Source organism: Dipteris shenzhenensis, chromosome 29, assembly GCF_047967505.1.
Source record: "Dipteris shenzhenensis isolate YYH24624 ecotype China chromosome 29, Dip_SZ_1.0, whole genome shotgun sequence".
NCBI lineage: Eukaryota > Viridiplantae > Streptophyta > Polypodiopsida > Gleicheniales > Dipteridaceae > Dipteris > Dipteris shenzhenensis.
The window spans coordinates 21,694,905-21,766,993 of NC_141624.1; the positions used below are offsets into that span (position 1 = coordinate 21,694,905).

At 43.4% G+C, this 72,089-nt stretch overlaps 2 protein-coding genes across 2 annotated transcripts in view; one reads left to right on the forward strand and one right to left on the reverse strand.

Annotated features, from left to right (window-relative positions):
- LOC147882580 (microtubule-associated protein RP/EB family member 1B-like) overlaps positions 1-6,224 on the reverse strand; it is a 25,337-nt gene extending 19,113 nt beyond the window's left edge. Inside the window, exons 1-5 of the mRNA XM_087400547.1 lie at positions 5,615-6,224; positions 1,985-2,053; positions 1,815-1,901; positions 1,149-1,255; positions 794-957 (exon numbers count right to left, since the gene is read on the reverse strand). Coding sequence (XP_087256673.1) covers positions 794-957; positions 1,149-1,255; positions 1,815-1,901; positions 1,985-2,053; positions 5,615-5,725 — 538 coding nt within the window. The 5' untranslated portion in view covers positions 5,726-6,224. The remainder of the gene's footprint in view (positions 1-793; positions 958-1,148; positions 1,256-1,814; positions 1,902-1,984; positions 2,054-5,614) is intronic.
- An 18,322-nt stretch (positions 6,225-24,546) lies between these two features.
- LOC147882581 (alpha/beta-Hydrolases superfamily protein) lies at positions 24,547-51,833 on the forward strand. The gene is made up of 5 exons (XM_087401028.1): positions 24,547-25,276; positions 50,262-50,580; positions 50,660-50,758; positions 50,865-50,985; positions 51,167-51,833. Exons 1-5 carry the CDS (start codon positions 24,597-24,599, stop codon positions 51,397-51,399), a joined length of 1,452 nt encoding a protein of 483 aa, XP_087257154.1. The 5' UTR covers positions 24,547-24,596; the 3' UTR covers positions 51,400-51,833.
- The last annotated feature ends 20,256 nt before the right edge of the window (positions 51,834-72,089 follow it).

The window sequence follows — 72,089 nt, forward strand, 5'->3', positions numbered from 1 at the left end:
GATTAAGACGGATCACAAGGGTCTTTTTCCTCACTGATTGGGCTCAACGTCGACCATATCTCAGCTGCCTAAGATACAAGGATCATTTGTGCTAACATTGCATGCTTCAAGCATGGTATAAAAATATCAATGGCCATTGCATTCAGCTCATCATAGGATGTCTTTTATTTCTTGAAGTGCAATTTCATTTGGAGCCTTCAATTCTCCAAAGCACTTTTGAGATGATTGATCTCGGGTTATTTTTAAGTATTGTGAAGAATCTAGCATCTCTATGCACAACCTCGTCGAGATAGAGAAAACCTTTTCTTATTTCAGATCATCAAACACCAGACTGCCTAGCACGTTGAAGTCAGCCACTGATGTCATATTGTTGATGATGGATTCTTCCAAATGACGAATAATGTAAACTAATGCTTTGAGCAATTACAATTGATTTGTGAAAACACACACACACAAAACAATAGAGTCGAAATCCAACATATATAGTGGCAATACTAGTGTCAATTCCAATGTCAATAGTTTGGGTAACCTTTTTTGAAATGGAATTTGAGATCAGCATTAGGCATGGACAGAAATGGCAAGAACGCAAAATATTCGATGGACTTGTGGTCTTTGATGGATAGAAAAATAATTAGCATCTTCTCCCCTCCATCATCCAAGATACAAACTCGGTGGTAAGAAAAGAGACAAGAGATAGGTAGCACAAAAACTCATGTTCATAGTAGACACCCTACACACACACACACACACACACACACACACACACACAGAGAAAGAGAGAGAGAGAGAGGACCTGAGGGGCGCATGGAGGATAGCGGAACACTTGGTGCAACTCTTGAATTTCCACTGGCGGCCTTGCTTGACACAGAAGGCTGTATAACGCTGTTCCCTACAGTTCCTCTCTTGTTTGCTTCTTTTCCACCTTTGCACAACTCTCTTCTTTCAGCTGGATTGTAGCTGTCCACATCAAGAAGAGCATCGAGAAAGTAAATCTTTTTTCAAAATCCCTGTGCAATTTACCCGGGCACATTGAAAAATACAGATATCCTTTGTGGTGCAGTTTGGACACTGTACAATGGAAGTTTAACAGAACCTTCATGAGAGGCATGCTTACCCATTACAAACACCTTCATGAGAGGATGGCTTACCTATTGTAGACACCTCCATTAACCGAGTCACAATAACGTTTAAGCCATTGCAGAAACTCTAGATTGTCCAATGGCCGACCTTTGACAAGTTTATTGACCTCGATGTGCTGCCCAAATAAAAAATTTGCACCATTAATACTATGCAATTACTTGAAAGAAGTAAAAGCAAGGCAATAGCTAGATAGATTCTAGACTTGTAGTAAAATGGCTCTAACTCCCAACTGAGTGTATGTATGTGTGTGTGCATGCTCTCTCTCTCTCTCTCTCTCTCTCTCTCTCTCTCTCTATCTCACACACACACACACACACACAGAGATGGGGCGAATGTGCCAAAGGGCTCGTGCATATACATGCCTGCATGCAGATGTGTATGTTTGCCCGTGTGGGCCCCGCGTGTGCATGCACAATTGTGCCCCTATGCAGGAATATTCTTGTAAAGCAGCCATTCTTTTTTGTTAAATCACCAATGTAGAGTGCTTCCATTTGTGAACCACACAGGGCCCCCAAGTTCTCTTGGAAATTGTAGCCTTTGGTAATCGCGTGGGAAAGTAAATACATACACCTTTTCTATATAATCTATGCTCCAAAAGCACTAGAACGGAGCCCATTGGTAATATTAGCTGTACACATGAAAACAAGAGTCGTACAAATTATGAACAAGGTCACCTTCTCAAGTTTTAACTTTGAGAACACCTCTTGAAGCACTTTGTAATTCTGTATCTTATCGTACTCATTCTTCGCCTCAAAATTCACCTGAAAATCCAATCAAATGTTTGTATAACTTCCACAGCGTGACCATATGCTGGGCCATATTTCAATCTCAAACTCAAGTGTACCTTGTGCATGGGGACCATTCCCGGATGAGTAGCATCTATCAACTGACATTGGACTGCCCCTGATGCTGCCTAAACAAGACAATGGAGAGAGGATACATATTTGTTAAATAGAAATATTATATTTGAAAACATATTTTCCACGTGCATCATGCCCATGCACCAAGAACACACAGCTTCAAAAATGTTACTACAAGATGATAATTTATTGTTTAACAATTGTCTCCTTCAAAAATGAGACCCAAGGTTTTAACGAAACAATATGTCAACACTTGCACATAAAACAAGAATCTATGCCATTGGATACTGAAAATTTGAGTCAAATTATTATTTTAGTACTTCCTTGTCCACCAATTACCCCATGTACCTTAGGGCTGTAAAACTGTGCACAGGGATAATGAGAACAATAATGAAACAATAGATGTAGCCTAGGGTGGTCCTTATTTTAGTACTCCCTTAGGGCTGTAAAACTGTGCACAGGGATAATGAGAACAGCCATGAAACAATAGATGTAGCCTAGGGTGGTCTTCGTAAGAATTTAAACTATTCACATCTAAAGTAAGAAAATGGATGCACATTCCAGCAGTCTCTTTAGCAAAGCATATAATTTCCTTCTAGAGAAATCCATGTATGACAGGATTTCCACGGGCAGAGTGCTGATAATATCTAGAGATATATGCAGCAGGGGGATCTTTTGTTGCTCAGCACTTCAATGCCACGACATGTCCCCAATGGGACATGCACATAGAGATTCCAGAATTCCAGGAGGATGCCATCTTGCTTCCACAGACAGATACCCTAACAGCAATGATTAGTTGCAGGTTTGAGCACACACAAAACAAGGCAACAGTAACACAGAATGGGCAATACTTGCCTGGCATGTGCACAATTCACGGATGATTGTTTGCAATAAAGCAGTACACATACTGTCCGTCCAATGGATTCTGTGGATTATGACATAGGTCTACTCCTTCAACCTAACAAATTTTCGATCTTGCATATCACCTGGCCTTACCCATCCATCCAGCCCCGCCTTGTAGTTACTTCCTCCACATACTTATCGCTATGACGTCGACCATTCAGCTCCTTGCTGGTTGTGCTGCATTTCAAGATATATCTGCCATATCCTGCTAAGACCCTCTACGATGTCCCAACATGCCCATGTAAGACAATGCTGACATGTGTTGCCCCACCAAATCATGTCTAAAGGAGGCAACCAATAGCTACAAGATAGCAGAGCACCACTGCCGTCCAAGGGATTCTGTGGATTATGACATAGGTCTACTCCTTCAACCTAACAAATTTTCAATCTTGCTTAACACCTGGCCTCACCCATCCATCCAGCCCCTCCTTGTAGTTACTTCCTCCACATACTTATCGCTATGACTTCGACCATTCAGTTCTTTGCTGATTGTGCTGCATTTCAAGATATATCTGCCATATCGTGCTAAGACCCTCTATGATGTCCCCAACATGCCCATGTAAGACATTGATGACATGTATTGTCCCACCAAATCACGTCTAAAGGAGGCAATCAATAGCTACAAAATAGCAGAGCAAAGTGTCACGAAGGCCTGAAGCTGAGCTCCCATGATTGGGAAAAACTTGCACCAATTTCAAAAAATCTCTTTAATGAGTTATTTTTGGAAGGCTTTCACATGGTCTAGACCATCAAAACCATTATTCCAGTTCCTAAAGCAGGATACTCTTATGGACTCTTTAAAGGGGAAACCCAATAGATGAGGTTCTCCCAATAATGTAGCGACGTCTGTTGGTATTGATGCCCAACCTATGCAGTAATGGAGACACTTGAGCAACAGACAATGAGATTTAGCAAGTTGCAGGCAAACCCAGCCAAACCCAGCCTAGGAAGTCCCAAGCGACTAGACACCACAAGGCAGGCTTGTTCCAAGCAACGAATCTACAAATTGTTATGTGGCTAGGTTATGGGCATCCTGTTATTGCCATGTGGGCAGCAAAATAAGCTATCACATAGGCAAACAGATTCAAGAATTTTGGAAAAGAAGAAAAAAAAGGATGGAGTCAAAGCCTGATTTCCCTCTACTTTTGAGAATTAGCAGTGTGAAATAAGTTTCCCTTATCTCAGGGTATTCGTGTCTCCAGCTACTGCACCTAGCTCATTATTATACAGCTAAATTGTAGCTTTGAAGCAATGGGTATTTATGGATATGTCCAACCTGGGTTCTTGCTACTTGCTATCTTAGACATTAAACACCGTATAGTGCAGTCCCCTTGGATTAATTGGTACTGGGCTTCCACTGTCCAAAAGATTTTTTCGGTCTTCCCTCGAGGTTCACAATATATCCCTCTTTCCAATGCCTTTTTTTTGCAGAGAGTTGTCCCTGACTTTTTACATGCACTCTTTCATCCTCACTCTCCTCAATACCTCTCTTCTTCTACTAGCATTACATCGCTCTCGGGCGGGAGAGTGCTTGCATCTTTCCCTTTGTCCGAATTTTATTGGCCTGCCCCTCGGCAAGCAAACTCGAAGCAAGGGTGGGGTGGGCTTGAAAGAAAAGAAGAAGAAGTTGTTCAAGCGAAGGGAGCTGGAAGGGCGGGGCAGAGACATGTTTCTTGAGGTAAAAATGAACTGACATCACTGTGAAAGCCTAGCACAGTACCTTTCTGTGAAGGTTTGGAATTGTACTCAATCAGAGTCTCTGTAGGTTAGTTCAAGCCAGGAAATATCTACTCACCGCTAAAGAAGATCTGAGCATGATTTCCCAGAGTGAGGGAGCGTACACGTTCATTAACCTAGTAAGACCAGGCATCGATAGGAAAGAAAAAATATTTTTTGCGTTCACAGGCCCTAGAACCCCGTAGGATTCGTTTAAAAGTTGACGCATTTTGATTGTGTAACGTACCTCAGAAGGTGCGAAAGCCTTGCAATTGGAACATCTTACTCACCATGGTATGAGTACTGTAGACACAGGCTAGGATAGAGTTGTAACACTGAACGTTAAACAGGCTTCCAACGAGTTGCTACCTAGCAGCGGTTTCGACAGCTCCTTTTCTCCAAGTTATTCCCATGCATCTTCCGGATCTGATTACTTTAGTTCCTTATGCATGTCCTTCACCATGTTCCCATTTCGTGTGACAAAATTCAGGCTGAGCACAACGAAGGTCCTAGGTACAAGAAAATCCTCGCTTCACGTGGCATCCTCTCCAAAGACAAATAAAAGTAATTGAAATTGGAGTCCTCCGCGGGACGCACTGGATAGGTGTAAGAAGACTTTAAACGCGAAAGAGAAGTCTCAATCCTTCCGAATTCTCTATCGAGACACTTGACGACAGGACCAGACGAATATTGAACGGATCGAGATTGCGATGCTGCATTTTCCTATAATTTCAACACAAGGCCGACAATTGAATCGTTCCTCTACAAATGCTAATGGTAATGAGTATCAAAGTGGCATTACATTCGCATTGTCAAATTTCTCCTTTGAAGTGTGAGAGAAAGCCTTGTGTCTATTCACTCGTTTTGACTACGAAATTCACAGCGCAAGGATTCAACTTTTGGGTGCATCGCTTGAAATGCTCTTAGCTACACGCGAAGCTCAAACGAAAAGCAAATCGATCAGAAAGGCTGCATGATAGGCGCCTCCTCATTACCTCTTCAACTTTGGCCAAGTTGAGTTGCAAAGTAGTGTTGATCCAAGCAAGTATCTCATTTCTTCCGACGAAATACGCACCATCCATCATTCCTATGTTCGCACCCGCCATTGTTTGAGGAGTGCAGATGAAGGCTGCTTTACCGACAGAAGAGAGGCATCTCTTGCTTTCGACCGAACCCAAATATCAAGCAAGAACTAGCATACGAGGACAAAACCACCCAGTTCAAAGATGCAAGGAACGCATACGATAATCCAACAAGCCGGAATCTGGCGACAGGGATACGCCAAGGAAAGAGCGTTGATCTGAACGCTATTAAAGCGAAAGATTGGAACGTGTCGTCGTCACAGATCAATGCGAAGACGAGGAATGTCCTAGGAATGGGGGACAGGACAAGGGGGAGAGAGGATGCGATCAAGAGGGTGGGTCGAGGAGCAATGTGGGGTTGGAGGAGGTAGCGGCAAATGGAGGAAGGCGAGCGAGGGAAGCAATCAAAGGAGATGCGAGGGAGGATCAAGCATGGCGTGCAAAGGTGGAAAAGTGAAGCAGAAGCGAAGAGGACAAAGGGCCGGCCTGGGGACGAAGGCAAGGCAACAGATCAGATGGAAGAGCGAAGGTGGCATTGGACGGCAATCGAAAAATCGAAAGCTCGAATTCGTATCGATTGAGAATTAGAGGGAATTGAAGATCGCTGTTTGAATCTTTACAACCAAAATCAATCAATCAATCACTGTAATTCGAATTTCTGTTACGCAAATCTCTCTGTGCAACTTCGATCAATCGATCGATGTTTGCAACATCGATCAATCTCTGCTGTGAATTTATGCAAAAATCCATTCGATCCTTCTCTGTGAATTCATCCAACTTCGATCGATCTCTTTTCCTGTAAAATCGATCAAGCTATCAATGTATTCACGCATCATCGATCGATCTGCTCTCTCTTTTTCTGTAACATCGTTCAATCTATCAACGTAAGCAACTGTATTCGAATGTCTGTTACGCAATTTTATGCAACATCGATCTGAATAGATGCAAGATCGATCGATCTCTCTTTCTCTGTGAATATATGGAATATCGATCTGAATAGCTGCAAGATCAATCAATCTATTTCTCTGTGTCTTTCTGTGTGAATATCTGGAAGACGATCAATCTATCCCTCTTTTTCTGTGAATCAATATAAGAACGATCAATCTACCTCAATCTGGAAGATCGATTAATCTTTCTCCCTCTCTCTCAGCATCAAAAATCACTCTCTGAATCTATGGAAGATCGATGAATCTCTCTCTCTCTGAATCCATGGAAGATCGATTAATCTCTCTCTCTGTCTCTCAGCATCAAAAAATCACTCTCTGTTCAAAATCTCTTTCTGTTAGTATAGAATTTCAGCTCAGCTGATATTATAGAATTGCAGCAACATCAATTCAGATAGAATTTCAGCTGAGCTGATATTATAAACTGTTAAAAACATTCGGCCAGGCTAATAAAAAGTCGCTCTCTCTCATCTCCCAGTTTGCTAGAGCAATAAAAAAATGGCGAGCATTGTCCCACACGATCACCAACCATCTCTCTGTCTTTGTCAATCTCTGTTCCTGAGCTCATGGGCACTCGCAAAATGCGCAGGTGCAAAAGAAAAAGCCCATCAAGGAATCCATGGCGATCTGGAAGGTGGACAACAAAAACAGCAGATCCAACAACAAAACAAAAAGCTTCAACACCAACCATAGCCATTCCTCACCTAATTTGCTATCTCCATAGTTTGCTCACACAGCTAGCAAGCTTCCAACAACTAAACACATCTACACAGCTGTTCCCACTCACACTGTGTGCTTGCGTGCGTGCGTGCCCGCGCGCACCCACGTGCATGAAAATGACGTTTCGAACGTGCCATCCGGATGGCCGTCAACACTTCGAGCTATCGGATTGGGCACGGATGCCCGCTTCTGTCGGCAGCTTCTTGTTTTGTTATGAGAGCCGGCTTTTTTGTGTAGGTTGCCCTCCTACAGGGATGCAGGTTTTCTAGGCAAGGTGTAGGATGCAGGTTTTCTAGGCAGGGTGTAACTACAAGACCCATACTAAGCATTGGCTCAACTCATTGCTAGCTGAATGGCTAGGTCACCGGCGGCCCCAATGCCACTTGGGAGGCTTGTAAAACAAGGGGCACACACATGCCTAGTGCACTGCCCCCAACTCCAGTTGATCCACTTTCAAAGGGCCTCTAAATTAGAAACTTTGTAGTAGCTAGCAGTGCTGACAAAATCAAACAATGGAAGATTATGCTAGATTATGTTGCTTTAAACGCAAAGCTCAAAAAGGATGACATACAATGCCTTGATCGTAGATGAACTTGAAAGATTTCCCTTCTTATAACATAAACCGATTTTACCCCTTATATTCCCTTCTTATAACATAAACCGATTTTACCCCTTATATTCACTTTTAAACAACCATCGTCCTACCACTTAGATTCACTTTCCAATAACCAACATCCTTCAAGGAGGCTCCTTTGTGTAAACTACGGACTCCATGACTCTTCCCTCATTTTTAAATTACATTTTTTGGCCCAAACAAGAAGCTACATTAATCCGTATATTAATCCTCTAAGCTCTTCTTTGCTAAAATCATTAGCAAGCTTAACTTGCTCGTTCCTCTAGCATGGCAAAGGGAATACAAACATCAAGTCATATGTTGTTCAAAGAGGGTGATTTATGGCACAAATTAGTTGACTCGCCTCCTTGTGTTACTCCTAAATCATTATCTACTAAAAACACTATTGTGCCTTACATGGGTTACTAAGATAGACTAGGTAAATAACCCTTTTCTCTTACTAATTGCCTACCTACGTAGATAGGTAGATACCTACTTATTAAATATACTAAACATGCACTATTGTAGGCGTACAACACTTTCTTTCATGAGTTAGGAAGTTCAAGACTCCTTTGTTCACATGGGTGACAATGCTTATGCTTGGTTGTCCACTCTTTTGCACCCAAAAGAATTTGGCAAATAGCAAAAAGTATAAAGGTTTGGTCCCACCATCTTATCTAAAGTAACCCTTCCATGCTTGCTTCCCACGAGTACATTTCAAGTGCACTCATCCCCTTACCCTTGGATTATCATCTTTTGTGTGTACCCTCCAGTTCTTTCCTTCTCCAGATGCTTGTCCTCCCTTTCAGTCAGAAAGAATTTGGCCACACAAAAAAGTATGAAAAGTTTTGGTGCCCACTTTAAAGCAACGCACTATATTATATGAATTGTACCCAACCAACCTCTTCCCCAATGAGTTTTTCAAACCGTTCACTTCTTCCCTAGTGAGCATGAAAAGCTAGCAATCTTGTGTCTCCATCTAACCCGTACGTCATTATGCCCACTATCAAGCAAACACTACATGTGATGATTGGTAAGAATAACTCTCTCTCTCTCTCTCTCTCTCTCTCTCTCTCTCTCTCTCTCTCCCCTTAATATTGACAATTTGATTGCATTAGTGCCTATAAGATAATACTAGTATCTACACTTGACAACATATAAGAGAGACAACTCATGTCAAGCTCTTCAAAACTAAGGCTTGTTTAGCAATGTTGATAGTGAAGTCACATCTATGCCAATAAGTGATTACACTAGTCTTGTTATGATACTATAATCACAACTTGTCTAATATCCTTAAACATGGCTTGTGGTCTTATTTTTCCAAACAAAATGTAGTTTTCTCAATGACAAAGATCTAGTAAACATCTATTAAGGATGCTCCTCTCTCATAATTGCACTAAGCATTTTCATATACTGAATATGCATGTGTACCAAGAGTATGAAACCATACATATTGAATAGTCGAGGGTAACTCTTTACAAAATTGAGTCAAAGATGCAACAAAATTGACAAAGACAGTTAACTCTCTTTTAAAATTGTATAGTACCATTATCAAGCTCAGAAAAGCTCAATTTCTTCTTTCGTAAATGACCATGTCATGCAACATTAAATATAAATTTCAAATGTCCATTGCATAATACACCAATAATACTTCATCCTAGTTGTCATCAACCTAAAATTATTCCAAAATTTGGGTAAATCTTGATAAGTATTTGTGGTGGATAGCATTCTACATGTTTCATATCTGCCTCATTACAACTTTAGAGGAATAATCCCATCACATGGCTTCAAGGATCTATAGAAATTTTTTTTATACCTTTCTAGGTGAAATAAACAAAAACAATAATGTATCTAGAGACATCACATCGTTAAATGTTCTTTAGAGGAGGCTGTTGTGTATAATGGATTTTTTCCAAATATAGAGGAGACTTGATAAATTTGTATATAGTAGCAGTCTGAAACTTCCTATGAGATTTGGTATTGCATTAGATAGCTATAAAAAAGGAGTAAAAAAGTCCATGTTTGTTCACATTAAGTGATGTTGATGAATGCCCATGATAATAAGAAGGCACATCTGAATTATTTTGATTGTCATTGTAGCCGAAACTTATCTTGTTGAGTTATTTTGACAAGACCATCAAAACATATGGCATTTTAGATTTTATAATAAAAATTCTAATATAGGCTTTCCCTCACATCAAGCTTCTTGATTTGAGTTGTAGCATGTAGCATAGAAAAACCTTTAGTTGGTGGGCTTGAATGGTGAGTTATTCCCTCTTTCTTTTGCACAGGGGCATGGTAGGGAGTAATTTTTATGAATTTTCAGCGAGTAGTCTCTCTCTCTCTCTCTCTCTCTCTCACACACACACACACACACACGTGTGCACGTGCACACGCTCGTGCACACATGCACAGAGAGGCACACATGCATGCCCACACACACACACACATGCATGCACGCATGCGCTCACGTGCACATGCAATTGCACACACACTTTTCTTAGTGAAATGCAAGCATGTGCATGTGCACACACACACACACACACACACACAAACACACATCTCCAAAAATCACCTACTCACTACCTTAAATTTAGCTCAAATTTTGTACAAACCTTGCTAGTGTGTGCACACTACAACTTTAGTGCATTGAAATTTATGGAAAATTATATGTAGGCATGCATTTATAGGAAACAACACCACCATATCTCTTCATAAAGTAAAGATCAAGCATAATTGACAAGACTTACTTTGGTTTTTGAGGTGCACAATGTAATTTTTTAATTTAAGGAATACGTTGGAAGACATAGCCTTTAATATTTTGTACATATATCCCAAAATAGGGTGCTTTGAAATATAAGTTGCTTTTTGAAATAGCTAGTGCATGTGGTAGTTGGCTGATAATATTATTCACCATCTTTTGTATTTGAACATTTTTTTAGTCCATTTAATTTCTACAACATTTGTAGCATATGAAAAGTCATTGAGAAAAACAACACATGTGTAGGCAACCCCAACATTGTATATTCATTATTTGAATGTTTTTTAGGTCCACTTCCTTTTTATAATAGCCATGGCATAAAAAAATATTATTGTATTGAACAACACATATGTAGGAGATCCAAATAGCATGCCCTTTGGACTCAACAAGCATTCTTGTGTCCTTCTACACTCCTTGCATTTAGTCTAGGTGTATTGAGAATCACAAAAATATTGTGATACTTAGACAACTCAGCCATGGGCCAATGGTGACTCCCTTTATTGACATTTTGCTAAATCCTTTGGAGATGTTTCAAAGAGAATTTCAAAGGGATTCTTATTTGAAAACTCAAAATGTGCTACTTAGCGACTAAAAATAGATTCACTAAAGGAGTTGCTATGAAAATCACATCCCTTGTTTTTGCAAATAAAAAATTAAAAAATCACATCTCTTGTAGGAATGGGACACACTTGAAATACCATTGTCTTGAAATTCAAAGATCTAGGACCTCATTCTAGTGATTTTTTTCGTTCCTCAAACTCTTTAAAAACATTCTTCACCACTCTCAAACTTCTTGCTCCCACCATGATCAAATATGTGCCTATCCTCTCTACTCCATGTACCACTATATAATCTTTGCACCTTCTTGCATTCTCCCTTAATTATTTGATTCATTGCTTCTCAATGAGCAACTCATGGACTGGTTTGATTGCTTGTGTTTGCTCTTCCCCCTCTCCTATTTGTGCATGTGGACATTTTCTTAATAACAGTGGCCTTGAGCATTGAGGATGCTAGGTCTATCGTGGTGGCCTTGACCATTGACGATGCTAGATTCATTGTGGTGGATGTCCCTCCTACACCTAATTTGGGGTCTTCATCTCTTTTAGGTGTCAATGTGAAGGGCTTTGTTGGCTTTGTCAATAGTTGTAAGAGTCCCTCCACCTCCGCTTATGATTTGTCCCTTTGTTGGATGAATGCTATCAAAGATTATGGATGCGTGAGAAGAGAACTTGGCTTGGATTTTGGTTAGCTTAATTCTTCATGCTAGGACTTTGTTCGTAGCCATGTCAACCTGGGCTTCTAATATCTTTGATGCTTTCTTGTGGTTGACATTGTTCGTCTTGCAGTTTCTGCCTTGTGCTTCCTTTGGTTGCTTACATGCTTGAGCTTTTTCAACTCCTCCTTAAGGCCTTGACTTTAAGATTCACTTTCTACTTGGCAAACTAGTCATGCTCTCTTCTTGATGGCCCATGATCCTTCCAACTGCCATCTTGCTTTTTGGTTTACAAGGCTATGCATGTCAACTTGGAATCATTCTCTCTCTCTCTTTGTTTTTCTACCATGCCTAGAACTCTGCCACACTAAGAGGCTTGATGTTCTCTTGGAATTGGCACAAGACATTAATGGCCTATCTAATGATGCAAACATACCCATACTAGTATCTTTTAACATCATTTTCATCGACAGATCCAACATCGAGATTCATGAGAGGTTGGCAAGGGTTCTGCATATGGCTCCCATCGATTGATTTGTGCTTCTCTCTTTTCCCTAATCTTCCACGTTCTTTCCCTTATTTTCTGTTAGTGGTGGAGATGAGAGATATTGTGGGCTTAAAGAGTGCTTGAATGAGACACAAAGGCCCCAAAATTATGAAAGATTAAGTAGTTACGAGCTTAGGTTCTTTTTTTCCTCTGCCCATTAACTTCCAACACTACCTCCTTTACTCATGTCTTCTTTACCATGTGATTCACTTGCATGGTTTTGGCATAACCCAATTTGGTGCTTCCTCCAATTATTTTTCTAAATTATGGTTTTAATTCTGATTTAACATGCAATAGCCCCTTGGAAACTATGCCCATTTGGTGGCTCATCATGGCTACCCCACGAATTGTGTTTGTGAAAGAAACAACTTGAGCTTCATTTGCATTCATTTTTTTTGGTACTTTGTCTACATGATTATCAAAATACTTCTTATTTCTGTATGGTCCAACCCATGCACAAAGGAGGTAGCACAAGCTTGCCTGCTTTAAATGCTCTTTTCTTGATCTAGTGATCATAGCATGCCTTTCTTCTTTGCTAGATTATGATTTATAATGCATTCAAGAGAGATGCGATAAAATATGGCCAAAATCCCGCTCATATTTGCAGCTAGCCAACTTTCCTTTCAAGCTACAAATGCTATTGCTCTATCTCGGGATTCTCATGGAAATCATGGTGCTGAAGCTACTAGTGGTATTCCTCATAGTGTATTGATTTTTGATACCCCTAGTGAAGACGTTATCTCACTTCCCTTTCCTTGTGTTTTTGACTTAAGGCAGAATGCAATAGAGTCTTTTTTATTGTTGTGACATTGTGAACATAGAAATCCATGTGGAGCCAACTTAATTGTCTTTATTTTGATCATTTGTGGAAAGGTTCCTCAAATTTCTATTGTCGCCGTTGAGAGTAACCTTTTGTAAGCAAGGCTGTTTGTTTTGTGGCGTGTATGCCAATAGGGCCCCCTAGCGAGAAAAAATCACTTATTGATTAATTTGTTTGTGTGAAGGGGGGAGGCATGGGCTCGATTAGCCTAAGTGCTAGGAAACCTGCAAATTGAATTCACCACGTGTCACAAAATTCCACAGCCTTCGAGATGTTTCTATTGACCACCTCTCCCGAGCTTTAAAGGAGCAGAGAGAAAGCATGCGTGGCTGTGGGATGAGGGGAAGAGGAGGCAAGAGGGAGAGAGGGGGGGCTGAGGGAGAGGAGACGAAGGGGACAGAGGTGAGGGGGGCTGAGAGGAGTGGGAGTGCAATGAGAGAGGCGAGGTGGAGGAGGGAGGGAGTGGAGGGACAGAGAGGATGGAGGGAGAGGGAGTGGACGGAGGGAGGGAGAGGCGTTCAAAGTGAGGAGTGGAGGGAGAGACACATAGACAGAGAGGGAAGCGAGGTGGGGAGAGGACCAGAGTAGTAGACGAAGGCGTTAATCAAAGGAAACATATTAATTAGTCTGTTCTTCATTTATCTCTTTCATTGCTTCTCCTATTTGGTAAATTTTATCATCAAGTTGTTTCAAATATACTTTCAAGTCCAATGCATGTTGGGGATTATGATGACGAGTGCTTTGCTTTGGCATTTATTTAAAAGATAATAGCTAGATTGTCAAACATCTTCTTGGTTCTTAAGTCACCTTTTTCTCATTGAAATATTTAATAAATATGCATCTCTCACTCTTTGCTAGAAACCTCTTTCTTTTATGTGAGCATATGATTTTAAACCAAATATTGTGACATGTCTCACCATGGGTTTGATTCTGATATGGTGGTGTTGATTTTTTCCCCCAAAATAAACTTGTTGAACCCTTGGTTTGCAACATACATAAAGTACCCTTACAATTGGTCTTGTTCTTTCTCTAATATGTAGTAGTAAATTGCCTTGAGATGACATTGCTCTTTAAAACTCTACAAAGACATCCTCTCCCATTCTCTCTTCTTTAGCATTTTTGAATTGTTCTTGTTTTGTGCTTATGCTTTTCTAATGTGGTCAACAATTAAAGTAACCAAATAGTATCTTGCAATATCTTTGTGAACCAACCCCAGTAGATCATATGCCATGGTTCCTCCTACCATAGGTCATGGTGATCACACAGAGATCCTTGCTTTGAGATACTAGGAAATTTTTGAAGGACACTTAAATGAGGATTGTAGACATATCCACTCTTTCCAATGTAGGGAGATAGACCATTGGAGTGATGATAGTAGTTTTCAAATGGTGGACTACCTCATGGATAATATAGCAAAGGAGGGATGGATCTGGATAGGTTGAGCATCAGCAACAATCTATCATAGATTTTCTTCCACAATACTAGCTCTTATTAGATCCAAAGCCACTATCAGGCAAGATCCTCTTGTCTCTCCTTTGTTGTCTAAAGGAGTTGGTCCCACAGATAGCATACAAAGGTCCAATCCCTCGGATGGATAATTCACAATTAGTAGAAGACCAAGGGCTCCCACTTGACGTCCAGTTTTTGTGTTTTTTTTCTCTCGTAGGTGATGACAACATGATGTATTTACTTTTGTCTCATCATAGGCATCGACCTTGGGTATAGGTGTCTATTTAGTGGCCACACTCTTAGCTATCATTGTATCTAGTTTTTTTCAGTCTCATAGACCCTTTGATCTTTCATAGATGTTAATAAAATTTATTTCTTTCTTTCCTAGATCTCAAGAGAGTAGTTACTATCCATGTGCTGCTCTAAATGGGCTTGAAATAAATGTCAAAAAGAGATCTACAAAAACTTTGGGTTCCCCCTGGGCAATGCAATACAAGTCACATGTCTTCTTTCTTTTGCTAGCCTAGTGATCAAAGTTGTCGTTCTTGATTCCTTTGGCTAGTTTTCTTGTGATTCTAAGAAGAAAATGGATATCTATAAACTTGATTCATAAAGAGGAACTTGATTAATGTTGGAGACCCAGTTAATGGATGGAGCCTTGAGAGGTTGCAGCTCATTGAGCTCAAACTTGAAAAAGAAACATCTTTGGAGTAAACACATATTCAAGTACATGACATAAGAATTTTTTGTAGGTCCCACAACATGTGCTCTATAATCAATATCTCCATAAGCAAGGTATAGCAAATTATAGTATGAATGTCAAGAATGGGAAGACCAGACCTAAGGGGACAAAGCATCCACATGTCCTAGTGATCCTATTTCTTTGCACTCATCAGTTTGCTATGTTGGAGCACTAGTCAACACATAAAGATGCTTCTTGCTTGATTTGTTGGTGGGCATTTGAAAGGCCCCTTTCATTATGGATGGAGGGTTCTTGGTCTTGTATGGGTATATATCTTAAGTGATCCCTTCATGTAGTTGTACCTTTTATATTCTCAATTAGGAGGGTCCCTCAACTAAGTCATAAAATATGCTTTTACAAATTCAATTCATAGGGCTTTAATTCTGCCTCAAAAACCCCTTATGATGGAAGAATAAGTTATTTACTAATCTGACTTATAGTGCTATAATTTATAGTACAATCTTATATACCACACACAAATTTTGGCAGCTTACTAAAATTTCCAAGAATATGTTTTCTTAAAGAAGTATGTTTGTTTGCTCAATTTGTCAGATTTTCCAAGAATATGTTTTCTTTAAAAGCATAATCATAGGAAAACTATGACAACAAGATAATGAAGCAAATAAGTGCTTCAATTGGAATACAAGTGTGGGTTAGTATGGAGCCAACAAGCCCTCATAGTGGAGAAGCAAGAGCTTTTGAAACATCATGTGACAAGGTTCAAACTTTGAAATTTGTCTTTCTTTATTCTATTTGAATACACATGCAACTATATGCAATGTAAGCATATACAAACATGCAGCATGTATCATGGAAATTGTTATGCATGTTATGCGCAAACAGTTTGGTTGAAGATGGCATGCCTAGTGTTTGACAAGTATTGGTGTAGACTAGCTCAGGTGAGGTTAGGAGATCACAAAGGAAGAATATTTCGCATACTTATGGAACTCTCCCACAGGTCACTAACATTAGATTCTAGATTATGAGATCGGTCCCATAGCTGTGGTAGAGAGAACGTCTCACTGAAGCTCAAGAGGATCTTCACCTTATTTTCAGTTGGTTTGGATGCTTCAACAAGATGACTTAGCATATGTAGTCAATGGATCAACAAAACATTTACTGGCATAGGATCAAAGTCATAGGCTGCCTAGGAAGCAATGGATCCCTCCCAATCGACTATCAGAGAGGAGCCTAGATGGAATTTATTTCAGGGGGGACCTTTTGCAAAGTTGGACTAGGTTCTAAGGGAGTGGTCTTGGCTAGCACCCATTGCTTTAGATCCTCATCCATTTTTTCAATATTCTATGACAACTAGATACAAGATTCAGTAGAGATATTCACCATATATGCACGACCATTCAACACTGGTGAGTCCAGGTTCAAGACTCAATTTTTGGGGGATCAATAGAGCTAAGAATGTTTCACTTTCTTTGGCTTTCCATTTAGAGAGGCATTCTAGTGGGCTCATGGCCATAGTAGATGGCTAGATCTTCTCTTTGTATGAGATGGCATCTTGTAGAGGAATCTTGCAAGCATTGCTCATGGAGCTGTATTCCACCCGCTCCTCTGTCTCCCCTCTCTCTCTTTGCAACATGGAGCCCTCCGTTTCCTAGAACCTGACTCTCCTCAGAGTGCCAAGTGGAACCTTCTCTATTACAAAACAAGTGAGTACGAGTACTCGTGAGCACTGCCTTCAATTGGTTATGTCAAAGGAAAACCATTGTCAAGATGAATGAATGATTAATTTGCAACACCTGTGATGGAAGCTCTAACAAAATATGAAGAGGGGAGAGGAGAAGAGTGGAGATGAGGAGAGAGGGCACAGCTAGAGAGCACACCACAAATGACTAATTGTACACTAGATTTAGTTGAAAAAATAGAATATATGTGAACCCATTTAGGGTTAGGGTAAGGGGATCTAACCCTTTCCTTTATAGCACTCCATAAGGTTAGTGCTATGCACATATGATCACGTGATGGTGCTATGCACACATGATCACATGATGTTGAGCATGAACTCTCAACACCTTCCCTCAAGATCAAGGACTGAGCATTACATTCCATCACACCCCTTTAATGGGAATGTCCTTCCTCTATGTCAAACCAAGAGCTAGTCAGTGTTTCTTGAATAGCTCTTTATCGAGTGGTTTGGTAAAGATGTCTGCAACATTCTCTTTGCTATCACAATGCTGCAGTGTGATGTCACTAAGTAACACTCTTTCTTTGATGAATTGCTCTCTGACATCAATGTGCTTTGTCCTGGAATGATATACTGGATTTTTGGCCAATGCTTGAGCTGATTGATTATCACAATATATCGTTGTTGGCTTTGACTCATCAAAGTAATCTGTTTCTGACAATAGTCTTCTGAGCCATATAGTCTCACATGCACCTGTAGTGAGTGCTCTATATTCTGCTTCAATTGAAGACAAAGAAACAATTGGCTGTTTGTTTGACAACCATGATATAGCACCTTGACCAAGGAAAAATGCATATCCCTGTGTCGATCTCTTGGTCTCATGATCTCTGGCATAGTCACTGTCACAGTATCCCATGCAACCGTGGATGACTTCCTCTGTATTCTATCCCAAACTGTCTTGTACCTCTTATGTATCTCAAGACTCTTTTGGCTGCATTCCAGTGAGATTGTTTTGGATTTGCCATAAACTGTGCTAGTGAGCTTACTACATAACAAATATCTGGTCGTGTGATTGTCAGATATATAAGAAATCCGATGAGCTGCCTGTAGTATCTGCCATTGATTGTAGGCTTTTCTGAATCTTTAGTAAGTTTCAAACTCTGTTCCATGGGAGTGGCCGCAATCTTGCAATCTGCCATATGAAACTTCTTCAGGAGACTGTCAACATACTTGAGCTGACTCATGAATGTGCTATCTGAATCTCTCCAGAACTCAATTCCAAGACAATAGTGCATAAGTCCAAGATCTTTCATGTCGAACTCTGTAGATAAGTCTTGTTTCAATTTTCTGATGAAGCTATCCTTGCTTCCTATCACAATCAGATCATCTACGTACAAAAGTGTAATAGTAATGTCTTCCCCTTGAACTTTGTAGTAGAGAGTATGATCTGCATTGGACTTCATGTATCCCAGATCAGCAAAATACTTGTCAATTCTGCTATACCAACTTTTGGGTGCTTGCTTTAAGCCATAGAGACTTTTCTTGAGATGGCAAACCTTATTCTCCTTTCTTGGTTCAACATAACCTGCTGGTTGTTGCATGTAGACTTCCTCGTCTAGATAACCATTGAGAAATACATTCTTAACATCGAGCTGATACACATTCCATTTACTGAGTGTCGCTAGTGATATCAAGAACCATATGGAATCCATCTTTGCTACTGGAGCATAAGTCTCATCATAGTCTTGACCATATTGTTGTGCAAATCCTTTTGCAACTAACCTGGCTTTATATCTCTGAATACTGCCATCTGGATTGTACTTCACTTTGTATACCCATTTGTTTGCTATGGCCTTCTTTCCTCATGGAAGGTCGCATAAATCCTAAGTATTATTCTTATACAAAGCATCCATTTCTTCATTCATAGCAGTTTGCCATTCTGGCTTGTCTACTGCGTCTTTGAAGTACACTGGCTCTTCTGTAGCCATGATGGTAGTCATAAGAGCATAGTTGGCGGTTTCCACCTGAATTCCTTTGCCTTTCTAAGTATATGTCAATCTGGCTGGAGGTCTGCTTTCCTAGTAGACCATCTGAGCTGCTGTGGCTCTGCTTGGGGTGTTGTTGGCAATTCTTGCTCTTCTTCATTAACCTGTTCTGTAGATGACTGTGAAGTCGATGCTTCTATCTCCTGTGTAGGTGAGGTTTTCCATTCTGATTCCAGATTACATCTCTGGAGATAATGACCTTGCGGTTGATGGGATCATACAATTTGCATGCTTTTCTTTCTTCACTCTAGCCAACCATGATGCATTTGCATGACTTTGCATCCAATTTCATGCGATGATCATCATGTATGTGGGCATATGCTATGCAACCAAATATGCGGAGATGCCCAATGTGTGGCTTGTGTCTAGTGAATGCTTCATAAGGAGTCATACCTTGTATCGGTTTGGTAGGAAGCCGATTAAGCAAATAGTTACCTGTAGCTATTGCTTTTGCCCAATACTGATTCGGAAGATGTTTTTCACTAAGCATTGCTCTAGCACTTTCTGCTAAAGTCCCATTCTTCCTTTTAGCTCTTGCATTCTACTGATGAGTATCTGCACATGTGAATTGTCTTCAAATGCCGTGATTTTTGCAAAAGTTCATGAATGTTGAAGACATGTATTCACCTCCTCTATTTGATCTCATGACTTTGATCTTTCTGCTTGTCTGGTGTTCTACCATGGCTTTGAATTCTTGAAATCTAGAAAACACTTCAGATTTCTCTTTCAGAAAGTAGACCCAAAAATATCTGCTGTAGTCGTCGATGAAGGTCAAGTAATAAAGTGAACCATTGATGCTGCAGGTCTGGGCATAACCCCATACATCTGTATGTATCAAATCAAGAATACCTCATGCACGAGAGGTACTTCTGACAAAGTTGGTTCGCTTTTGTTTTGCCGAAGCAGCATGCTTCACAAACCTTTCCAAGAAACTGTAGCTTCCGAATCCCAATTGCCATATTCTGATTCCTGAGATCTAACAAGTACTTGAAATTGACATGACCATATCTCTTGTGCCATTTTGCAAATAGTGGCATCTGTTGCAGTTGAGCTGACATGGCATGCTTATTTGGTACTGTAGCTAGCATTCTGTATAAGCATCCTTCCTTGACACCTTTTGCTACTAGCTGACATCTTTTGGATTTGTCTCTGATAGTGCATTCATTACCGTCGAAGATGACTTTGTAATTGTGTTCCGTCATTTGACCTACTGACAAAAGGTTTCTGAACATAGAGCACATCTTTCACTAATCCTTTTGTACTAGTGAAATTGTTCATAGGGATAACACCCATCCCTTGAACTGGATTTGGCGTATTGTCGCTGTGTAGATGACATTTTTCTGTCCTTCTAATGGCTTCATTTCTATGAATCATTCCTGATGATTTGTCATATGAGATGATGCACCACTGTTGATGTACCAAGGATCCTGTTCCACTTGGTCGACTTGATAGCTGTAATCCTCTTTGGGATTGAAATCAGTGTCTAGGTTGTCTAGGTACACTGTATTAGTCTGATGCAATTCCTCGCTTGCAAGAAACATATTTCCATGTTCATTTGCAAAATGACTGTGACTAGAATGTCCACCACGATGATTTCCTCTGCATTGGGAATTCCCTCGATTATCACTGGATTGAGCACCTTGGTCGTACTGCTTCTTGTGGCAATCTCTTTCATAGTGTCCAAACTTGTGACAGTAGTTGCACTGAATGTTTGACACATTGGTGGATGCATTCCCTCGTCCTTGAAATCTTCCTCGGTTGGAATGATTTCCTCTTTGCTGATTCTGATGTTGATGCTGATTTTGATTTTGATCTACCTCTACCTTTGCCTTTGCTTCTGCTTCTATCTGAAGCTGTGAATGCCTGATCATTAGAATGACCTTTACGTGCTTGAATTGCCTAAGTCCTGAGTTCTTCACCAAGTAGAACTGACTGAAGTTCTTCTAGTGTCGAAATTTGCCGCTAGATGGCAATACTCTGGACTAGATTCTCATATCCCTCTCCTAGTCCATTCAGGATTACTTGAATCATTTTTGTGGGGTTCATAGTCTCTCCTACTACTGCAAGTTGATTGTTGTAGTCTTTTATGCAAAGTACATAAGCATGACCGGTTTCACTGTTGTTGCAAAAACTCTGGTTGATCTGGTTTCTCAGGGTGAGAATCCTGGATGTATTCTTGGACTCGTAGAGAGCTGCCAACATATCCCATGCTTCTTTTGATGTCTTGACTATGTTGAGTTGTCCTAGCATGACATCTTGCACATTCTACTTGATCAGGTGATAGGCATACTTTTCTTTCTTATCCCATTCTGCTTGAGTTCGAGCAATGGCAGGATCTGTTACTGGTGCAGAAACTGTTTGTATAGATGTAGATCCCGTTGCTGGTGCTGTGACAACAGATGGAGTAGAGCTACTTGTGGCTGGATCATCCAATGATCTAGGTGTAGACCCATCGACATACTCCCATTTGTCCTGAAGCACAAGAATGGTCTCCATTCGGTATTTCCATGTACCATAATTGGAGTTGTCTAACTTAGCAGATGCCTCTAGATTGAGGTTGCTAGTCGACATGGTGCAAGAAATGTACTCAAAAGTGTCGTAAAAATCTTTGTATGAATCAACTGCAAATACACTGAATTTGCCAAGTGAAATCTCTGAACCGTCGGTGAAGATAGAACTGCAGTATATAAAATCTGATCTATATTACAAGGCTTGTGGCAATGATGTCGGGAATAGCCAAGAGGCTTTACAAGGCTGAAATGATGTGCACGATGCCATGAGATAGCCGAATAGGCTTTACAATGGTGGCATGTGTGTGTGAAATCAAATGCTATCTGCCTACTAAATCAATCTGCAATGCCTCCAAACTGTGAAGTCTACTCACTGAACTGATGAACATAAGGTTTCAGGTAATGTAATGATGTGAAACCGTGTGTGAGCATATGGACTGACTCTGAGTAGGTACTAGTCGGGAATTTCGAGCATGGCTTAGATTGGCAACTTGGGGAAATTCAAAGCGTCCCCTCTATTGCGATCTAGTCTACTCAGAACTATACCTATACCAACCGTCGATCGATGAAAGAACAACAAATAATTCCTTTTCTTTTGTTCTTTTTAAGTGTTGGGTCAGATGCATCGATGTAGAGGCAAATGTGCGTGAAGGAAGTGGTTTTGTCTCGGCGAGGCTAAAATGTGAGTGCAACTTGCACGAAAATGTGTGCGTGATGTGACGACCACGTAGAGCATGAAAAAACGAGCGACTTTTCTTTTTGGAGCGCCCTCAAATTCTTCCTGGATCAAGACATATGACTTGATCTAGGTGGAGGGGCAAAAGGAGTGCAAATGTGCTCGATGATGATGTGTCACTATGGGTCACATGTAGTGATGATGTGGCACTGTGCCTAGCAAGAGGTGTGCTTGTGAAGCCCTGTGTTGAGGTGGCAGAAGTAGTCACATGAAGTGACTGAGGAGCACTGTGAGTGCCTGCAGAGGTCAGTGCTGACTGGATAGCTGAGGTGGCACTATTGAGGTGGCACAAATGATGATGTCAGCAAGGTGACATGGTAATGATGATGTGGCTTGATGACATGGTAGGATGATGTGGCCAGATGAGCTGGGCAGTGGTGACATGGCAGATGATGTGGGTATGCTGACGTGGACTGTTGACGTGTCAATGCTGATATGGCAGTGTGGATAAGATGATGACGTGGCACACGAGCCACGTGTCACTTGGCTGACCACACCTCAATGTGTGGTGAGGTTGAGGATAAGTGATATCCTCCCCCTCTGCCATGTGGCGCTAGGAGGGCGATTAGAAAATTGAAACAAGTCCGTTGACGGAATCACCAGATTTCGTCGGGATCTCCGTTGACTTCGGAGCTTTGTGAGACTTAGAGATGGCGCCGTTGCGGTGCAAGTGCCTTTGTTGGTTGTGAAGGCTGCTGAGCCGTCACGTTGTTGGTGCTTGGCGTAGGAGCTATCTCGTACTGTGGCCGTTTAGGCTTGCTAGAGCAGCTATGGAGAAGCTTATGATGTTGGCTGGCTGATGGCCTTTGTTTGAAGTCGAAGCCCGTGGAGTCGAGCACTGCGGGCACCTGTGGAGATCGTTGGCGTGAGTCTGCTGTGAGCAGCCACTGTGAGCAGCCACTAGTCGTTTGGTGCGCGTTGGGTGAAGCTATCCGTCGAGCAGGTGGTAGCACAGTTGGAGTATAGGCTGTAGCTATAGAGCATAGGCTGTAGAGGAGCTGGATGTTGGAGGTCGCCTGGCGCTGATGTTGTTAAGGAGGTTGTGATGGAGAATAGGTTGGAGGAGAAGCAAGTCAAGGCCTTGGCTATTGCAGGTGCTGTTGATCAGAGGCCCATGAGGTTTGGTGAGGCGTAGAGATCTTAGAGCCGTCGCGCACATGTGGCAGGAGCCTTTAGGCTATATGGAGATTTGGCCTTCATTTGATGTAGAAGTGCTCGTGAAGGAGACTGAAGCCGTTGATGGAGCGGCTCATCTGCAGAGTTCGTTGTCTGAAAGCTTTGAAGAAGGTCGTTATAGGCTTGTTCTAGAAGCAGTCTTAGAGCTAGAAGCCTTGATAGAGCTGCAGTCCGAGTTTGATGGAGCCCTATCTTTTTCTCTCACACATTCTCAGCTCTCTTCCTCATAAAACTAACTCTCTCTCTCTCACTCAACTGGAATGGAAATGGACGGAATTTCCTCACATGAACCGAAATTTTCTCAATGCAATGAATGGAGACTTTTCTCTACGGAAGTGAACTCCCATAAGAACACTCGAGAAGCTCTCAATCTCTCAATCTCTCTCGCACTCTCAGGAATCGCAATGCCTCAGCGGAAGGCAAGGGAGCTCTGATACCATGACAAAATATGAAGAGGGGAGAGGAGAAGAGTGGAGATGAGGAGAGAGGGCACAGCTAGAAAGCACACCACAAATGACTAACTGTACACTAGATTTAGTTGAAAAATAGAATATATGCAAACCCATTTAGGGTTAGGGTAAGGGGATCTAACCCTTTCCTTTATCGCACTCTATAAAGTTAGTGCTATGCACATATGATCACGTGATGGTGCTATGCACACATGATCACATGATGTTGAGCGTGAACTCTCAACAAGCTCGTGTACAGGAAAGTTCGAATGATTTGCAAACTCCGAGTGTGTGTGAGTGAGAGAGAGACAGAGAGAGAGAACCAAAATAGTAGGGGACCAAGTGGTGAAAAATGGTGTGGGACACTTTTTTAACAAAAGTGAAACTATAGCTCTGCCTGTGCTAATAAATATATAAATATGAATATGAATATAAATGGTATATGGTATGAAAGTTTCAAGAGCACTTTCCTTCCCATAAAACGCTCTTTGTTGAAACTTTCATACCGGATAGGAATTGCAAAATTGAGCTATGGCTATGGCTATGGTGATGGCAATCCTTCCTCCCCCAAATCGCCCCAGTTTCCCATCTTTCTTCCGTTCTCCTACCCTTAACTCCCACAGGATCGTTTGTTCTGCAACTGCTGGCGCCCTTAGCGGTTCACCTGACTCCTGGAATATCCCCATCTCCAAGAATTCTTCCGACGCCGACACCCTATTCGGGGAGAAGCGCAGAAAGAAGAGCTCCACAATTGCTGGCGTTCAGGTCGACGAGCTCGTTGATCCCTGGTTGCTCGCTGAACCAGATAGCCGTTTTGCTGAGTTTTATGGAGTCCACATTCACTACAAGATTGCGCACCCTGTCCATGACGACCGTGCCACTCCCGGCCCTGTTTCAGGAAATGAAGTTCAAGATGTGGCCTCGTCCTCCGAGGCTTCTAGTTCGTTAGTCCTTCCGGCGATACTCTTGCACGGGTTTGGGGCATCCTTGTTTTCATGGGAAAGAGTATTGAGGCCTCTGGCGCGGGTTCTCGGCTCGAAAGTCGTGGCATTTGACCGTCCTGCATTTGGTTTAACCTCTCGGATCAGGGTGCCCGAAAATGATGGTGGTTTGGTTCCTGTTAACTCCAACCCTTATACAATTGGATTTTCATCATCGGCCACTCTAGCGTTTATAGACTTCTTACAGTCCGAAAAGGGGATACTGATTGGGTAAGTTGTATTCGCTGCACTGTTTCGCAAAATTTTTTAAGTGGTTTGAGAGAAATAAGCCTTACATTATCAGGCTTTGGCATAGGGAGGAATTTTAGGTGAATGATTTTGCATCGGACATTTTGCATGGCGCATATGTCAATTGGTGATCTGCCTGCAGCCTTACAAGGAGGAGGGTCAATTTCGGGATTTAGGTGGTGCTTCCCACCATTTAGGTGGGCTTGGGAAGCACCAGACCCACTGATGGTCACTAAACTCCACATTGCTGATGCTGAGTCCAAGGAAATGCAAGCAGGGAAGGCCTCCATAAACGAAAGGTCGACCAAGCAACGAGTTTGAACTTCCTTGGAGACACTAGAGATACTATACAAGAAAAACACTTGCCTGAAACTCGGGTAGGTAAGCATTAGAAGCTGTAGTTGAGGCAGAGCCACCAAAATAAGGGCGGTGACCTGCTGTAGAAGGTTGAACTAGGGCGAAGCTAGGAACGTAACTCATCAAAAGAGGTAGCGTTTTAGTAAAAGTACATGGATAGTTCAAGTTTGATCTATTCCATCGTAACTTCACATGCCATGGCACGTTTTTGCCCACAAGCAACCCCTCCATTAAGCCCCTTAAGCCCTTTGGGCAATGTCTACCTTTAGTAGACTATAAGCTTCAGGTCTCATTGGCAGCTACATTGGTAGCCATCTGGCAGGACATTATCTTCACTTTGCGAGCCAGATGGGAGCGTGGTATACCGGACTCACGAGGAACCGCGGAGAGGTGGGAATGCTTCTGCAAGGCTTGCAGCAGGAGTACTCTACAGATTCTCTGTGGGAGATATCCGCTGGATGTATTTGCCACCGGCCTAGTTGTTAGCCCTTGTTCCGGACAGTCCCTAGGTAGTGAGCTGGAGCTGGGATTCTCGATAGGCTGGTAGTGGACAGCCAGGCTTCTCTTTCTCTTTGTATTTACCATCATCGGCCCTATTTTGGTGGGATTTTCAAGCATCAATAGAAAGTTCTTCTCTTTGCAAAAAAAAAAGAAGAGCTTCTCTCATAGAAATCTCAAAAAAATCTTGACATGTATATATATGGCGAACCCTAGGACCATCAGAAACCTTGAATCGGCACACCCTATCCATCTTGTGCTAATATATCCTCTTCAACCTCATGGAACTTCGAGCCTTCAGGAGTAGACATGCTTCCATGAGGCAATCTTTCAAAGCATTCGCCTCATCTACAATACCCAAGTGTTTGACGATGTAAGAACCCCATCCTTTTCTTTAGATGAAGACAAGGGTGCTGAAGAGTAGAAGCAGCTGCATACACTAGTGCGTGCAACGATGAGCCCTTGGATGACTTGAAAGTGTTCCTTTCTCTATGTTTAAAGCTTTGATATGCTATTGGTTAGGTTTCCCTACGAGTATGTTGAAGCTCTCTCTTTCTCTTTGTGTATGCATGTGTGGTGTTTCATGCTGTAATTGGCTAGCTATAAGTTTGAAAAGTTGGATTTCATTATAATTCCCATGAGTTTCGGACAGGGGGAAATGGAGGACGGCATGAAACGGTGTTTTGAAGTTTTGGCCATCAGAAGAAGCGGAGTTTCGGTTTTTAAGGTTAATAAAGTAAATATATTTATTATTTGTACATATGTCATACATATATCATTAATGGAAAACATTACAAAAGCTTGAAAGTTGAAATATTCAAAGATAGTACACACATCTTGATGCTCTGCTCAAGTTCAAATTTCACAATGGCTTATAACTTCAGAGAATTCAAAGTTCGGCAAAGCTGCACATAAGCTGCACACGCTATATCAATTGCCATAGATGATAGATCTTAAATGCGAGTAGTCTAGGGCCTAGGCTGAAGCCTAAAAAAGGTCAATTCAAAACATGATCCATGATCTGTATCCATGTCACACGACAAAATCCCAGAAATAAGTACTATAGTCTATGATGTAGTCAATACAAAACATGATCCATATCAGATATCTAACAAAATCCTAGAGTAAGTGCAGTAGCATGCTCCAAAAATCACTCCAAAATGTGTGTAATTTACAGAGGGGATCGGGCAGGAGAGGGGAGCTACAAAGGAGGTTGAGATGAGCCAAAACGGCTGGAGGGGGAGCACTCAGTAGTGTTGCACATGTGGGGGGAGCAGGAAAGAAATGGCGACGGGCGCCTGCAGATTGTTTTGGGACAGTGGAAAATGCCTGCCCCGAAACAACGTTTCCGTTCTAGGAAACATTTTCGTAACGCTCCCGAAACGGCGTTTCTGGAAACTATGGATTTCATTCATGTGTTTTGGTTGCATGTTTGAACCAAACGTTTCCGAAATGCTGTATTGTTTCAGAAGGCCCAGAACTGCGCTTCTGGAAACTATGGATTTCATTCACTTTTTTCAGTTGCATGTTTGAAACATATAACGAGAAAGGATTCTGCATGTTAAACTGTGTGCAAGCCTACCTATGCCTAAAAAAGAGCTTTCAATTTACAATGGAGGCACTGAAATTTTACGGATTGTCATGACATGAAGCGGTTACTTCATAGAACGTTGTTCCACACTGTTGTATTCCCTAGAAACAGAGAAAGTTCTTCCTTTCTGGTCTCCAATTTGCGAGTGTTTTAGTCGCTTGTCCATGATGCCATGAAGACAATTGTGTAAGATGATATTCTACCAAGTGAGATGAAGTGAAAAGTTGTCTTCAAATGCCTCCATTGTTGTCTTTTCTAGGCAATACAATCAATTGAATTGTGAAAACGGTGAGTATGGTCGGCTGATTTGTAGTCACTTTTGAGATGGAACGGTGGAAGCAGGAGAATATTTTCATCACCCTTCTCTCTAGAGGTTTTTTCTTCCCTTCGAGTGTCCTCTTTTTTACTTATACCTCAAAGAGATTTTTCTCTTGGCACTTTCTTTTCCATTTTTATTATGGCCATTGCAAGTTACAGCTCTTCATCCATTGTGGTTGAGTGATCTTGGATCTTTATTTTGCTTATGTTCTTGCTACAATGGTGCAATATTCACTTATCCTTTTGTGACGGCTTCAAATTCATGTGTGATTCTTCACTCTCTATATAAGAGAGGCCCAACTGTATGGATGACACACTACAGACACTCAAGCAATACAAATATTCCTTGTTCTTTGCCATTTCAGTCTCCTTTCTGTTCCTTAGCACATTTCTAAATATAGTAAATCTAGGATTTCTTATAGTGGTATCAGAGCAAATTTCGCTCCTGCCTGTAGGAAATGCCTCCCACCTTCTAGCACCTATCTGATACATCTCTTTCCGCTAGAAGGATATCCGTGCACATTGTGCATGGAAGAGATGGAGAGAATGAGCGTAAAAATTTTTAGCGCCAACCCCACCTAAAGTCATCAATGGCCTCTCCATCTCCCCCACATCACGAGTTGATGTGAATGGACACGACAAAAATCGTGTCTTTTGATGTGCTTGGGCTGTCCCAAAACCAAGGGATGCACCTTTTTCACCATCGGACGTACCTTTTGATGAAGAATTTTGACTCCTCACCCAAGGGACACCCCATCGTGGAAAAAAGGACACCTTTTCGTGTGGGGACACCCCTTTTTAAAACAGGGTCACACCCCTTATAAAAAGGTACACCTATTCCAAGGGTCACACCCCTTAGAATAGGCACACCCTTTGGCACCAAGCACCAACTTACAAAAGGGTACCTGGAGGGCCTAAAAGGGGCAACCAGCCCTACACCCAAGGCCTAACCCTAGACTACCCAAGGGTTCATTAAACCCACGTTTTAATTTTTTGGCAACTACCAACCAGCAAGGAAAAAGGGCGAAATTCAATCGCGATTTCCGTCTGCCTTCTCCGCTCCAAAACGGCTGTACATGTTTCCACCTTCTCCTTTGCAAATAGGCTGCGCCCTTCGTCGGGCTTCCACCCTGCCTCTTCTGGATGGTTTTCAGAAGCTGACTCTCTTTGGTTCATCGCCATACCCGCCTGTGACCAGCAGCCCTTGCTGCCCATCTCTCACGATTCAGACCAGCCTGCCTCTTGCTGCTCATCTCACCACCCTCGCCATTGAATTGCGGCCTTTTTGCTGCCTTTCCAATCACACTCAAACAGGCCAAGCCCCGCTCTCCCATGGTACGCAGCAAATAACACAGCTTCAACGTAGAAGACAGCGCCAGGTTCCACGCAATCTGCCCTCTTCTGTTAATTGCCTCTGCCACGCCTCAATCAGCTTTGAAAGTCTCGCCAGGCGCCTCTTAATCGATGGACCCTCGGACAAGAGATTCTCAAGCCTTGCTATGCAACTAATTGGCGGATCCAATCTATGCCAGGTGGATTCTTTCCATTCTATTTCTAAGGATTCTCTTTCAAATTACAGCAAATGAAAGCCTCCTCCTTAAAGCATGGAAACCCCTGGTAATTCCCCAGTCCCTTCAAGGACACCTCAGGCATCATCTATCACACAACATCGTGTTCAGATTGCACAACCAGCCCATTTCGGAGTTTTTGCATCATGGGTCTTCTGTGTCATGTGCCCTTCCAGTGACTTGGACCACATCCTATACCTTCTGCGTGAGGCACCTCAATTACATTACTTCCTCAGCACAGTCCAGGTTGTGTTCCACGAGGCACGTAGATACCCAGAACCCGATATTCCTCACGAGTTTGCTGTCCATCTTTGGAGAGACTTTTCCTACTCAACTTCAGCATCTCTAGGGTACTCTCCACCTCCTTCAGCTCCTAGATATCCTCCTACACAGGTTGTACTTTCCCCAAGACAGTATTTACACTCTAAAGGTACTCCTTCTCCTGGATATCCTCCACTCCTGACAGCAGCTCCTTATCCCTTCTCAGATCCGTGGGCTCTGCAACGTACCCCTGTACTCTCACGAGTAGTAACACCCATTTCGGCATCACCAGTGTTACCTCAGACAGGACCTCCTTTACCAGATTTCCACGGGTGGTTCCATCCTGCCTCGCCTGCCCCCTCCAACATGAGCAACCTCAGGGAGCAGCCCGGATCTTCTTCTAGAAATGGTACAAACTAGAGCGCAGGTTCGTGCTCTTCTCACAGGGACCTCAGATATGTCGCAACGCTCGTGTGCAACCTCTCCGGAGATCATCGACTCAAGTCCAAAAAAGACCCCTGACGTCAACTTACAAGGCGAAGCACTACTTCAACTTCAAATTTCCTAGCTTCAGGACAGCATCTCCGATTTGGTCCAAAAAGTCCAACAACTCCAAGATTCTCATAGTACCACACATACAGAGGATGACGTGACGCCACCAAACGACTATGTGGACTCGTTCCCACCTGAGGTAGAAAACACTAAACTCCGTATCCTCTACTGCTTACTCCAAGCTTCCAAAACTAAAAGACTTGACATTAAACTTCCGGAAGCCTACACTGGTCAACGAAATTGCCGAACAGTTGACTAATGGCTCGCAAAACTGCGCATGTACTTTGATACTGTTGATCTCACTGAAGGCAAAAAGATTGCCTTGGCATCCTCCCTCCTCAAGGATACAGCTTTCCTATGGTGACAATGACGCTTAAAGGACGGCAAAAGTGTGTTAAATTGGGAACGTTTTAAACACGTGCTCCGTAAGCAGTTCATACGTGCCAATGGGGACTTCCAAGCACATTCAAAACTTAGACAGTTGGAGCAAACATGCTCCCTATCTTCCTACATCTCTCAATTCACCACATTGGTGCTAGAGATTGATGGTTTAGCTGATGGTGATTGCCTTCATGCTTTCATCTCAGGCCTAAATCCCTCGTTACACATTGATGTCCTCAAAGCAAACATCACCACCACAGCTGGTGCTATTGTTTACGCAGAGCGCATTACCGATTTCCAAAACACAGGGAAGCAGAGTGCTAATACAACACAGAACTCTACTATGGCCAAAGGTGCTCGCCCTTAAGATACCCCCAAGTTTAGAAAAAACTTAGGTAATCAAGGTCAGCGACAGTCTCAAGATCCCCACAAGTCTCAGAAATCGTATGCTGGATTCCAACAGAAGCACTCCTCCAAGGATCGCGCCTCTTCTTCACAAAGTCATCACCGTCATCCCTAACATAAAGGTATGGCCACTGACAAGAAGAATAACTCCAGCACAAAAGGACTTTGTACCATCTGTAAAGGCGACCATAGATGGTTTGATTGTCCGAAGCGACCAAAGCCAAATTCCAATATGGAACCTAGCACTTCCCAAATAGAAGATGCTACCCCAGTACAAGACAAGAAAGGCAAAGCTGTTCGAATGGCAAATACCATCCACATGAGCCTTGCCAGCAATCCCGAACCTTCCCTGGCCACTCAAGTACTTTGTGTCCAAGGTTTCCACAGGAATTGCCAAAGTAGTTACCACCTCGACGACCAGTGGATCACCCAATCAAACTTATTCTCGGCAGTAATCCATCATCGAAACCTCCTTATCGGGTTTCTTACAATCAAAATGAAGAAATCCAAAGACAGGTGACCGAACTACTCGACAAGGGTCACATTCGGCCCAGTCGTAGCCCTTTCGGATCTCCTGTGCTACTTGTGGAAAAAAAGAATAAGTCAATGCGCCTCTGCATCGACTACCGGGCCCCTCAACAAGCTCACTATAAAAAACAAGTATCCATTGCCTTGCATCGATGACCTCTTTAATCAACTTCTACACGCAACACAATTCTCAAAGATTGATCTTCGTTCAGGTTATCATCAAATTCGCATACGAGAAGGCGATGAGTACAAGACAGCTTTTCGAACAAAGTATGGATACTATGAATGTTTGGTCATGCCTTCTGGGTTAAACAATGCCCCGGCCACATTCATGACATTAATTAACGACATCTTCAGGCCTTTCCTCAATAAGTTCGTCATCGTTTACCTCGATGACATCCTCGTTTTCAGCAGATCCCTACATGAGCACAAACAACATCTTCACCAAGTTTTTGAAGTTCTCCGCGCAAATTCTGTCTACATCAATGTTGAGAAGAGTAACTCGAATATTTGGGACATGTTATTTCAGCTCAAGGCATCTCTGTGGATCCGAAGAAGGTCGAGTTATCCGAAACTGGCCTACTCCTAAGAATGCTCATGATGTCTGCTTTTTTCTTGGATTGGCAAACTTCTACCATACAAAGGTCTATCAGTTTTCCGAAATCGCAGCTCCTATGTCCGAATTATTGAAAAGCACAACAGTTTTTCAGTGGCTTCCTGAAACAAAGTATAGTTTCCAACAACTCAAGCAATCACTCACTACCACATCAGTTATGGCTATTGCTGACCTGAACCTTCCATTTGAGGTCATGACCGACGCTTCCGACATCGCTACAGGAGCAGTCTTGATGCAAGAAGGCAGAGTTATTGCTTTTGACAGCCATAAACATTCTGATATCCAAACCCGATACCTGGTTTATGATAAGGAGTTTCTTGCCATTGTACATGCTTATCGCTCTTGGAAACATTATCTCATGGGAGCCGACTCGGTGGTAAAGACAGACCATCACTCTCTAAAGTATATCTTGTTGGAAAGGTCACCTCCCCATCTGTAAGCCCCCAAATGAGGAGAGCGTGCGGGAGGGAGACCTAGGGCAGGATGTGTCCAAGAGAGAAGAGAGGGGGCTGCCACATGTGCAGCACCTCACAGGATTGCGACCTGCAGATGGCATTAGCATGGCAAGCCATATGGCGAGGGTAGTGGGCAGGTGAAGGGCCTGCAACAGACCCTGATGATGGCGCGGTACAGGTGGGTCAGGACAGCAGGATGTACGGGGCAGTACGGCGCAGGACACGTGGCTGGAAAGAGCCTGGCAGAGGGCAGAACCAGCAGGCCTGATGGTGCAGCAAATTGGGGCTGTCAGTGGGCAGTAGGCATGCCTTATATAGGCTGGGCCCCTGCCTTGATTGGAGGGCCAAAGGCCCTAGAAGTGTGGGGCAAAAGGCCCCGGTTTTGGAGCCCTTAAAGGGCTGGTTGGGCTGAGCCAACCAGGTCGGTTGGGCCAGCCAACCTGGTCTGTCCAGTCGGCCAGATTGGGACAGACTGGTCGGTATTTTCGCCATGCCTTGGGGCCTATAAATGCAGAGGCTCTTGCCTCATTTCAGCATCCAGCAAGTCAGCAAACAGAGGAGCAGCAGGAGCAGCAGAAGCATGATCTTTGGGCCTACATCCAGGAGGCAAAGCAGGGCCAGAGTTGCTGCAGACGGAGCTCACTTGGGGCTGAAGCCTAGGCTGTCCACTAGGGCAGCAAGGTGCTGATATCTTTGGACGGAAAGTCTACAGAAGCTCGAGGTGGAGCACGCGGGCTCGAGTCTAGAGATATCCAGCAGATAGGAGAAGGACCTTGTGGTAAGATCAGAGGACCACACCATTGGTGGGACTCTGGATCTACCTCTTTTGTATTGTGTCCATAGTTTTGGACGGAAATATATATTTTGGTGGTTTCTCTATCTGGCTGGTTCATTGTCTATTAATGAGTCTGCACATCTATTGAATGCACATAAGTAAAGAAGTTTGTGATTCCACACCCACACCGCACACTGTGTGAGCTCCTGGGCATTACTATAAGTCTTCCGCTGCATGTACCCTCTGTTGGGTTATTTTCTAACATGGTATTAGAGCCCAAGTAGGAGGCTCACAGGTGTGGGAGCCTGAAGGCAGGGACCTTGCTGAAGGACGACGCTGATTCAGAAGCTCTTGGGAATCGACTTCCACGACTGGAGGATTCTGCCCTTGCAAGAAGGAGGGTGACTCAGGTTCAGTCAGGTGTGTTCAGAATTCTGGTCTACTGAAATTGAGTTTGGTTGGCTTTGCTGTGTGGTATAAACAGCAGAGATGTCGACCTCTACAGTCTCTTCAACCCTTGCTTTCCCTTCCTCTTCCCCTAGTTTTCTCTCTTTCACTATCCCTAACTTTGGAGAGTCTGGGAAACTGGACGGGACTAATTACCCGATGTGGAAAGTAAAGATCCAGAGTCATTTAGTGGCTCGGAAGTTGTGGAAGCTGACCACGGGAGTGGAGTCGAAGCCGGAGGACATGGTGGACAGGAAAGGGGAGATAGTCATGGCAGTAGACAGAGAGGAGCTTAAAGCTTGGGAAGACAGAGATGTCCATGCCCTGGCAATAATCATAGGGACCACGGCGGACATGGTGGACAGGAAAGGGGAGATAGTCATGGCAGTAGATAGAGAGGAGCTTGAAGCTTGGGAAGACAGAGATGTCCATGCCCTGGCAATAATCATAGGGACCACGGCGGACTTCGTTCTTCCACATATCCAGCTGGCCGAGATGTCAGTAGAGGCGTGGGTCACCCTGAAGGATCTATATGAGATGGACAACACCTCCCGGATTTTGCTTCTACAACACCTCCCGGATTTTGCTTCTTCAGCATCAACTCTACAATCTTGATATGGAAGAAGGAGATACGGTACATAGCCATTTAACAAAGGTCAAGGTGGTGAGGGATCAGCTGGCAGCAATTGGTCAGAAGACAGACTCATGCCATTTGGCCTTGATGGTACTGAGGAGATTACCTCGGAGTTTCAAGAGCTTTGTTACGACTGCGACAGTAGGACAAAGGACCAAACCTCTGACATTCGAGGAGTTGTGTCCATTATTACTACAGGAGGAAGCTCGGGAGAAGCTCTACAACGAGGATAAAGATGACAAGGCGATGCTGGCAAAGGATTCCGCTGGCAAAGGAAAGGGCAAGCCTAACAGTGGCAAGTCCAAGAAAGACGACTCTGATGACGAGGGGACTTCTAAAAGGAAGAAGCAGAAGAAGTGCTTCACCTGTGATACGCCAGGACATTTTGCAAAGGACTGCAGAAAGAAAAAGGGGGATGAGAAAAACCAAAAGGAGTCTGACTTAGATTCAGAGGGAGAGGCCAAAGCAAATGTGGTAATCAAAGAGTTGTTCCTGGTGACATCACCAAGTGTTACCGAGGTCAGATATCCAGAAATCACAGTGAGGATGTCTGACATAGAGATGTGGGTCAACGAGGAGTCAGATGCCTTTGTGAAGGTGAAGGACAGCATGGAGCGCTTGGTACCTTCCAGGTGTGTGGCTATTGACACTAACACGAGGGTGGATTCCATGGAAGGCCCTGGGGTCTCATGGTCAGATGGATGTTGGAGTTCAGAAGGAGACAGTACAGGATTACACAGGCGCTTGGTGGGTGCCTCAATGGGAGTTTGCTTTCAAGACAAACATTCAGGCAGTACAACAGTCTGGTATGTATTTGATATTTTGCATTTGAGCCTTTATAGCATGCTGTGGAGAGACTCTGCTCTTCATTTGTCTCAGGTGATACAAGATTGGAAGGAATTGGACTTCTTCGAAGGTTGAAGGGGGAGTATTGGTGCTTCTTCAAATCTCGGATGCAGATTGCTAGAAGGTGATGGACAAAGAGTACTGAAGCCAGAAGAGTACCTGCTTCAGAACTCAGCGAGAGTTCATGGTCCAGGTTATTTGGAAATATTCATTGGTTGCAGACCTTGCCAAAGGAAGGATGGGTTGAAACAGATCCTCAGAGCATGGTGCCTGGAAGACTCCAGGTTGTTCACTCATTATGAGGGGGACAATTGGAAGATCGTGGAGGTTGGGTTGCTCGAATTCGAAGGCAGGAATGTGACGGAAGGGGGTGGTGCCAAGAGGTGCTACCAGAGATGGACCTGTGTACTAGGATGGTGTGCAGAAGCGGAATCGGACCTGGTGGAGCAAGAGCCAGTGGATGAAAAGACAGGAAAAGATTTCGACACCGAAAGGTTCCAGAGGACTACGACCAGGGAGTTACTGGAGCATCTTCATTGACGTGTTGGCATTGGGCCGAGATGTGTCGGTGAGAGGGGGTGTTGGAAAGGTCACCTCCCCATCTGTAAGCCCCCCCCCCCCCCCCCCCCCCCCCAAATGAGGAGAGCGTGGGGGAGGGAGACCTAGGGCAGGATGTGCCCAAGAGAGAAGAAAGAGAGGGGGCTGCCACATGGGCAGCACCTCACAGGATTGCGACCTGCAGATGGCGTCAGCATGGCAAGCCATATGGCGAGGGTAGTGGGCAGGTGAAGGGCCTGCAACAGACCCTGATGATGGCGCGGTACAGGCGGGTCAGGACAGCAGGATGTATGGGGCAGTACAGCGCAGGACACGTGGCTGGAAAGAGCCTGGCAGAGGGCAGAACCAGCAGGCCTGGTGGTGCAGCAAATTGGGGCTGTCAGTGGGCAGTAGGCATGCCTTATATTGGCTGGGCTCCTGCCTTGATTGGAGGGCCAAAGGCCCTAGAAGTGTGGGGCAAAAGGCCCCGGTTTTGGAGCCCTAAAAGGGCTGGTTGGGCTGAGCCAACCAGGTCGGTTGGGCCAGCCAACCTGGTCTGTCCAGTCGGCCAGATTGGGACAGACTGGTTGGTATTTTCGCCATGCCTTGGGGCCTATAAATGCAGAGGCTCTTGCCTCATTTCAGCATCCAGCAAGTCAGCAAACAGAGGAGCAGCAGGAGCAGCAGAAGCATGATCTTTGGGCCTACATCCAGGAGGCAAAGCAGGGCCAGAGTTGCTGCAGACTGAGCTCACTTGGGGCTGAAGCCTAGGCTGTCTACTAGGGCAGCAAGGTGCTGATATCTTTGGACGGAAAGTCTACAGAAGCTCGAGGTGGAGCACGCGGGCTCGAGTCTAGAGATATCCAGCAGATAGGAGAAGGACCTTGTGGTAAGATCAGAGGACCACACCATTGGTGGGACTCTGGATCCATCTCTTTTGTATTGTGTCCATAGTTTTGGATGGAAATATATATTTTGGTGGTTTTTCTATCTGGTTGGTTCATTGTCTATTGATGAGTCTGCACATCTATTGAATGCACATAAGTAAAGAAGTTCGTGATTCCACACCCACACCGCACACTGTGTGAGCTCCTGGGCATTACTATAAGTCTTCCGCTGCGTGTACCCTCTGTTGCGTTATTTTCTAACATATCTTTACTCAGCCAGTCATGAACGCTCGACAAGCATGCTGGGTTGAGTTTCTGGCCAACTTTCACATGACCATTGAGTACATTCCAGGACTACGCAATGTAGTTGCAGATGCTCTCAGCAGGTTAACTCTAGCATTAGCTATGGTAATCTGACATTATCTGTGGATGTTCCGAATTCATTTAAAGGAAAGTATTTCAATGATAAAGACTTCGGCACAGCAGTACAAGTTCTTTCAAAAGATCAACCTTCGACTTCCGAACAGAAGATTTTCTCATCCTATTCTTATACAGACGACCTTCTGTATTGTCGAGATCGTCTCTGTGTACCACATAACAAGGATGTTCGACGTCTTTTGTTAAAAGAGCATCATGTAGTTCCTTATGCTGCCCATCCAGGCATCAACCAGACTTATAGGTTACTCAGTGCAACATACTATAGAGAAACGATAGGGTTTGCAATGGAGTGATCAGAAAATAGACAATACTCAGACACAACTGAAGAACGGAACTCAGAAAACATAGTGCCTGTCGGTAATATGAAAAACTGAATACAAGAACCTCAAGCCGTCGTCTCTTAAGGACCGTGGCTGAGGTGAATCAGAAAGATGATTCCATGTAGAGAAACTGTAGAAAAGATAGCAGTAGAGGGAGCGAAGCGCAGTCCTCCGTGTAGCTCGATGATGACGAAGAAGATAAAGGGCTAGAGCTGCCCTAGGAAATGGCTGAAAACCAGCTTGCTCTGAGGAAGGAACCTTTAGGCTATCTGGAATAGCAACTTGATGAAGAAAAGGAGCAGATCTGGAGCAGGAGGGGCAGATCTGGAGCATGATGGGGCAGATCTGGAGCATGATGGGGCAGATCTGGAGTAGCAGGAGCAGATCTGGAGTAGGATGGGAGCAAATCTAGAGGAGAAGATGGAGAGGCCAGGAGGCAGGAAGGAGAGGCAGAGAGGAGGCAGAGAGGAGCAGATCTGAAGAGGAGAGGTAGATGGAGCAGGCAGGGCTGCAGCAAAGGATGGTGGAGAAGAGGAGCAGGTGCAGGTCCTGTCCTGTCAAAAGGAGTGTGGGGGCAGATGCCTTTTATAGGCCAGACCTAGCTGGTCGGCCAGCTGGTTGGTAGGTCTGCCAGCTGGTCGGCCAGCTGGTCGGTGGGCCTGCCAGCTGGTCGGCCAACTGATCGGCCAGTTCTGGTCGGCCAGACCAGCTGGACTTTCTGGCCACTTGGTTGGCTGAGATGGTTGGCCTGTGAGCTGTTAAATTGCCCCATAAATTGGGGATTGTTTAGTTGCTGAATACCCCCTCTCAATTGCCAATTTTGAGGGGCAAACATTGTGTGCTTGGAGCTTCGTGTAGGAATGTCGATGGTGGTGCTGGCTATCCCTGTGAAATGCCCAAGAGAAGGTCACAAGAGGAGTGCCCTTGCAAGGGAATTGTTCACTTCCTCAAGTGTCGCAGTTACACGTATGATACCATATAGAAATAAGAACACTGTGAAGCTTGAGAGAATAAGCCACCCCCTCTCACCGCCGAAAGGTGGAGGAAAGAGCAAAGGTAAAGAACAAATTTGTCGTAGCAGTACTGATAATCCAGAGAGGTCAGAGCTGAACAGTGAGTCAGTGTGTGTCCGATCTTGGACCTCGGGAGAGAGGAGTCTATCCCCGCCTCCATGCAGGTAGAAGATTCGAAACAACAGTCATCTAGACACAATTGAACAGAAAGGGTCCCGCCTAGGGAGAACTTGTAGATCCTGGAAGTCGATGCCGATTGTGGTAGCGGTGAAGAATCATGACCCCCTCTTTCGAAGGAATGGGGAGTGTCAAGCCGGAAACCGAACAGGGAGGTAGGGATGGGAGTAGAAGATGGAGTTCAGAAAGGGAGGGAGGGATGGGAGTAGAAGATGGAGTTCTCTCCCTTAGTGCGCAGCGGAATGAAGAGGAAACTGATATGTTCATAGGAGTGATGCTCCCTGTACCTATGGCCTCCATAAAGAAGCAAGATCTTTAGATCACCAGAGATCTGGGGTCTTTAGATCACCATGGCTCTGATACCATATATGTTGGGGTAAAGGCACATTGCCAACCCTTCTTTAAAAGATAGGACACCTATGACTGTCCTAAGACAGTCATAGGGTAAACCTAATCCTAATAAAACATAAGTGAGTTTGTGGTGTGGCTCACTCTCTCTTCACACCCGCACTAAAGTGTCTCTCTCACTCTCACTCTCTTGCTCTCTTCCACTACTCTCCCCCTCTCAACTGGTATCAGAGCCTATCAAGCCTCCTCTCCCTAGCCACACCTCCTCTCCCTAGCCACACGTACGGACAGATCCGTACGGCCGTACGTCGTCCGTACGACCGTACGGACAGATCTAGACAGATCTCGACGGGCGCAGGTCGACGGTACAGGGCGGCGCATCTTCGCGGGCTGCAGGGTGAAGTCGCAAGCGCGGGCATCGTCAGGTTGCAGGCGGCGCATTTTCGAGGGCTGCAGAGTGAAGGCGCGGTCGCGGGCTGCAGGACTTTTGCGCGGGCTTCAGGGCGTTGTCGTTTTTTTTTGTTGCAGCTGTACAGCAGCTGCTGTACGCCGCGATGCTGCATCAGGCAGCTGCCTAGCTGCTGTGCGCAGCTAGTCATACGGCAGTCGTACGGACTATCCGTACAGTCGTACGGACTGCCGTACAACTGCGTCTCCTTCACGGTTGTACGGACGACTCCTTCACTCGTTTGTTCTTGCTGCAAGACTCGTTTTTTTTTGGGGGAAGCGTGCCTGCTACAGGCACCAATAGTACACAGGTACTCTGCAGGGACAGAAGTACAGCAGGTACTTTGCAGGTACTGAAAAGTACAGCAGATTTTCTGATTGGAAGAGGAATAGTGCTGAAGCACTCTGTTTTGTGCATGTGCGCGCAGTACATGAAGTATCTCTGATACATTCCTGAAGCATTTTAGCAGTATACTGTGCATTTGTTGAGGTACATCAGGTACTCTCGTGTCACTCACGCTTGAGGTGACTTGTGCCACAGTGGTGGTGTTTGCGCAGTTACTTGTCTTTCAGGAAGGTCAGATGCTTGTTTTGCAGAAGCTTCTATGCATTTACTGAGTGCAATTCTCAGTTTTGGGTGACCATTTCAAAGGGCTTTTGCCTGGATGTGTTTGCAGTATATGCCTTGAGGCAGTGTGTAGCCAGGGAGCACACATTTGCTTTATTTCCGCAGTGCATTTGGTGACATTTGTTGCAGGTCACATTCTTTGTACACACTTTGAAAATCTCAGTTGAGCCACGCTTGGTCAGGGTGCATCGAGTTTACTCGGTCCCTAACTGCCCATCGTTGACAGTGCTCAAAAGATTTTCTTCTTGGTGTCTGTACTTTGTGATTTGTGTTGTTACTGAGTACACAGTGGCAGTCTATGCATTGCACATTGTCAGGTACAAGTGTCAGAGAGATTTCATATTGCATGCTACCTCAGTGTTGAGGTGTTCTCCACTTGATTCAGGTGTCAGATCAAGGGGCTTTTGCCCAGACTTTGTTTGATAGCACTTGGGTTACCGACAGAGATCTTCAGATGCATTTTCTCCCCTTGGTATAAGGGTGATTGCTTGGGATTTATCCCATTTACTGTTGCAGGTTTTGTGACAGGCTGAAGGATCATTTACTGTTTTGGGGTGTTTGTCAAGTGGTTTCTGAAATTTAACTCAGTGCAAGACCTCATCTGAGGTGGGAGAAGTGATCAGTACAGTCAGTACAGCAGTGTTTACAGCAGTATTGGTGGTTTTGTCAGATGATTATGCACTGTTAAGCACTTGTTGAGCAGCAGCAGCAGTCTGAAATTACTGTTTTTTATGCCTCTTTGAGCTCAGAACAGTTTGTCAGAAGGTACAGTATTTGCAGGGTCATTTACTGTTTTGCTGCAGATTTTACTGACAGTAAAAACAGCACCATTGAGAGTGCTTCTGGCTCTTGAATAGAGCAGGTTTTTTCTGAGAAATCAGAACTTTTATTCAGTCTTTTTACTTCCAGGGTGTTAGGTACTTTCCTCATCTGATATGGCATCAGGGGGAAGTGATTCTTCAATTCTGAACATAAAGAAACTGGAAGGAGCACACAACTATCCATTATGGGCAGAACAGTGCTTGAATGTACTTCTGTTAAAGAAGATTGCTAAGCCCATAAGGGTGAAGGGTGTCAAGCCATCTGACATGGCAGCTGATGACTGGGAAGAGCTTGATTTGTCCGCGAGGGCAGCTATCATGCTCACTATTTCAGACACTCTTGTGTTCAATGTACAGGCTGAAAAGACCTCTTATGGTCTATGGTAAAGACTAGAAGAATTGTATGCCCAAAAGAGCTCAGTCAGTAAGGTTTATTGGCTGAAGAAGTTGGTCGATCTTCGCATGAAGGAAGGTACAGCTATGACCTCACACTTGAGTGAGTTCAATGCTATCTTTACACAGCTGATTGCACAGGGGTTGAACCTTGATGAGGAGTTCAAGGCTACTTTCTTGCTGTGTACCCTTCCCGAGAGTTGGGACACTTTCAAGACCACCCTGTGAAACTCGAATGCCACTCTTATTTATGCTGATGTAGAGAGCTCTCTCCTTATGGAGGAGATGAGCAGGAAGAATAATGCGGGCAGCAAGTCTTCAAATGCTTTGCAGGTACAGGACAGAGGCAGGACTCAGCAGAAGGGGAGATCTGCTAGTAAGTCCAAATGCCGCAGTCAGTCCCGTGGCAAAAAGGACATTGAATGCTTTTATTGTGGCAAGAAGGGACATGTGAAGTCGAAGTGCTTCAAGTTCATACGGGATCAGAAAGCCAAGAAGGCTGAAACAAAGGATGCAGGAAATGCAAGCAAAGGCAAAGGCAAGGCCAAGGCAGATGACTTGGATGCAGTGAATGTTGCAGCAGAGGACAGTGACAGTGACATACATGATGTTTTATGCTCTTCTGCTGTAATAGCACATGCTTTGGTTATTGATGGCCATGACATGCACACCTGGCTCTTGGATTCAGGTGCTTCTTTTCATGTTACTCCTCATAGGGAGTGGTTTACTTCCTACACAGGTACTCATGGAGTTGTTCATCTTGGGAACAACTATGCATGTCAGATTGCAGGGATTGGCAGTATACAGATAGTATTTCCTGATGGACAGTCATTTATGCTTGATGGTGTTCGCCATGTGCCGCAAATCAAGAAAAATCTGATTAGCACTGGCTTATTAGATGACAGTGGTTACCACACCACATTTGGGGATTCCAAATGGGTGATTACTGATGGCCATACTGTAGTGGCTGAGGGTTTTAAGAGTGATACCTTGTACCCTCTTTATGTTTCCAGTGTGGGTAATCATGTTGTTGCCATAACCGAGCTGCCAAAGGTTTCATTGTGGCATAGCCGGTTGGGACACATGTCTGTTAAGGGAATGCAAGAACTGTCACGTTTGGGTTATCTGCCGCCTCTCTTTTTCAGATTTGCCTACTTGTGATCATTGTATTTTTGGCAAGCATTCTGTGACTCCTCATAAGAGGAGAACTCCCCAGAATAGAGCACCACTTGATCTAGTGCACACTGATTTGTGTGAGATGCCACAGTTATCACTAGGGGGTGCAAAATATTTTATTACTTTCATTGATGATGCCACACGTAAGGTGTGGGTCTATTTCTTGAAGCATAAGGGAGATGCCTTAGATGCTTTCAAGAAGTTTGTCGCTCAGGTTGAGAATCGGACAGGTCGTAGGCTGAAATGCCTCAGATCCGATAATGGGGGTGAGTATGTGTCACATGCTTTTGTGCAGTTTTGCCAAGCTAAGGGCATCAAACAGGAACTCACAGCCCCTCATAATGCATCTCAAAATGGTGCAAGTGAGCGGATGAATCGAACTGTTCAGGAGAAGGTTCGATGTATGTTGTCTTATGCTGCATTACCCCATGGCTTTTGGGCAGAAGCCGTGCAAACAGCAGTTCACATTATTAACAGGTCACCAAATAAGGCTTTGGAGTTGAAAGTGCCAGAGGAGGTGTGGTCTGGCAAGCCACCCTCATATAAGCACTTACGTGTATTTGGCTGCGAGTGCTTTGCTCATGTACGCAAAGAACTACGCACCAAACTGGATCCAAAGTCTATCAGATGCATCTTTATGGGTTATGGTGACGAAGGTGAAATGGGGTACAGGTTATGGGATCCCGTTAAATGGAAGATTATACGCAGCAATGATGTCATCTTTAAAGAAGATAGTGTACACAAGGAACCCGTGCAACCTGTGGAATACAGGAGGGTTATTTATGATGATGTTGGACAGCAAAGAATGCCCATTTATATGCAGCAGCAGGCTGCTGCAGATCACCCTGTTCAAGAGGGTATACAGGCTGGAAATCAGCCAAATAATTTTGCCAATGATGTACCACTGGATATGCCAGCAGATGGAGCTGTAGCACAGCCAGATATAATGGTACAGCCACCTGTCATGCATGAAGAACAGGCTGGACAGCAGCCTAATCCGGAACATTTTGTTAGGAGGAGCTCCCGTGCACAACGGCCTCCTGCCAGGTTTGTTCCAGGAGCCAATAATGTGGCTGATTTTATCATGCTGACACACTGTGGTGAGCCTTCCAGCTTCAAGGAAGCTATGGGAAGAGCAGAGAAAAAGAAGTGGGAGAAAGCCATGCAGTCATAAATGGACTCCTTACTTCAGAATGATACATGGGACTTGGTGCAGTTACCTGCAGGTAGAAAGGTTTTGCCATGTAAGTGGGTTTACAAAGTCAAAGTGGATTCAAATGCTTTACCTCGGTATAAGGCCAGATTGGTTGCCAAGGGATTTAAGCAGGAAAAGGGCATTGACTTTGATGAGATTTTTTCCCCTGTAGTCAAGATGACTACTTTGAGAGCAGTGTTAGCTCTTGTTGCTCATGATGACATGGATTTATGTCAGATGGATGTGAAGACAGCTTTTCTTCACGGAGATCTTCATGATGAGATTTATATGAGTCAGCCAGAGGGATATGCTGTTAAAGGGAAAGAACAGCTTGTGTGTAAGCTCAAGAGAAGCTTGTATGGACTCAAGCAGGCGCCAAGGGAATGGTACAAGAAGTTTGATGCCTTCATGCAGTCCCAAGGGTATCATCGGTGTGAGACCGATCATTGCTTATACACCAAACGGGCAAAGGATGGCAGTTTGATGCTACTCATTCTATATGTGGATGACATGCTTATTGCCAGTAAATCTCAGCATGAGATTAGTGCTTTGAAGAAACAACTGCATAAGTCTTTTGACATGAAAGACTTGGGTGATGCAAATCATATTCTTGGCATGCGTATTACTCGTGACAGGTCCAAGGGACTTTTGTTTCTGTCACAGAAAGAGTATATTGACAAAGTACTGCAGAGGTTTAAAATGGAGGGGGGGAAGTCCATTAGTACCCCGTTGCCTCCACATTTAAAACTCAGCAGTAAGGACAGCCCCAGATCAGATGATGATAAGGACAGCCCTAGATCAGATGATGATAAGGCTGAAATGGCCAAGGTTCCGTATGCATCTGCAGTTGGATCTTTGATGTATGCCATGGTTGCCACTCGTCCGGATATTGCTTTTGCGGTGGGAGTCATCAGCAGGTATATGGCAAATCCAGGCAAGCGGCATTGGGAAGCAGTGAAAGGTGTCTTGAGGTATCTCAAGGGTACCAAAGACTTGTGCATATGCTATGGTAGGCAGGATGCATTGGTGCATGGTTTTACAGATTCAGACTATGCAGGGAATGCGGATAACCGGAAGTCTACTACCGGTTATATTTTCACATTTGCAGGAGGTGCTATATCATGGGTGTCTCGGTTGCAGAAATGCGTTGCACTGTCAACCACAGAAGCTGAATATGTTGCTGCCACTGAGGCTTGCAAGGAAGCAATATGGCTTACTCGGCTGGTGGGAGATTTGGGCATTACAGGAGATATGCTAGTTTTGCATTGTGATAGTCAGAGTGCTATCATGTTGGCAAAGAATCCGGTCTTTCATCAGAAGACCAAGCACATAGAAGTAAAATATCATTTCATCAGGGAGGTACTGGAAGACAAGCGACTTGAGCTTGTGAAAGTACATACTGATGATAATCCTGCAGATTTGCTCACTAAGAGCTTGCCTACAGAGCGGTTTGCACATTGCCGCCACATCATGGGATTAGGATGAGACCATTCTTACTTTATGGTCTTGTATACAGTAACTGTATATTGCTGTAATTTTTATTCTTTTCTCCCCTTTAGGCACATTGGCCTTTAGGTGGGAGGTTGTTGGGGTAAAGGCACATTGCCAACCCTTCTTTAAAAGATAGGACACCTATGACTGTCCTAAGACAGTCATAGGGTAAACCTAATCCTAATAAAACATAAGTGAGTTTGTGGTGTGGCTCACTCTCTCTTCACACCCGCACTAAAGTGTCTCTCTCACTCTCACTCTCTTGCTCTCTTCCACTACTCTCCCCCTCTCAATATAGAGAAACGATAGGGTTTGCAATGGAGCGATCAGAAAATAGACAATACTCGGACACAACTGAAGAACGGAACTCAAAAAACATAGTGCTTGTCGGTAATATGAAAAACTGAATACAAGAACCTCAAGCCGTCGTGTCTTAAGGACCGTGGCTGAGGTGAATCAAAAAGATGATTCCATGTAGAGAAACTGTAGAAAAGATAGTAGTAGAGGGAGCGAAGCGCAGTCCTCCGTGTAGCTCGATGATGACGAAGGAGATAAAGGGCTAGAGCTGCCCTAGGAAATGGCTGAAAACCAGCATGCTCTGAGGAAGGAACCTTCAGGCTATCTGGAATAGCAACTTGATGAAGAAAAGGGGCAGATCTGGAGCAGGAGGGGCAGATCTGGAGCAGAAGAAGCAGAGGGGCAGATCTGGAGCAGGGTGGGGCAGATCTGGAGCAGAAGGAGCAGAGGAGCAGATCTGGAGTAGGATGGGAGCAGATCTGGAGGAGAAGATGGAGCGGCCAAGAGGCAGGAAGGAGAGGCAGAGAGAAGGCAGAGAGGAGGCAGAGAGGAGCAGATCTGAAGAGGAGAGGTAGATGGAGCAGGCGGGGCTGCAGCAAAGGATGGTGGAGAAGAGGAGCAGCTGCAGGTCCTGTCCTGTCAGAAGGAGTGTGGGGGCAGATGCCTTTTATAGGCTAGACCTAGCTGGTCGGCCAGCTGGTCGGTAGGTCGGCCAGCTGGTCGGTGGGTTTGCCAGCTGGTCGGCCAACTGGTCGGCCAGACCAGCTGGACTTTCTGGCCACTTGGTTGGCTGAGATGGCTGGCTTGTGAGCTGTTAAATTGCCCCATAAATTGGGGATTGTTTAGTTGCTGAATACATACTACTGGCCTCAGATGAAAAGCGACGTCATCAAAATGGTTACATCTTGCTTATCTTGTCAATAAATGAAAGCAAGCCGACGACTTCCAGCAGGACTTCTTCAGCCTCTTCCAGTTCCAACTGAAAGGTGGGAAAGTATTTCCATGGATTTCATTACAACACTACCACGATCCTCCAGAGGTAACACTCAGATTATGGTAATTGTTGATCGATTGTCCAAAATGGCACACTTTGTTGCTTGTAAAAGAAGTACACAGGCTCCGGACATCGCCAAACTCTTCATACAACACATCTTCCGACACCATGGATTGCCCAAGAATATCATATCCGACAGAGATCCTAAGTTTACCAGTCACTTTTGGATTTCACTGTTCGAATCTTTGGGTTTAACTCTACTGTTTAGTTCAGCCTACCACCCAGAATCAGATAGCCAGACTGAAAGAGTCAACCAAGTTCTGGAAGAAATGCTTCGACATTATATTCAGTCACGCCTAGCAGCTTGGGAAGAGTATCTACCACTCCTTGAGTTTGCTTATAATAACTCTTTCCATAGTGCCATTAGCATGACTTCATTCCAAGCAGCTTATGAACACACTCTGATCGTACCAACGAATTTTGTACTTCAACATCGAGTGGCCCTAGTTGATCAACTGGTTTAAGAAATGCAAGACATTCTACTCCAAGTCAGGGATCATATGCGAAAAGCGCAAGAGCGGTATCAACGGTCTGCCAACAAACACATATGCCACTTCGAATTTGACACTGGTGACATGGTGCTATTATTTGTAGCCCCACATCGTTGTAATACGGTTAAGTCTGTGTTTCCTAAGTTGCGACCAAGATACTATGGACCTTTCCGGATCGTTAATAAAAATTCACCTTTAAGTTACAAATTGGAATTACCACCATCATGGGGTAAAATCCATCTGACATTTCATATTTCTTGGCTCAAGACGTACATTCTAGGCGATGGAGCAGTTCCTCCTGCAGGTGAATATGTCCCAGAAATCGAAGACGATTATGTTCTCCTTATTCCGACAGTGAGAGACTCGACATCGACTTATCACGGAATTCCTTGTTCTTTGGCAAGATCTGGACGACTCCGACGCTACTTGGCAATCTGATGAAGACTTACAGCAGTACCCTGACATTTTACAGCGGTATTTTCAGAATCTACCGTGATATTTTCTACATCAGTTCATTATCTCCACCAGGGTCTTATTTTGAGTAGGAGGGGATGTCACGATCTGTGACGTATTTCTTTCTCTATATATTAGACTTATGGATGGTTTTATGAATGGACACTTGTGGAAGGGTATGCCGTTTCGACGGGACACTTCCTATGAGGCACAACCCTTCACAAGAGACATTCACAAGGGGTACACACCTCTTCATGCACATACACTTTGGAGTACACACCTTTTCATGTGTGACTCTTCTCTCTCTATATAAGAGAGGCCCAACTGTATGGATGACACACTACAGACACTCAAGCAATACAAATATTCCTTGTTCTCTACTATTTCAGTCTCCTTTCTGTTCCTTAGCACATTTCTAAATATAGTAAATCTAGGATTTCTTAGAGTATAGAAAACATAAGAATTAGTAAGGTGATATAAGATTGACTAAGGACCCTCTTGGATGCTACTTGTAGATGGATGCTTTATATATTAGGAGGGATAGAGAAGTAGTTTAGCACCAACCTCAAAGACAAACTCTGAACTTATCATGTTAAACATAAACATGAAATACATTATCTACAATACATTCAAAGTATTCAATGTTTGGACTTTAGGAGTCCCGAAAATCTTATTTTGTTAGCTGGAGAGCCCTTGCATTCAATGAAGTTATTGTTTGGCCTATTTAAATTGTTTGTCCTTATGCTTGGCTCAAACAGCCCCTATCTTTAGGTGCACGCTTGAATCAACGTGTGCACACACCCACCACAAAGTGTACTGGTCTAGGGGTCCCACACCCTGCCCCCTAGCCATGCACAGGCGAGAGCATCCAAAAGCCCTTGGAGGGAGATCCTCTAAGACCCTCACACTCACACATATATACTAGGCAGATATCAGGCACCCATTTGAATATAGAGCTATTCAAGACCCCATTTATAAATGTGTCATGACTCACAAGTGTGAGGGGTGAGGCACCTATTAGGGCTTTCTTTGGGACCCCCAATGAGTCCCATCAATAGGAACATCATGCCAGTGCGAGTCTGTGCACCAATCAAGAGGTGGCCATTATGTCAGCTATAGGTTGCCACATCTTGCAGCCAACACAGCTGCTTAGAGCAGAGCACCCACCGCGACTTAGCCGCAGGCAGGCACAGAGCAGCAGCACACCATGCAGTTCAGATTGTGGGATGATGAGCTGCTGTAGGGCTTATAGAACAAATTGCTTAACCCCTCATCACACGGCATGGATGGCACAAGGATAAATATGATCACCTGTTGAATGCTTTGAGGACCCCTCTCAACGTGTTTTTCTTTTCTATGAATGCTTGAAAAAACCGGCCATACAAATCAGTCAACCGTGTGTTGCTATTGTGGAAGACATGCTAGAAAAAAGGACTGGTGGTTTTCAGAGAACCCAGCTCACTGCCTAGGGAATCTTTGAAGCAGGGGCTAGCAACTAGGGTGGAGGACTACACATCTAGTGAATGCTTTGCCCTGTGAATACATAAAAGACACCTGCAAGACAAGGCTTGCAGAAACGTGCCCACCTCTCAGCGGTCGTCTATGATCTTGACGTCCCATGCTTCCAAATGGTGCACAGGGTGTAGATGATGTCTTGCCAGATGGCAACTAGGGTGGCTGCCGGGGGACCTAGTGGCCTCCTACCACAAAACTGCAGTGGGGAACCTATAAATGCTCCAAGTAGTGCTGCTGGACACTGCCTCTCATAAGCTGTACTCTGGCAAAGGCAAAGGGCGATAACAGGAAGGAGGCATCACTGGAGAGCTAGATTGATGGAGGCAGCCACCCCCAAGTGAAATCCTGTTGCATCCTTTGTGTCTTGGCAACAATCCGGAGGGAACTCATTCAAATTCTTTGTGCTGTGGGGCAGCTCCAAAGACAATGTGGGATTGTCTCTATCCGTGTAGCAGTGGCATCTACCATCCACGCGCATCTGTTCCAGCCATGGACCAATGGGCAAACCTCCATGGCCCACGGCCCACCATCCCCTTCCAATCTGTTTATTACCAAACCAAATGATAGAAGATGCTTCTATTGATGACTCTACTGACTGGTCTACTGATTGAAGAGTGGCTATTTGAATGCTTTTTGCTCTAAGCTAATAATTTTAAGTTTGTTTTGACAATATGCCTTTCCTTTCACGATGGGCCTTGATTGTTTACCTTTCTATGTTCTCGTGAACCCAATCTCAGTATCTATAGTTGTTCTCGTTAGGTTTCAAATAAATCACACCCCATTCTTTTTCCTTTCTGGTTGGACCGAGGCAGATGGAGGAGGCACCTACATTTTATTGTTTTGGCATGACTGTATTGAACATAGGTTGTCCATGCTCCTGGTGCGATAGTTGAAAGTAATGTTTTGGTCACAGGTTTTCCATGCTTCTGCTGCAATAGTTGAAAGTAAATCTGCCCAGGCTTTCATTTAATTCCGATGTTGTGTGCTATTTTAGTTGCTGAAGGACTGAGATATTGTATTTGTCGTGCTGGCATGGGTGTAAGATGGATGGCAGCCATTCAGCAGGCTGCCTTGTAGCTGCTGATGCATATCTTAAAGCACCTGAACGTGTGGCTGCTATAATTATGGTAGCTCCTGCTCTGGTAGCTCCTCTCCTAGTTTTGGGTAAAACACAGTCATCAAAAGACAAAAAGATTGGAGGGGAAAGCAAAGATAAACAGTTCTCAGGCCACCCACTGTTGATGATCTGGAACAAAGTTTTATGGGCTGTCAGTAAGATAATGACATTGTTTCAGACAATTTGTGCATTTGTCAGACGTTTATGGTACAGAATGATAGCTACAATCCTGAGATCCAGCATTGCAAGACTGTTGGTAAGGTTCTAATTTCTGCCAATATTCTGCTGCATGGTTTAGTGAAGTTTGTCCTTAAACCCTTGTCTTTTGTCTGCAGTTACGTGTAATAATGGATAAATTAAGCCTGCAGGCTGTACGCTATGCGTGGTATGACAAGGGGAAAGTGGATGATTATGTCATATCAGGGTATACAAAGGTGGATGCTGTTACCTTCTTGTATCGTCCTTGGGGTGGATATTTTTGTTTACAAAGGATAATTAATGCTGGCAAGATAAGGTGTTTCTTATTTTAGATTTATGCAGCCTTTGAGATGCAGGGATTGGGAATATGCACTGCTTGAATATGTTACTGCTATGGTGGGGGATCCAGCCGCAGAGAGCGAGAGGTCCCTTGGTGAACGCCTGGGAGAGATTTTATGTCCAGGTATTTCCACTGGGGTTGAAAATACCATGTCAGGGGAGGTTATATTAGTGTTTGATTGTCAGAATCTTGTGGCATATGCATGAACCAGCTTGTTTATTTCCAATGTCTAGATGAGGTGAGCAGCTGTCTTATAAACGTTTCGTGTTGGGCCTGAACTTTTATGTTGGTTTGTGGCAAATAGTCTTGGTCATGACTGGAGATAGTGATGGCATTGTTCCTGCTTGGAATGCGGAACGGCTAGCAAAGATTTTACCAAAAGCTCAATACCATGTAATCAAGGATTGCGGGCATCTTCCACATGAAGAGAAGCCTGAAGAATTTTTGATGATTGTTCGACAATTCATACAATGGGTGCAGCAAGGTGCTAAGATTGAGACAAATCTAGATGAAACGGTGGTTTTGATGCCAGCCTAGAATACATAGTCTCTCTCTTGCATATCGTGCGAGTGATATGAAGCTCGCTATAGTCAGAATGTTATGAAAGGTTGAAAAGCATACTTTGAATTGCAGCCACCCATTATTTGTTATGGGCTTTGATTATTACATGAAGACTAGTGAAAAGCCAGCAATTTTAACATCATTGGTTTGACGCTTGTCAATATTGACAGCCGATGCTTACACATTTGAAAAGGTCTATAAGAGGTAGATTGGTTGAAGATGCAATACCCAAATATGGTGTTCAAGTAAAGCCATCCAATGTTCTTAGTATGCGATTCTTCTGCAGGATACCTACAAGGGAAGCTTTTCTAGTGATGTTCTGTTACTGCTGTTTGATTGTGCAATTCAATTCTGGTTCTAACCACAATATATAAGGAATATAGTTCTGCCAAGGAACAAAAAGAGGTTAAGCAGGCTTGTTTCAGACAGAAAGAAGTGAAAATTTGCATATCCATTTTCTGGAAATGTCTTGGATGATTTCTTCATCTTTGAATTCCATCTTCTTCCTAGGCACATGGACATTGAGGGTGTAAGAGGTGATATTAGAATATTGGTTGGTTATATCTCGCAATATGGGAGGAACTTTGCTCAAAACTCAACACAAATTTAGATTTTAAGGCGTACATATTTTCAGCTGTTCAACTACATCGAATTATCTTACGCTGGTGCAGAAGCCCCAACCACTAAAAGTGTAGGTTTTTTGACTTTAGAATAACAAAATTTCCAAATTTGTACGATTGGATATATTCTAGTTGTACAAAGGTATATTTTTCTATCACCTTAGCGGACATGCAAATCCTTTGAATTTCGTCCTAGTGGTGATCAGTTGTTCAACTACATCGAATTCTCTTACGTGGGTGCAGAAGCCCCAACAGCTAGAAGTGTAGATTTTTGGACTTTGGAACAACAAAATTTCTAAATTTGTGCGATTGGAGATATTCTAGTCATACAAAGGTATATATATGCATATGAGCTGGAAGATGCAAAAGACTGGTCCACACACAATGGGTATAACATGTAGCATACTTAAATTCATGTTAAAGGCATACATACGAGTTGGAAGATCTGGGAGATGGCCATAAATGATTATAAAAATTGAATACAGGTTTAGATTTTGGACTCTGAAGTCATGATAGAAGGAAGCAAGCAAAGTATTTGAGCATGGTGGCCCTCAGTCATATTTTGTGTTGTTTTTTCAGCATTGTTTGATATAGTCGCTCTTAGGTTCTCTTGAAATATTCGTGACCATGCTTTGGAAACACTCCGTTTTTCTTGCAAAGCAATCCTAATAACATAACAACCAACATTTTGTTGTTCTCATTGTATGGTTTCAAGATTTTTGTGCTCGTGCTTTGCACTTACAAACAAGCTAGTTGCTTACACGTTCTTGTGCATGGGCGCAAATAATACTTAATTCCATATGCGTTAGACTGTGAAATGAGGGATTGCTAGACTTCTTGGTATTGGTTATAGCATGTTGGATGTTATACTCTGCTCTCTAATTAAATATATAGTCTTGTTAAAATGGTTCAACTTTCAATAAGAGCTTGTATAAATGATTAAGGTGTCCTTTAGTTCATGGATAGTAACATCAAGGATCATGTGTACATTGTGGATTACCCCATTAATTAGCAAAGTTGCCTATTAAACCTTTCAAAAGGAAGTAATTTATGGGCATCTCGAATTTGCTCCCTTTTAAGTCACCTATAATAAATTTGAGCCATCTAAGATTCAAGGGCAAGATCGAAGGTGAGATGATAGAAAAAATTCCGGTGAGAGACGTAGGCTTAAGTGTGGGAAGCAGACATCGTGCATGCTTGTGTGAAAGGAACATTCATAAACATGGTTGGGGTAGTGAAGGCTTTCGTCTCCATTGGGGGTTTTAAGGTTTAGAAGGAGTTAAGGGTTAGAAGGGGGTTTCAGGATTCAAAAGGAGGTTCCAAGATTTAGAAGAGGTTCCAGGGTTCAGAAAGAGGTTTAATGTTAGAAGGGGGATCCAGGGCTCAGAGTAGAGTACATGGTGAAGAACTCGTCTCTCATAGGTCTTGGAGGTCAAGGATTGAGGAACTATTTTAAGAGGGTAAGGATTTAGGGGAAGCATAGGAGTGGGAGAGAAGAAAGGCATGGGGGTGGGGGGAAAGAGAGGAGAAGGGAGGAGGAGAGGGACAGAAGTTGCAAGGTTGGAGGAGAGAAGAGGAGGCGGCAAGGTTAGGACATGCTTTTGGACGTGGAGTGCAAGGGAGCATGGACACTTGGAGACAATTGCATAGAACACTAAACAGAACTCAACACAATGCCCCAAAGAGTATGGGCTTTATTCCATTATGGGGTATTTATACAAGTTGGAGAGCTTCTCTCTTTGCATGTAGGAATTGTAAGAGTCTCTCTCTCTACATGTAGAACTTGCATCTAGGATGTCCATGGAGAAGTTGCATGTAGGAACTACATCTAGGAATCGTACCTTGATTTTCTTTGCCGTGTCACAATTTTGTATTGTGAGTTGATCCGTATCCCAATCATGGAGCACTGATGCTTCTTGTAGCCAAGGGTGCCCAAGTAGAACTTGATAGGAAGTCTTGGGGAGATCCGAGGCTGTGAACTGGAGGGAAAAGCGTAGCCCTGCTACCTTTGTGGGTACCCCATCCACTATGCCTAGGAGTTTTGTGCGTGAATCATCTACAAGGCAGATGTTAAAATGATCTTTCTTCATTGGTGGTAGACCCCATGCATCATAGAGATTCTTTGATAGAACATTCTTACTTGCACCACCATCCACAATGGCTTGAATCTCATCATGTGCTTTATGGATCAAGGGCACAATGATATTGCTTATGTCATCTTGCTCACCCAATTGGACTAGGATGTCTTTTGTTTCTTTCACCAATGGAGGGGGATTTGCTGATTCAACCCATCCCTTGAAACTCGCCCAAAGATTGGGATAATTCTGTAAGAGGATTCCAATGGGGATGGAGATAGGGCAACTCAGGATGCTTGAGAGGGCTACACTTCTAGTTCACATTGCAAAGCATTGTACTGTGAACCTAGTTGATGGAATAGAGGCTCGATTATGGTGTCAAGACTTGGTGAAGCAAAGTCGGGGATTGGATGTTGCGCTTGCTTATCCGCTTCAAATTGGGCTTGTTCCTTCTCGACCCGTTGTCAAAGTGCTTCAAAACGAGTCGTCTCCAATTTAACATCAGGTTACGAAGCATTAATGATTGAGTGGATCTGAATTGGAGGTTGAAGTACTTGGTGCTTATTTGCTTGGCAAAGAAATTGGCACCTGTGCTTTCTTTTGGAGCAGGTTTTTTGCTTGAATAGGAGCTAATTTTTTGGCAGCCTCTTCTTGTTGTCGTGTGATGACATTTACCTGTGGTGACAGAGTGCTTTTGGGTCCTACAATTTGCTGATCAACCCCAATGATGCCTATTGGAACATCAAGCTTAACCTCACTTGCTGTGGGGGTTTGGAATTGAGGGGACAATCCATGCAAGCATGGCCACTGCCATAGTCTCTGCAGAGTGGTTCGTAGGACGTAGCGGTCCTACCACGATGGGGGCGCTCTGCAATTTGATGATTTTCTCCACAACATAGGACACTGTGTACTCAGCCTCATATTCAAATTGTGAATCCATATCCTCATCTTGAAGTTGTTGAGTTGAACTGTTGGAGGAGGGGGATTTGGTGCTCTTGCATATTGTTGTAGATTTTTAAGAAGTTGTGGAGCTTGGGTCCTGACTGGAATATGATTCAGTCTTGGAGCTTGGGCAAATGTGGGTTGCTTATATGTTGAAATGGGTGCTGGTTGATATTGTTGAGGTTGAGGTGGGTTGTTGTGCATATTGAACATGCGATTACTCTCATCTTGCCCACCGACTGCACAAATATGACAACATAGTCTTGGAGGTAGATTTGATTGTGCATTGATTCCAGACCTCAAGATGGGGCATTCATTTGCCACATGATTTTCAATGCAATGCGGACCCCAAACATTTTTGCGCTTGGATATGTTGGAGGTTGCGGTTGAGATACACGATGCTTTTGCTCCAATGCTTGCATCATTTTGTCTTTTAGCTTCATGTTTATGGTCGAGAAGCGACCTTCATCAGATGTTTCTATAGTTGCTTTAGATTTGCCTTATTTGGAGCGTTTGTCCTTGCCGTCATCTCGCTACCAGAGTCAAAATCCATCATGCCATCTTCAATGTCCACCGTTGCTGCATGAGTAGCAGTGAACATCCCGTAATTGCTTATCTTCTTCATTTCCTTTTTGCGAATCTTCTTTTTAAGACTTTCAATGAACAAGGCCGTTAAGTATTTGTCATTTGAGCGTGGTTCACATATGGTAATAAGGCACTTCATCTGGCGTAGCTATCATGTGTAGACGTCTTCTCGACCACCTTGTTTGATCTTGCCCAGTTGGATAGCCGAGTCATCTTCAAGGTGTTTCGTTTTGAATTGACTTGAAAGGAGGGCCCATGTGGGGCGTTCCTTGACCAGAAGATCTAAGTACCACTAGGAGACTTCGTCGACCAATGCCATTAGGAACCAAAGAGCTTTGGTCTCATTAGATTGACCACCTCTCGCTCTACAAGCCACATCAAAGAGTTGAAGGAATGTCTCTGGATCACCCGACCATTGGACTTAGGAAGTTCAAGATTTCCCATGTGTCTTCTTCCATTGTTGTTTTGGGCGGTTGAAGAAATTGTTGCCATCGTTGTCCAAGTCCAAAGCATCATCATCGCATGGTGATCTGCCATCTTGCAGATTGGATGAGGATGAGGGTTTTGATTAATTGGAGAATGTGGATTCAGTGAGGAGAGTTGTCATAGATGTCGCCGGATCATAATTGCATGCACACTTGCTGAGTGTTTGATTGAGTGCATCCTCCTTTGGTCCAAAAGTTGAGTTGTGTGTGTTATGGGGGTTACGAACGTGTTAGTAATTTGGGGAATGTCATGCTAGAAAATGTGCCTAGGATTGTCCCCCTTGAGAGTGGAAATGTGTTGGTGCAAACAGATCGTCAATTGAAGGTCACGAGCGAATTAGTGCAAAAATTAGCCCACAAAGGAGAAAAACTGAATGAGTGCTAAGGATGCCAAAATGGCCTATAATGGGCTGGAAAGATACCCCATAGCATGGTGTTTCCATGTGTGAAGTTTGGGTTTAAACGTCCCAAATGGGCGAGTTATGGTGAAATTAAGGGTCCTTTGGTCTTTAAGTCTGTGTTTGAGTGGACTTTAGACTTTAAGTCTAAATGTGAATGTACCTTAGTTGAAAGGGGACTAAACCCAACTTAGTTAGACTAACTTCTAGCTAGTTTAGTTCAATTAACCCAACTAATTGACATTAGTTAGCCTAACTAGTTTAGATCAGTTAACTAGCTAGTTTAATTAGTTCAGCTAACTTTAGTCTATTTTAACCTTACCTAAGAGTATTTAGTCTAACCTAATGATGGATAATCTAATTTACTATAGTTAGTCAAACTTAGTGTTGGTTAATCTAACCTAAATGTAGTTAATCTAACACAACTGAACTAACTAACTGATGGTTAGTGGGGGGTTGGGTAAGGGGTTGAATCAGGGTGGGGAGGGGGGAGGTAGTGGCGGTCGCTAGGCTTAGCATGGTCGGGTGGGGGAGGGTGGAGGGAGAAGGGTGAGGTGTTGCAAGGCGGGTTGGGTGGGTGGCACCGACGGAGATGGGGGTGGAGGGGTGGCGCTAGGTGTCAGCGGGTGGGGCAACACTGGGCATTGACAACAGAGGTCGGGTAGAGGATGTTGACGCTGCGAGCGGAGCTGGTGCAAGCGGGTGTAGATGGCATGTGGCACGTGGCGGGGTGGGCACCTCCTACATGGTGAGCACCATTACCATAGTGCGAGTAGAGCGGAGGTGTTGGCGTGGGATGGAGCCAAAGGGTGGGAGGGAGTTGACGCCCCCAACACTTGGTGCCACCATCGTGGCGGGCACTACATCAGCACCAACCGAAGGTCACCAACCCTAGGGAGGGCAGTTTGAGGGGTTGGAGAGGGGAGGGTTGGAGAGAGAGAGAGAGAGAGAGAGAGAGAGAGTTTATTAAAGTCTGCTAAAGACCGATGGGTCTATGATATAGTGAGCAAAAGGGTGGAGCTACTAAGTGAGCATCCTAACCCCTGCATGCTAAAGAAACTTTGTGTAGACATAGTCAGTGATATCATAGTACATGTCTACCATAAACCTAAGTAGCCATCTTGGCTCTTCTTGATGAGGCGTGCTTGAGGTACTGTGTTAAAGGCTTTGCGAAAATCCACAAAGTAGTAATATACCCTATGTCTTCATGTCTTGGCCTTCTCTATGACACTCCTAAGTGTGAGGATATGATCCATGGTCCCGTGGTCACATCGAAATCCTGCCTGCCCATCTGCTCTGAGTCCCTGCATCTCTGAATAGCGATTGACCTCCATATCTAGCACTGAAGCATATATCTTGGACATTACATGCCCGATCATAATGGTCCTGTAGTTACTTGGATCCATGGCATCCTTTTCCTTGTGGATAGGTGTGATAGTGTTCAGGGTCCAAGTGTGTGGGAAGCCAAGAAAAACTGCTTCATTAAATAGCTTTGCCAGGATAGGGGCTAGGATATCAATCGTGTATGCAACAATCTCGGTGCATAATCCCTCATGATCCTTCGCTGGGCCATTATGAAGCTTCATGTGACCACATCTTTGATGCCCCCCTTAGTGAAAAGAGTGCAAGAGGTGGGTCGTGGTATGTGCGAGAGATCAGGTGTGGGTTGGTTGAGGATGTCATAAAAGTGCGGGTGTAGTTGTGCCAAACTTGAGTGTCTGTGAGTGGTGAGGGGGACCGCCATTAAAGAAACCATTGCCAAAAGTCTTTGGAATTATTACTAAAAAGGTTGTTCAGTAATTCATCCTCATTTTGGTGAACAAAGTTTTGTTTCTTTTGGTGAACTAGACAATGATACTCACGTAACTTGTCTGGTTCACGTGGTAGGCCATGTCGAGATTCAAGTCGGAGTTGTTGGCGGAGAGCCTATACTCATCATCATACCACCTATTACATGCCACAGAACCTAAGGGCAGTGGACGGTTAGAACGTGTGGTGTACAAGAAGGCATGAAGGGTAGCTTCGTGTAGTGATTGGCTAATCAACGTGGCCCGGTCCTCTAGGAGGGGTATATGGTCAATATAGGTGAGTAAAGTGTAAAGCCATGGATAGCACATGGGTGAGAGGCTGATGTCAAAGTGTATGTCATGATAGGTGTAAGTGGGTGGTGTGGTGAGTGGTAGACCAAGGTGGGGAGTGGTGATAGTGAAGAAGAGATATGTGTGATTAGCCCCAGGTGGTGGTGTGTTGACACCGAGAAGTTTGTGATATGTGATATGAAGGCAGGGGATCCCAAGATATAATCAACTATGCTAGACCCCCCTCCATGCGGAAAGGAGGTGAAGCCACTAGAATAGGGACATCTCTCAAGACCATTATAGATAATGAGATCGTGTGTCATACCTAGATCCAGTAGTGCATGTTCAAAAGAAGAGATAGGGGCACGTCTATCAATAGACACTTGTGATATGTCAATGTCCACGAAATCAATGTCCGGAAGTAAAACAACATCATGTCAAAAATCCAAGAGTGGCACCTGGCATGCTCCTATCCTTGTGTTGAAGTCCCCCACTAGGAGAACATCCCCGTGGCTCGAGAGATCCATGATGTCATGATAGAGGGATGTACATGGTGGTGTATCAACCTCCTCCAATACTTCCTTGGCAAAATGTGAGGTCTCTGGTGGGAAGTAACAAGTCGCTATGAGGAGATCACGGTTGGTGGTGTCTTGTAGTTGGATCCAAAGAAACCTAAAGTGTGGGTCTCTCCTCTCCATTGAGATCGTCCCAATAAGAGATGATCTATATAAGACTCCTACTCCTCTTGATCCCCGTACTCTGCCTGTCTCCCTCATCTCCCCCCTGTAGGCTGACTCCCAAGTGTATCCACTAATCACTGGTAATGGGGGCTCTGAGCTTTGATGTGTCTATGTGTAGAAGACTATGTCTTTTCCTATGTATGACTCTAAAAATTTCCCAAGCTCAGAGGGTACCATTACAGTTCCAAATAGTGCAAGCAAGGGTCTCAGTATCCTGAGTCTCATCATAGACCCTGCCCATCAATGTAGAAGAGCAGCTAGGTGGTGGGTGGGTCCAGCAATGAGGCATCCATCCCGCACTACTGCCCACTTCCCCTCTTTGCGAGTTGTGTCATGCAGCTGCAAAAAGAGCATGTCTCTCCTCTATCTATAAAGGAGTCAGGTCCTCATCCATAGATATATTGCGGTGATCTCATAGAGCTGATCTACGATGCAAAGCTGCTAGTGTGCCTAAGTGTCCTTGAAGCATATAACAAGAGGTTACTCTCTGTTGGGATCTCTCCCCACTTGCCATGCTCCCACAATAGCATGGTTTGGAATGCTTAGTGTGGTCGCCAACGAAGGTGATCGCGTTTCCCATTAGTGCAATCTCTGTCCATGGGGGGATCCCTTGGAGTTCGATATTGAAAGCCTTGGTGGCCCTGTGTTGTTGCTCCAAAAGGGTGGCGGAAACAGTTGCCTTTGCGGGATTTGATTCACCACATCTACCCATTTGGATGTCTCTGCTATGGTCAATTGCATAGTGGCTATCTAAGCCTCCACAGCTACTACTGCAGGCGTACCCTTCGAGGATACACTCAAGGAAGAAAACTCCTTCCTATGCTCCGCGATGTCCTATCTAAGCTCCTGAATGAGATTGGCCTGCTGCTAAATAATGATTGTCTGCTCCTGGGTGAAATGGGTCTGCTCCTATGCAAACCAGGTCAACTCCGCCCCTCGTGTACGAATACCCCTTATGTGTTGCCTGTTCACAAGAATCTCACATTCTTTCAATGTTACTCTTTTCATTCCCACCCTTCATGCAATTGCCTTACTTTCGATTTCCTCCAACAGGTCCTTGGGAGCTAGCTCATGGCGAGTTCCTTCACGCTTTGTAGTCATTAGCCTTAGATATTTTTATTGGTTTGACCCAAAACCATCTCTGCCTTATCTCCTTCATCACCATCTTCTCAGCTACTATTCGACGTTTGCCATAGTAGTTGATGCTTGGCTCTACTTGCCTTTGCTAACACTTGTTTGCTATGGGAACAAGCTCCTCTTTGCTTTGAACTACTTCTCGGTTTGCAGCCCTTGGCGACACAGCTCCCATGCAGATCTTGCATGACATTATGGCTCCCACATGTCACTTTTTTCCTCATGTGTGTTGCCTCACGTTCCTTTACGATTTTTTTTGCTCTTCTGATAATTTTTAGTTTTATGCTTATAATTACTTTGAGCTGTTGTGTGCAATCTCAATGGTGACTCACATGTAGGGGGGATCTTGAAGGAATGCCGATGGAGCCTCCACTCCATGCTACTCCTTGTGAGAGCAATGCAAAGCATGAGTCATCCGCATGTATCACTCAAGTGGCTCCCATTTTGTTGCAATGTGTTTCCAGGAGAGAAAGGGGGAAGGGGGAGAAGAGAGAGGAGAGGGAGAAGGGGGGAAGAGATGGGAGAAGGGAGGGAGGAGGAGGAGGCAAGGAGAGAGTGAAGGGGGATGGAGTGGCAAACACAAAGGCACTACAAAGAAAACAAGAGAACACTAAAAGACACTCTTGGAAGAGAAGAGGGAGCTTGTATTCCAAACTTGTGCATACAACAATGAAGACCAAAGTCAACCACACCTTTTGAAGGGAGGGCCAACCCTAATCTCTCTATACCACTCTCTCTTCTCATTCTTTTACCATCCTCTTGGGCCCATCTAGCTCCAAGACACAATCGTGGATCTATGGACTTGCAAATGTCCATCAAATCACACACTGACCAATGGTGGCATATTGTTAGCCAATCGGTTAACATGCCCCCCTTCTTGATCTCGATCCAGTCCTCTAGATCGTGTAACATTCATGGTTGTTGGAGTTTTGTTAATGAAGATCACGCAAAGTAGTCTTTCTTGTGCATTGGGCAGATGAATCTGCTTTTGGTACTTTGCAGCAGAGGGATGTAGTGTCTCCTTGTTATGGAATGATTGCTGGAAGTATGGATGAGTGATTCTTCTAAAACTAGCACCTTAGGGTTTGAGTGAGCCGAGTTGAGTGCTTGTGGTCATTCAAAGAAGGAATAAGAAAAAGAAAAATAAAAATCTAAGGGGGGGCAAGTTATTAGGGAGAAGGTGTTACTAGGGATTGATGTAACATCCTAGTGGTGTTGGTGTTAGCAGAGTAAGTAAAGTACAGAGTGGGACTTCTAATGGATTCTCATCAGACTATGTTTTTGACATGTCGTGTTTGTATGTTCAGAGTTGTGCATAACATTTTGTCTTGCTTCTCGGCATTGAAGTGCCTTTAAAATCCATTTTATGGATTATATGTCATTGAGGGCTTTGCTTGGAAGTATTTGAGACCAATAAGGTTGTGGCACCATTCGGAGCTTTATTTGTCTGAGTGATCAAATTTGTCTGAGTGATCAAATTGAGAGGATTCTGATAATACACCATATAAATCCCTAAAATGAGGACTATGGTTGAAGAGGTTTACTACATTTTGGGTTCTAGGAAAGTCCTCTAAGTTAAAATTGATATGACATTGGGAGGCTGAAATGGTTAAGTGGGTACTAGGGCTAAGTAAGGGACCAATGTCACTTGTGAGGAAGTTGTTGCCCAAGACTCGTTCTTGCAGCATCGGGGCGGTTGTAGGTTCTTGTGCTGCTGCTTCTTTTTTAGGAGTAGATTCTTGTGTGTCTACTGTGCCAGCTATTGATGTCGAAGTACAAGAAAAGTACTTAGTCAGTGATGTGTTTTTGGGCACCGATTGGGGCACACTAGGTGATTGGGCTTCAGACTTTCCCTTTGTTACAGTAGATTCTTGTGTTGCTGCTCCCTTTTTAGGAGCAGGTTCTGGTGGCACTGCTACAGTAGTGGACGATGTCCTCCATGGAAACATAAGAATTTGTGGGTAGAGAGGAATTTTCGTGTGACCTTGCCTTGGTGTGATTTCCTTTGAAGGGCCAACAATAGGTTCTTATGATTCTACCTTCCTTTTAGAGGTAGGTTTGGGCTACTTTAGCCAATTCCATTCATTTCCTAGTCAAGGTCCCAATTGGAATCCTATTGAGAAACTGCCCAATCATGTATTCTACCTACACAAGGTTCCCCACAACCAAAACAACAAGATCGAGATATTTAGGTGAAACTTAGTGATAGGGATGGCATCAGAGTTATAACCATCCCTTTTGGAGCATAAAGCCCATGGCCCATATCTTGCAATTGTGAATGGTGGGGTATAAGTGAACATCTTAGCAAAGGAAATCTATGATGAGTGGGAACCACTATCGATGATGCCCATTGAACATAAGATTAGCTAATCATACCAAAATGAACATTTTGGGAATTGTGTATAATGTACCAACCAAAATTTCTAGAGTCGGGTTTTCCAATGCATATATCAAATCGTTGATGTCAATTCGCATATCAACTTTTATTGGTTTCCTATCTTTCATTGCCAAAGGGATGCATGGCTGGTGGTTGTGGTAGATGAGGTGTCATTAATCTTCCTAGGTACAAAGGGTTTGATTTCTTGTATTCCCAGATTTATTTTAGCCAGAATATATATATCCTGGATGGTGATTTTTCTATTCACTAGCCATGCAGTACTAATGCCTCTCTTAGCTATGGTCTTCCCAAAAATATATCGTATGCTATTAGGCTTTTGGGAGAATCCAATTTGATTACAATCTTGATCATCAACAACTGGAGTGCACCCTCAACAATAGGTTTATTTGCCTCCCTAAATAGACCTAAACAATAGGTTTATTTGCCTCCCTAAATAAAATAGGTGTAATAGGGGATCCCTTTTGGATCTCTTAGGTTAGAGTAGGGAGACATAATGGCTCTTCTATAATTCCATCATACTTATTGCCAAAAAATGAGAACAAATTAAATTTTACCTAAGGGCTCCCATATTGCACCTAATTTGTGTAGGGGAGCCCTTTTGGATCTCTTAGGACAGAGGAGGGAGACATAATGGCTCTTCTTTTTTTCCATTGTACTAGTTGCAGAAAAAAATCACAATAAACCTTACCTAAGCGCTCCCATATTGCACCTAATTTATTTAGGGAGCCAAATTAACCTATAGTTTTTGGCAGCCCTTTAAAAAACCATTGGCATAGTCCAAACTATTGATCAAGAACATACTCCAAAAGATATGTAGTAGCTTTAAAATAAGGGTTGCAAAAGATGATCAACAAACTCTTCTACACACCCAGTCAAAATAAGGAGCACTACTATACATAATGTAGGCAAATGCATAATAGAGGACAATACTTGCTTAGCGCTATCCACATTCCCCATCCAAACGTAGAAATATCTGGTAAGACGATACCACGTTCTAGTCCTCCCATGCTTGGCAATTCTTTCATGCAAATGACACCTTAAGCACCCTTTTGTGTGCCTCTCCTATCTTGCTCTCCCACTATGTAGAGAATACACTTGCCATCAGGTTTTTGGTATCCCAAAAAACACGTGTTGATTCAACTCTCCTCACAATCAAGGTCCTATTTGAGAACCCAAATCTAGCCATACACAAGCTTTAACATAGCAATGTTATTTACTAGAATCTCTAGTGTGGCTTTTGCATTGCATGTGCATATGTGGGTCCCTCCCAAACAAAGGGGAAGCCTGCATGCAATCAAATGAAGGCATGTATGGATCTAATAGCACTTGAATACAAAGTGCTCTTGTTTGGGTTTTCAATACAACAAAGTTCACATGCCCCCATCCATGTGCTAGAACACCACCAACCACTATTCCAAACGATCTCATCCCTTGCATAAATTTTGAAATTCACACATGTAAGAGGTCCCTACATTGTCTCAAAAGGCGTTCCCTTTGTCACCAAGGGATCTTAGTAGGGTCTGTTTTGCTCTCCAACAAGCTCAGACATTTGATCTTGAGCCTTGTGTAATTGTTGCCCCCGATGCTCTCTTGCCAATCGTGCTTGCTCCCGATGCTCTAACCATTTTTCCTTATCGGGTGAGTAATAGGGTAAAAATTCTACTCACCTTATTACTCATCCTCATTTTGTCCCCCTACAAGTAGAGAATTTCTACGCTATTACTCACCCTCATTGTCCCACAAACTAATTGGATATTTTTGAGTGGTTAGGGTCATGTAGTCAAGTCATAGTCCTTATTAAACATAGAGCATCTAGTTAATTGGATGACACATAGCAACCACATCTCGTGCCTGGTTATAAAGTTTCCATGTTATTGACTAAATGGGCCTTTTTCTCCACCGTCCATCACATGCATTTTCTTGGTTTTGTGCCATGGCGGTTCTTAGCCTACCCTCCTTAAACCATCATCAGGGATTCTTTGTCTCACCTTCTTGGGTACATTATACACAATTCCCAAAATGTTCATTTTGGTATGATTAGATAATCTTATGTTCAATGGGCCATCCATCGTCACCGATAGTGGTTCCCATTCATCATAGATTTCCTTTGCTAAGATGTTCACTCCCACCACACCATTCATAATTGCAAGATATGGACAATGGGCTTTATGCTCCAAAAGGGTTGGTTATAACTCTGATGTCATCCCTATTACTAAGTTTCACCTAAATACCTCGATCTTCTTGTTTTGATTGTGGGGAACATTGTGTAGGTAGAATACATCATTGAGCAGTTTCTCAATAGGGTTCCCATTGGGACCTTGACTAGGAAATAAATGGAATTAGCTAAAATAGACCAAATCTGCCTCTAAAAAGAAGGTAGAATCATAAGAACCTATTGTTGGCCCTTCAAAGGAAATCACACCAAGGCAAGGTCACATGAAAATTCCTCTCTACCCACAAATTCTTATGTTTTCATGGAGGGTACCGTCCACTACTGCAGCAGTGCCACCAGAACCTACTGCTAAAAAGGGAGTAGCAACACAAGAATCTAATGTAACAAAGGGAAAGTCTGAAGCCCAATCACCTAGTGTGCCTCGATCGGTGCCCAAAAACAAATCACTGACTAAGTACTTTTCTTGTACTTCGACATCAATAGCTAGCACAATAGACACACAAGAATATACTCCTAAAAAGGAAGCAGTAGCACAAGAACCTACAACCACCCCTATGTTGCAAGAACCGATCTTGGGCAACAACGTCCTCACAAGTGACATTGGTCCCTTATCCTCTACCTCGACTATGTTTTCTACCTCAAATTGCTCATATTCTTCCCTCAATCTCGCATGCTTTGGTTGCTCTCCATCTCATGCATGGACTCTACATCCCTCACTCGGTCATATTGTGTCACCCCACTCTACTGATTCATGCTGCTTGCATGTCTGATAACTCCTCATCCTCCACTCCTAGTGTTGTCAATGCATGACCATTCTAGTCTGATCTATTATAGTAGTGTCTCTCTATGTCATTGCATCTCACTTAGATAGAGTCCAATATAGACTTGATCAAGGAAGTGGATCATTTAGGAGACTGAACCAAAGCCATGCCCCTTCTAAAAGAGGCAGTGATAGTGTCCTTAGATCTCCTAATAGGATGGGCAGGCACATAAGAAAATGCTCCTTTGTCTCAACCATCTCCAATATACATAATCTATAGATCCATTGCTCTCTAAGTATGCCTGTGGCTCTCCCTACCTCGATCCCCAACAGCTGATGTGATGAGACGCGCATCCGACCAATAGCAATTCTCAATGCGTGTAAGACTCCTCTATCCTCAAGTTACTGGGGTCTGATGATCTTTAAGCAATGAATGCCCAATATGTGGATGATATTAGTTAAGATATTGCTAAAAATTGAGCTCCAAAATTGAATGGAAAATACTACATTTAAATCAAAGACAAGGTACTTTAAGGACTTTTTGTGAATGGAAACAAGTTGAAACACATAAAATAAGAGTTTAAACTAAAAGTGGAAAATGGGGATGCTAACAATACTTCTGTAACACTATTGGAAGAGATCTGACAATCCATTTTTCCTTTGTGGCAGAAAGCATGAGGAAGCGATGGACTACTCGAGTGCCAAGCCTTGTGAAAACCTTTGAACACTTTGCTCTTAACACCTACTCAAACTGGACGGGAACCCTCTCAACCTCCCTGGAGCGACAAATGGCATTCAAAGCTACCTTGAAGCGAGGATCCGAATCATCTCCAGGATGAAGGTTCATGGAAAAGTCATCTAGAGAAAAACGAGGAAGCTTGACTAGACAATAAAGACAAAGAGAATGCAGTCCCTACTCGCTATTACCGGTCCTTCTTTTTTATGTATAGCTAGAGAAGAAAGTAGATAATACCAGTGGATGGGGGACGAGCATTTTCCGAGCAAAATCTTCCGAGCGTCCGAGCGAAGGAAAAAAAAACCTTCCAACTATGTAAAAATATGACAAAGATGGATCAGAAGAAAACATAGTTTCACTTAGAAATATGAAAAGTATTATAGGAATGCCTATTTTATACACGAATATTTATGTGAATCTTTGGGAATGGTGAGAACATAATGGGATGGCTTTTGAAGAAACCCACATGTAGAGTAGACTTCTCTATGAAAATTCCCTTATGATCCTTCTTACAACTTTTTACTTAATAGGGGGTGACATTGAAAAACCTCTCTCACCCTATCTTCATGAAAGGGTTTCTCCAAAGAAAACTCATTGAAGCAAGCCATCAAGGTAGTTTCGCCAGCGAAACCCCTTTGAACAAGGTCTTTCAAGGTAGTTTCGCTGGCGAAACTACCTTGGATAGCACTTTTAAAAGTGACATAACTTTCACATCCAATGTCCAAATATAGTCATTCAGCCACTCAAATTGATCGGAAAACCCCATTTGAGCACATCTATGGGGTTATATTTTGGAAAACCTTGCATATATAGTATTAAATATTACATGTATTTTATGAGAGTGATATATAAGCCCAAGTTAATACTTATTTACAGTAATTTAAACTTCTGTAGAAACATGTCCATAAATATATTGTTATTAATACTATAAAAACACTTGAAAGATATTGCCATATGATATAAATGTGTTTAATAAGTAATTATTTATGTATAATATTATTATGTTGAGAGTGATTATGAGGGACGTTTCTTAAATGAATTATTTTTCAATACTTTTTTAAGGTAATAACAAGGGTACAAAGGGATGTCTATGAATAAGAAGATTTATGTTATGTAAGAATGAATGAGTGACTAGTTTGTATATTTTTATGATAAAGGGATCTAGTTCTAATGAAAATAAAAGTGTAAAAACCATGTTTCCTAAAGAAATACTATTTTTAAAATCTCTTGAAAAACACGCTCGTATAAACTTGCTCATAGGTTTTTGCTCGTAAAATTGACGCATCCCCAGTGGATGCAGGCCTCCCTTGAAAAGAGTAGATGAGTTCTATTTGCAAGCGACTACTTGAGAAGAATAGATAAGCCATTGAAATGGAATCATGCATTCAACTACAGTGTAACACATTACCAAACTCCTTACAGGGGAGTGACCCCTTTACATGATGATTTGTGGGTGATAAGATTTCCACATATAAGTTGCGAAGCCCTTTAATTTGAGTCACCCCAAGATAGCCACCTCTATTTCTTCCCAATGAGAGACATTATCAATCTATAATTTCTCTTGTTTTCTATAGAAAAAATGTGAACAAATTTGCCTCATGATAGCTTAAGACCAAGTATCAATTAGAAGCTCCCCCTAGAAAAGCTATGTCAAAACAAAATTGTGATGCAATTAGTAACAATGCTTGATAATGTTAGGATATCCTTGATTCAAATACCACCATGAAGTTCATTTCGGCACTAACTACTAGCAAAGCTATACCAATTGTCACATGGACAGCTCGGATGGTAATCATAGCAAAAGTCTTAAAATAAGATAACAAGGCCAAAGGGCATCAAAAAGAGCTAAAATCTTTGAGCTTTGGCCTACTAATTTTACAATTCAGAGCTTGCACTTTAAAATTGTCTACATCACCATGAAGTCAAAAGGCATTTAAATCAGTGTGAGCCATTGTGGGATTCACAAACCTAAAGTTTAGAGGTTATTAAAAATAGAGCATCTAGTTGGATGACACATAGCAAGCGCATCTTATGCATGGTTATGAAGTTTGCATGTTATTGAATAAATCTGCCTTTTTCTCCACCGTCCATCGCATGCATTTTCTTGGTTTTGTGCCATGGCGGTTCTTAGCCTACCCTCCTTAAACCATCGTTAGGGATTCTTTGTCTCACCTTCTTGAATGCCTCTAAACTTTAGAGTTGCGAATCCCACAATGGCTCACAGTGATTTAAATGCCTTTTGACTTCACGGCGATGCACACAATTTTAAAGTGCAAGCTCTGAATTGTAAAATTAGTAGGCCAAAGCTCAAAGATTTTAGCTCTTTTTGATGCCCTTTGGCCTTGTTATCTTATTTTGAGACTTTTGTTATGATTATGATCCGAGCTGTCCATGTGACAATTAGTACAGCTTTGCTACTAGTTAGTTCCGAAATGAACTTCATAGTGGCATTTGAATCAAGGAGATCCTAACATTACCAAGCATTATTACTAATTGCATCACAATTTTGTTTCGGCATGGCTTTTTAGGGGGAGCTTCTAATTGATACTTGGTCTTAAGCTATCATGAGGCAAATTTGTTTACATTTTTTCTATAGAAAACAAGAGAAATTATAGATTGATAATGTCTCTCATTGGGAAGAAATAGAGGTGGCTATCTTGGGGTGACTCAAATTAAAGGGCTTCGCAACTTATATGTGGAAATCTTATTTCATGTAAAGGGGTCACTCCCCTGTAAGGAGTTTGGTAATGTGTTACACTGTAGTTGAATGCATGATTCCATTTCAATGGCTTATCTATTCTTCTCAAGTAGTCGCTTGCAAATAGAACTCATCTACTCTTTTCAAGGGAGGCCTGCATCCACTGGTATTATCTACTTTCTTCTCTAGCTATACATAAAAAAGAAGGACCGGTAATAGCGAGTAGGGACTGCATTCTCTTTGTCTTTATTGTCTAGTCAAGCTTCCTCGTTTTTCTCTAGATGACTTTTCCATGAAGCTTCATCCTGGAGATGATTCGGATCCTCGCTTCAAGGTAGCTTTGAATGCCATTTGTCGCTCCAGGGAGGCTGAGAGGGTTCCCATCGAGTTTGAGTAGGTGTTAAGAGTAATGTGTTCAAAGGTTTTCACAAGGCTTGGCACTCGAGTAGTCCATTGCTTCCTCATGCTTTCTGCCATCAAAGGAAGAATGGATTGTCAGATCTCTTCCAACAATGCAAGTTAGTTGTTGGTTCTTTTGTTAAGAGATCAATGCCCAAGGGTATGCCTGATGAATGCTATTCATCTTTTATCACTTGTGTGAGACTGGGAACGAAATTTGAACCTTAAGGCTCACACATGTGATCTCCAAATGCTAGGCCAACCATTACTTTATATAATATGAAGGGGCCCCTCTTTGATTTATTGTTATTTGTTCATGTCTATTGGAAGGGGCCCCTCCCCTCCCCTCCCATAGCACCATGTAGTCTCCTGGCTTTATTTAATGTGCATGTGGGGCCCCTTCCTCCACATCTCCCCTTAATGCCATCCCTTCCTTAGTTTAACTAGGAACTCACCCTCTTCTTTTTACCCCAAACCCTCCTTTTTAATTGAAATTTGATTTCTTTTATTGCCTACAAGAAATGAATTTCAATAACCGCGGGGATACACAATCGTTTCAAAGTGCCTTGTCTATGAAACATAGTTATTGAGTGGCTTAGGTTTGGTTCAAATGAAGCTACAATATGGTCTTTGCAATGGAATGCCGTCCAAACGGGGGATACGCACCCCTTTAAAAGTGCCTTGTGTGCAAAACATAGTTAGCAAGTGCCTTAGGCTTGGTTCAAACGAAGCGACGGATGACCTTTTGCAACTCCACCACAGCCTCTCTATGAGGCTGTATTAGGGCCGGTCACACCCAAAGTTTCAGTTTACATGACCAAGCCATACGGCTTTTTGTGCAGGACCGAGCAGAACGTTTTCAAGTCTAAGCGAATCCACTCGTTGGACGAATCACAGAGGTGAACTATAGCGTACATACTACCACCAACTTTCCTGATGACTAGAGTACTTGGGCACCACCACGAGATCAACACAAGCATGTTCGCCAAGCTTTTGAACATAGGAACAGCTCCGGTGACGACCATCTTTCCTTTCTCTCATTGCCGGGCAGTCTGTTTCTTTGCCATATAACTTGGCCACTGGTTCATCCGAACAGCACACCTGATGGCTATCTTTAGAAAAGAACACAGGATTTGTCTTGAGAGCATTCCACCAGCATCGTTGAAGAGCGCAAAGGCATCTCAACACCAGCAGTGACACTGTTTTCAGGACGACTAGCTGCGATTTTTGTTGCGAGTTCAAATCGATTGTTGGGCCTTTACAGCAGCATCGGTGGTCTTTTTCGGTGGAGATCCATATCAAGTCATTTGAGACGTTCGCCTGCGGGCTCTATTTCCGAATAAAGCCAATGCAAAACAAAATGGGCTCCGTGAGATAACCCAATGAGCTCTCTTTGGCATGACCCATCTCAACTTTTGTTGCGACTAGCGATTTTTGTTGCGAGTTCAATCCATCGTTCTGCCTCGGCAGCATCATGGGTGGTCCTTTTCGGTTCAGATTGCTTATCAGGTCGCCTGTGAATCAATCGAAAACAGGCATGAGCTCCGTAATCGTGTGAAAAGGTTGCTTACCCACCTCAACTTTTATCTCCATGCATCTTATTATGCATGCACCTTAACTTCATTAGCTCTGTGCATGCACCTAGATTATTAGCTAGGTGCATGTACCTTGCACCTTAGATTGTTGGCTAGGTGCATGCACCTTGCATCTCACTTGGTCTGGTTCATGTATCCCTTTTTGGTGTGTGCAGCATTTCCAAAGCATGTCTACCGACTCTTTGTATTTCCACACATTTCATGTCTTCCTTGAATCCACCTTGCACCTCACTTTGTTTGGTTACCGAGTATTTTTAAAGAAAATTTGCCTACTTTTGTATTTCCATGTTAGTTTCATAACTCGTGAATCCACCTGTCTCCTCTAAGATAAAAGACAAAGGGATGTATATAGGACCTTGTTATGTGAACTCTCTTTTTCAAGGCTTGTGCAAAGGTTTGGGATTAGGAGCTTTCTTTTGTCCATGCTGCACTCACATGCTTGCCCTTGGCTCTCAGGAGCTTTCTTTTGTCCATGCTGCACTCACATGCAAAGGTTTGGGATTAGGAGCTTTCTTTTGTCCATGCTGCACTCACATGCTTGCCCTTGGCTCTCAGGCATGTCCAATAGGCCTTGCATAAAATGGTTGTATGTGTAGATCTCTACTCACTCTCATAACACTATTGACTTGTCACATTCTTTTGTAGAAGCATGAAATACTCATACTAAGAAAAATATAATGTATAGCTAAAAGAGTAGCATATGACATACAAAATATTCCACTTAACACATCCGACCACGGAATCCAATAGAAGTGTCACACTTCTTAATCCACCTTCTGTTAGCTTCATACATGCTACATATTGGAATTAGAGTTTTTATTTACCTCCCTCAAAGCTTTCTTTCAACCGT

What these genes read in the sequence shown, in the direction of transcription:
- LOC147882581 (XM_087401028.1), top strand. Translation starts at nt 24,597, where the DNA reads ATGGCTATGGCTATGGTGATGGCAATCCTTCCTCCCCCAAATCGCCCC. An exon ending in GAAAAGGGGATACTGATTGG is followed by an intron (nt 25,277 to 50,261) that starts GTAAGTTGTATT and finishes GATGGATGGCAG; the next exon opens with CCATTCAGCAGGCTGCCTTG. An exon ending in TCATATCAGGGTATACAAAG is followed by an intron (nt 50,759 to 50,864) that starts GTGGATGCTGTT and finishes AGATTTATGCAG; the next exon opens with CCTTTGAGATGCAGGGATTG.